The following is a 69701-nucleotide window of genomic DNA, read 5'->3' on the forward strand; positions in this document are numbered from 1 at the left end:
CTCTGCCTTCCAAATAAATACATAAGTCTTTAAAAAAAAAAAAAAAGACCTAAAATAGGACAGCCATGTCCATGTTTTAATTTGAAGGAGGATGCTTGGGAAAATATTATGTAGACTTCCACATTCCCATTTGACCTACACTTCATCAAAGCATTTCAAACCCCCACTTGAAAGAATGTTCAGCCAGCCATCTCCTAGAATCTCAGACCGTCCATGTGAGTCACCTGACTTCATTCACAGGACGGGCCAACTCCCTTCCGCCTATAACTCTAGCCTGGAGATTGGAAGTGACCATCCAGGGCCACCAGCAAGTGAGGGTCAGGGTGACACTGGTGCCCTCCGGGCCTGGTGCCAGGCTGCGCATGGTTCAGCAGGTCTGCTGTATGTTGGGACAGACTCCAGCTCCCCCCGCCCCAGGGATACCTACAGCAGGTCTACAAAGGGAAAGTGCTGCTCCCTACCCCCCCATTTCCATGCAGCCCTGCACCCCAGAAACCTTCCCAGCACATCTGACCTGACCACGCACCAAGAGTTCTGCACCTGAGCTGCAGGTGTCACCCTCTGTGCAGGGAGCAGCAGCGGCAGCTCCAAACCTAGGCAGAGCCGCAGGATGCCGAGGGGGAAGCAGACTCCAGGACAGCACGGAACCAGCTTTCACCTGGGGCCCAAAGTCTGAACCGGCTGCCCGCTGCCCCCAGAGCCTCCGTGCACTCTGTGTGGGGGCAGCACACGGGTCAGCAACCGGGGACAGAAGAGGCAAAGGCAGGGTGAGGATCCGTGCTGATGGGCTGCTGTCTCCTTCCTCCTCTCTCCACTCAGGCTAGAGCCCTGAGCGCCTACATTTGCTCCCTTGGACCCCTAGATCCAAGTTGGACCCCTAGAAACAAGTTCTTTGGGTGGAAGGGGGACTGCTGGTTGCAATTGAATCATTACAGCCAATATCTCTCAAGAGGGAAGGCTCCAAGGCAGGCCTCCTGCGTCAGAGCGCCTGGCTTGAGTCCCGCCTACTTGGCGTCCATGCCAGCTTCCTGCCAGTGTGCACCCTGGGAGGCAGCAGCTGATGACGCAAATACTTGGGCCCCCGCCCCCCATGTGGGAGACCTACATTGAGTTCCAGGCTCCTGGCTTTGGCCCGGCCCAGCCCTGGCCGTTGCAGGCATTTGGGGAGTGGACCAGTAGATGGAAGATCTCTCTCTGTCTCTGTCTCTGCCTTTCAAATAAAATGCAAATAAATCACAAAAAAAAAAAAAAGACCTTGAAACAGGGACCACCAAGCCCAGCAACCATCCTGCTGGCTTCCAGAGCAGGCCCCAAGGTCACGAGTTTCAGGGAGGCGTTGGTGCTGGTAGCTGGTCGGAAAGGCTGCGGCTGCACCCCAGCTTCCCCACCCCCCACCCTCGGGGATTAAACCAGGATTCCCTCCCTCAACAGCCGGGCTGCAGTGCAGCCGACAGGGGCCATTCCCCATGTTGTGCCTCAGTTTCCCTGTCTGTAAAGGAGGCAGGGAAGAAGTCCAGCCTGTGTTTCCCACCCCAGCTCCCTGGGCAGCAGAGGGTGAGCAGAGAGGATGGGGACACCTTCCGGAAGGAGGAGCTGGAAGGAGACACATTCTCCACCAGGATGGGGGGGGTGCTCCAGGGGAGGGGGACAGCAGGGACCTGGACTAGCCGAGCAGCCCATGCAACCCGATGTTTGCTTCCCTCCTCAAGTGGGGGCTGGGAGCCTGGGTGTGGGGGTTGCACAGACCTGGGTCCCGGCTTGGGGGTGTACAGCTGTGCAACTGGGACTGGTAACTTCTCCCTAGCCTGACTTTCCCCGTCTATAAAATGGGGCTAATGGAAGTATTGGCAGGTTCTCTGATATGTGATTGAGTGACAGAGGGCTCCAGCCACTGCTGGCTCCTGTTATTTTTTTCTTACATAAATTTTATTTTTAAAAAAAGATTTATTTTATTTACTTGAAAGAGTTACAGAGAAGAGGTAGAGACAGAGAGAGAGGTCTTCCATCCGCTGGTTCACTCCCCAGATGCCGCAACGGCCGGAGCTGCGCCGATCTGAAGCCAGGAGCCAGGAGCTTCTTCCAGGTCTCCCACATGGGTGCAGGGGCCCAAGGATGTGAACCATCTTCCACTGCTTTCCCAGGGCATAGCAGAGAGCTGGATCGGAAGTTGAGCAGCCAGGACTAGAACCGGCGCCCATATGGGATGCCAGCACTGCAGACCAGGGCTTTAACCCACTGCGCCACAGAGCCAGCCCCTTCTTATGTAAATTTTAAAGTGAACTGCAACAGACACACCACGTGTGACTCGTGTGACTCGGAGACAGGAAACCCAGAGAGCAGGCAGGGCCAGCAAACCACCGGATTACGACACAGAAACACACTGGAGAAGAGGCTCTGTGTCTCTGAGGAGTGAATGCTGGTCCCCACGTTCTCAACAGGGCCTCTGGCCTGGGTCTTCTCACTCCAAAACTCCTTCCTCTGCATCTCATCCGATCCTCACCATAGCCCTGCCGTGTGGGCAGGATGAGTAAGCTTCCTGGGCCCCATGCTTAGAGGAGAAAAACAAGTCTCAGAGAAGCTAAGCAACTTGCCCAAGGTCACACAGCTTGTCCGTGGTTGAGCAGGGTCAGAAACCCAGGCCTACCGGAAGGGGCTGGAATGAGACTAAGCAGGCGAGGTGCCCCGGCTGTGAGACTGAAGGCCCTCACAGGGCGGGAGTTCAGCCTGCTGGGTAAGACGCTGGTGAAGGCGCCCGCATCCCACATGGGGTGCCTGGGTGTGATCCCAGCTCCAGCTTCCCACCAGTGCAGACCCTGGGAGGCAGCAGTGCTGGCTGGAGGAGCTGACTCCCCACCGCCCACAAGGGAGACGCAGATAAGAGTTCTTGGCTCCTGGCTTTGGCCTGGCCTAGCCGAATGTCTTGTTGTGGGCATCTGGGGAGTGAATCAGCAGATGGGATCTCTCTCTCCCCCCCATATTAAATATTTAAAACAAACAGAAGGCTTTCCCTTGCACCCCAGACACGCCCCCCCAATGCTGCCTCAAGCTGTGCCCTCCCCAGAACACTGAGGTCCCCAGAGCCTGCCACAGCCAGATCTTCTGACCGTGCTGGGTGTCTCCCATGAGGAGCCAAGAACACGTCCCCAGAGCCCTGCTGCAGGATCGGAGGCTGGAGGGCTGCTCTTCCATGTACCCTTGAGCCTGAAGGCCAGGAAAACAGGCTGGGTCAGGCAGGCCGCCACCCCCACAGCCCACCTCTGCCAGCCAGGCCTCTCTGTGGCCTCACAGCTACCATCGGGCTCAGGGAGGGTGGGCTGGGACCGGCAGGAGAGTGGCCCACATGGCTGACTCCCAGGACAGTGACTCCTGGATGCTGGCCTGACAGCCACAGGTCTCCTGTCTCCAGCCCCTGGGAGCCCAGCCATCTGGGGCTTGGCTTCCCTCCGCCTCCGACAAAGTGTGGGAGGTGCCCACTTGCTACGGGAGATTTATTTTGAACCCACAAAGAGAAATGTGGGTGACTGCGTGTATTCATGAGTCACCCTGCTTGTGCCTGGCTGGCTGTGGATGCGGCTTTCTCTGAAGAGAAGCTGCATCTGTTCACGGAGTGGCCGTAGGGCTTAGGGGACTCGGTGCAACCACCCACTAAGTCAAAGGCCCCTCTCCCCAGACAAGTTTCTCACCTGCTCCAGGTCCATTCCCTTCTTCCACAAAAAGGGGCCCAAACTGGTACTGACACTGTGTGATTGCCGCTACCACAAAACCAGCCACGGTTTGTCACATGTCTAACAGGCCAGGTACTACTCTCTCTTTTTTTTTTTTTTTTTTTTTTTTTTTGACAAGCAGAGTGGACAGTGAAAGAGAGAGAGAGACAGAGAGAAAGGTCTTCCTTTACCGTTGGTTTACCCCCCAATGGCCGCTGTGGCCGGCACACCCCACTGATCCAAAGCCAGGAACCAGGTGCTTCTCCTGGTCTCCCATGGGGTGCAGGGCCCAAGCACTTGGGCCATCCTCCACTGCACTCCCTGGCCACAGCAGAGAGCTGGCCTGGAAGAGGGGCAACCGGGACAGAATCCGGCGCCCCGACCTGGACTAGTACCCGGTGTGCCGGTGCCGCAGGCGGAGGATTAGTCTATTGAGCCGCGGCGCCGGCCATACTCTCTTCTTTTTGTTTGCCTCTTGCATGCAGTATTGGAAACTCACACAGATCTGTAGGTGCTTAGTTCTGAGACGTACACCGCACAGAGGAAACTTGTGCAGATCGTCAGGCACAGCTCCGTGAACTTCGATGCGCTCCCTCTGTCTTCCCATCAATCTCTGTCATCCTAGGTGGGGTCTGCCCGTTTGTGGCCTTCGTGGGTGTGAACTCCTACGCTATGGGCTCTTTGGGGGCTGCCGCTTCTCACTCAGCTTTACCTTCCTGCAGCTCTTCGGAGTGGTTGTATCTGGTCATGTGCTCTCTGGTGTTGCTGTATGGGACTCCGGGTGTGACTCTAAACCAGGTGTATTGTAGGAGCAGCATCAGCGTTCTAGCTTGCAAATGGCAGGGCTCTGGTCTGCTTACTGAGTTTTATTATCATTTAAATGAGTCTATGTAATATTTATTTATTTAAGGCAGAGTGGAAAAAAGAGAGAGAATGGTAGAATCTTCCATATGTTGGTTCAATCTCCAAATGCCCACAACAGTCCGGGATAAGTCAGCTTGAAGCCAGGAGCTCAGAAGCCAATCCGGGTCTCCCATGTGAGTGGCAGGGACCCCCAGTCCATGAGCCATCACTTGCCGCTTCCCAAGGTGTGCATTAGCGGGAAGCTGGGTTGGAAACAAAGTTGAAACTCAAACTCAGGCGCTCAGAAATGGGCTGCACGTGCCCCAGGCAGGGGCTTAACCACTGCACCCCCAAAACACCCATTCCTGCCCACTGGGTTTTTAGCTTAAGGTCACAGAGGCTGAGCCAGGACTTGAACCCAGATCCCTCAGACTCCAAAACCAGCTCCTTACCATGGGCGACAGAGCTCCCATCTCCCTAGAGCAGGGGAGCAGCAGAAATGAACTCTGCCTACGTGGTCAGGAGCTCCCTCTCCGTGAGGTTCAGCCGGGAGTCAGGGGGCAGTTACCTGACTGGGCTCGGGGGTGAACAAATTGGCCGTCACCAATATTTATTTTCACCGTACCCCCGGCGGGTAGCACAGGTACAGTCGTCACAGCCCTGTACCTTGAGACCTGGGCTCTGCCAGGATTTTGAAACAAGTGCAAATAGCCCGAACGTGGAGGAGATTCCTGTCCACTGACCAACAGTGGCTCTCCGTGGGCAGCCCCTGCCCCAGCTCCCCAGACACCGGTTTCCTTGTCAGTAACCCACACTGGAACTCTTTCAAAAAGCACGGTCAGCCCTTAGACCAGGCACCTCCAAGAGGTGCGTCCCCCCGTGCTGACCTGACCGGGAGAAGAGGCAAGGTTTCGTTCTGCTTCCCAGGTCTGGGACTCCCTGCTGGCCGCTGCAGAGGCGGGCAGGGCCTTCAGAAGAGGGGGAGGGGTGGGCAAGAGCTGGCTGCCCACCCGCCTCCTACTCTGAACTGAGGTAGCCTCCGGCCAACCTAGCCAGACATGACTCAATGGTTGGCTAGCGCAGGGGTGGGGGGCCCCAGGGGAAGAAGGGCACAAGGCCAACTCCCCAAGGCGGCCCTGGGGCACCCTCTGGTCTGTGGATCATTAACGAAGCCAACTCACGGCAAGCAGAGAAGGGGAAAGTCCAAGGGGGTGGCCTGCCCCACCTCCCGGGTCCCCTCCTCCCAACACTGCAATCTTGAGCCTCGTGGGGCGTGAGTTCATGACATTGGCTGGAGGGTGTGTGCTGAGCCATCCAACCCTACTGGTTGCTTGTGGGGCTCCAGCAGGTTCTGCACTAAGGGCCAAGGGAGCCGGCAGCTAACCTGGTCAATGTGCAGTTACTGTGTGCCAGGGACAGTGCCAAGTGTGCTCTGTGTCCCAGACACTGCAGGGGCGAAGCCCACCGTGGGGCTGGCCTGCCTGGGCAGGAGTCCTGACACTTTCTCAGTGTGACAAGTCTGAACTTCTCGGCCCCCCAGTGTCTCCATACATGAAACGGGGGACTTCTTCCTTGAGTCACTGTGAGTGAAGACACAGGTTCTTAGAAGAACCCGCAACACTTAGGAAGAACTGACACAGCGACGGGGTCATCTGCTCGCCACAGTAACCCCTTGGGATCGGCTGAAAAGCCCAAGGCTGACTCATTCACCCATCGGAGCTGGGATTTGAACTCTGGTCCAAGGGCCCCAAGGTCCCTTCTTCCTCCTGCTGTGACCTCTCTGCCCCTTCGGGAACCGGTGCTTCATGATCCAATGGACTCCCACACCCATTCATTCTAAGTCCGCCCCAGGGCCCAGGCCAGGGGCTGGGGAAGGGGACTTTGTGCCCATGAAATCGACCAACAAAGCAAGCTTGACCCTTCTGCCCCACTGCCCTTCGACTCCCACGGGAGCACGAGACGGGGCGGGGGTGGGGTGGGTGGGGTGTCGCCTGTCAGTGCTGGGTGCGCATTGCTCCCATGCTGCCAGCCTAGAGCACTGGGCAGCTGTGGAGGCCCGTTGTCTTCTAACCGCCTAGGAAAACCCACGGGCCGCCCCGAGTAGATGCAGACCATCTCGTCCACCTTCCAAGAGCTAGATGGTGGTGCCCGTGCCGTGGCGTAGCAGGTAAAGCCAGTCTGCAGCGCCCGCATCCCGTGTGGGCACCAGTTCAGTCCTGGCTGCTCCACTTCTGATCCAGCTCCCTGCTTGTGCGCCTGGGAGAGCAGCAGAGGAAGGCCCAGGTGCTTGGGTCTCTGCATCCACACGGGGGATCCGGAGGAAGCTCTTGGTTCTTGGCTTCGGATCGGCCCAGCTCCAGCCGTTCGTGCATTTGGGGAGTAAACCAGCAGATGGAAGACCTCTCTCCCTCCTTCTCTCTCTCACTTTGCCTTTCAAATAAATAAAGCTTTAACAAAGAGAGAGAGAGAGGTAGATGGTACAAGATCAGGCTCATGGGCCTGGGTGGTCTAAACCCCGTGGAGTCACCCTGGTGAAGCTAAGGCCTGGGGACCGTCAGTGTGTCACAGGGAGCCCCCTCTTCCCTTTACACCCACCCCTTCCTGCCTGCCGGGGCCTCCTGCAGCCAGTGACTCATCTGTGTGACCCAACCCCAGGGGCTGGCTCTGATGGAGGAAATACAGGGCTCTGGGGAAGCGCTCTTGGCCCCCCCGACCCGGTCAGCGGCCCTGCCAAAGGCCCACGTACACCTGCCTGGGAGAAACTCGGGGAAAAGGATCCATCGTTTTTGCTTTTAGTCAAGAGAGTAAGACCACAGGCCGCCGTCACCCACCCCAGACGCACACGCACACACCGTCACTCTACTTAGGGGACAAGAGCTTCGCTCTGCTCCCAGAAAGCACTGCTTTTCCCCTTCCTATACCCAGCCCCTGTATTTCTTCCTCTCCCGTGCCCCGCAGCAGACCCCAACAGTGCTGAGGGTGTGGGCAAGTCCCTCCCCGGCCCCTGGACGGCCTTGGCCTGGCCAGTGTCTGCCACAGAGCTAACTGCCTTTGAGAGGGGTCTGGTGGGACTTCCACCTCCCAAAACCTATTACTGAGTGCCAGGAACCAACAGTGACCGAGCGCCCAAATAGCAGTTTCTCCGCCTCCTTTGTAAAGTTATTCCTCCTAGGGACAGGACTCAAGGCTTTCGGGAACGATGCAGCTCCTCTCTGGCAGGTGCAATACCACCACCTCGCGTGGGGTCACCTGGCCTTGGCTGGGGGCTTCCAGCTGAAAGGACTCCAGGTTTCTCAAGATGACAACCTATTTCCCATGGCATCCGTGCTTGTGGCATGAACTATTGGTGACTTTGCTACACCCACATCCCCTTAACAGAACCCGAGTCCCCCCAGGTCCCTTGTGACCAAGCCCCCAAGCCCCCTGATGCTCCTCACACCCACCCCGCGTAAGGGTGGAGAGGCTGAGACTTGAAGCTAACTTCCTGGGAGGGAAATGAGCCTAAGGCTTCCAAATAAAAGAACCCTCTTCGATGCAGGCTTGCTGGTACGCCACGGGCTCTGCTCCCCTCACTTTAACACCCCACACGGATCACCCAAAGCAATGGCGAACCCGGGCTGGACAAGGATAGCCTGGAAGCTCCTGACCGCTGAAACAACCCTGGAAGCTGTGGTGCTGGGGCAAGGCTGGCCCCTCGGTCAGCCCCCTCTGAGCCCACGCAGCAGCCGGAGCAGGCGCTGCCCCTCCTCCCCGTTCCCACTCCGCCAGGCAAACTTCCAGCACCAACAGAGACAGCAACAGGTGAAGCTGTTGGGAGGTGAGAAAACCGAGACCCAGCAGGCCCCCCCACCCCGCCCCCTATACACGGCGAAATCGCAAACCAAGTAAGACAGCTCCATCACCAACAATTCTTGAAAAAAAAGAAAAACGGGGTTTATTGATTTTCTTTAAACTGCAAATAGTCGTTACAAAAAGTTTTTTTTTTCTTTTAAATAAATTCACACAAAGAAAGAGAAATAGAAAGCAATGGTAGTGGCCAGCCAAAGGAGTAATTACATTCATCTTTGTGTGTGCGCGCGCGCCAGTTCTGTTTACATCAACATCGGAAACTCCACACCTAGAATCCAGAACCTTAGCTCTGCCAGCGGAATGTCGAGACGGGCGCGTGGAAGTTAAAGGGTTTCTCTCGCTGACGCTCCCTTTCAGAAGGTGCCCCCGACAAGCTGGTTCCCTTCTGCACTGTCACAGAACCTCTACAAACATTCTCAGTCCTAGTCGTGAGAGGCCGAAAGAGAAAGAAACTCAATTTGCAGTCCAACACAAAGGGGGGAATTTCTAAAATAAATAATCCAACAGTTTTTTGCATTTTTTTAAATTAATTTTTCATTTTTTTAAAATAAAATAACCAAAAAAAGTGTAAAGTTACAAAAAATGTTGTTGAAGAATAATATATTAAAACTGTGGAAAAAAAAAGGAAAGACACGTCACAAAATTTTAAGATTAATATGAAGATCATAATTTAACATAAAAGAATATATTCTATGGATTTGTCATCCCGATAAATATGAACAAAATTAACAAAAAAAAGGCATAGTTTGGCAATAAATACGTTTTGATAAGTTAAATAAGCTTTTTTATATTGATGTGCAGTGACAAGCAAAATTTTTGCTCTCCAATTTCTGAAAGTTACATGAAGTTTAAATCCCAGGGAAAAAAAGCACGGTGTGGATGCTCTAAGGAGAGACCTACGGTATTCTAGAGCAAAAAACCATTAAAGCTACTTCTACAGGAAATCGCCTTACAGATACTGTATGTGGAATGAATACCATTAACTGCTCACCCCTTACATGGTTTTTTTTTTTTTAGCTTTTCTCTCATTTCTTTTTTTGTTATTTTTTTTCCGTAAAAGATGTCACATATGAACTGGGGAACTTTAGCACCAAAATCAAGTCTCTCATAGTCCACCTAGCATCCCCTTCCTCCCCACTTTAAAATAAAAAAGAAAAAAAAATTAAATCACAAAGTCCCACGGATGTCAAAATCTTCGTGTCCGCTTTTCTCAGCCTTCCTTCCTGCAGCACTTAGCAAACCTGGGCAAGATTAGTCAACAGGGGCTCGGGATGGAAGGAAAAAGACTTTCGGGCATCAAGATAAGGTTCCCCCCCACCCCCCAAACCCAAGTCTGCCAAGAACAACTCCTCCCAAGGTGGGGCGCGGGGTCCCGGGCAGGGAGGGAGGAAGAAGTGTGTAGGAAGCTGAGACAAGGGTAGGCACAGCTCTGTCGCCAGAGTGGGGAGCTGCTAGTTCTGGGTCACCTCCCCCTCCCCTCCCCTCCCCCCTCCCCCTCCCCCTGGGCAGAGGCTCCGGGAGGCCCAAGGGCGCCCCCTGGCGCTGAAGAGGTAATATAGTCACAGTGACAAAGTTCGGTTACAAGGCACTAAGTTGCTTCTGTAAACTGATACTGCTTTTTCTTTTGTGATTTGGCACTTAAGGCTTAAGTCGGAAACAGGCGTCTACTGACGAGTATGGGACTTGTCTGTTATGCGCGTTGAGTGGGCTGTGAAAACCGAGGGGGGGGGGGTTTCAAGCCAGAAGAAGCTACTGACAAATGGACTTGTCCTCATGTTAGGCATGGACACCAGGGGGGCGGGGGGCACGGGGAGGGGCACTCCAAGGTTCTGGGTGTGTAGGGGGAGGGGTTGAGCTTAACCTTGCTGGGGGCCTCGGGCGGGCGGGTAGGGGCCTGGGGGGGCGGGGCGGGGCGGAGCGGGCAGGGGGTCCCTCCCTACCCTGGCTTAGTCATCTGAGATGGAAAGTCTGCTGAAGATGGGCAGACGTCTTGAGTTGTCCAAGGTAGGGGAGGCGGAGCCACTGTGGCTGCTGCTGGAGCTGCTCAGGTAGCCCTCGTGGTCCGAGAGCGAATCCTGAGGGCTGGGGGGCGAGTCAAACATGTGGGGCGACTCGGACATGGGCCGGAAGAGGAAGGCGGTCGGGGAGCCGCCGCCCGGCAGCCCCATGCTGGGGGCAAAGAGGTTCGCCAGCTCCTGGCTGGAGAAGGCGAAGGGGTTATTGGTGCCATCGGGCAGGGTAGGTGAGCCCAGGAGGTCATCGGCGCTCAGGATGGGGGGTGGGGTGATGGACGTGGGGCTGTCCAGCAGCCCCGAGGCGGCGGCGGTGGCGGCGGCGCTGGGAAACCCAGCAAAGCTAAAGCTATGCTGGAGGCGGGGGCGGTCGGCGGAGAGGTCCCGGGCCCCGGCCAGGGCGCGGCGCTCCTCGGCGTTGTGGATGAAGTGGCAGCGGGGCCCGTAGGGGCAGAAGCCGATGGTGTGGAAGGTGCGGCACAGCTCCGTCTTGTACTTGGGGTGGCGGGTCAGGCTGCGCAGCTCGTGGATGCCGTGCGCGAACTGGCACTTGTCCCCGTACTTACAGGCGCCGTTCTCCTCGAAGGGGCGGCACAGCTCCGTCTTGTAGCGGCTCGAGTTGACCTGGCCGCTCCCGGGCTGCTTCTGCGGCGGCAGCAGCCGCTCGCCCCCTTCGGAGAAGGAGCGGTCGCGGAAGCGGCTGTCCCGGGAGCTCAGGGCCGCGGCCGGCTCGCCCTTGAGGGTGCTGAGGAGTTGGTTCTGGTGGAACTTGGAGCTGGGTAGGGTGACCGAGTGCCTCCGGGGGAAGCCCCCGCCAGCAGGGGTGCCCACTGCCTTTCTGTCCAGCAGGCAGCCCGCGGTGCTGGGAGCACTGTAGTTGATCATCTTGTTACCCTGCAGGGAGGAGAGGGCAGAGAAAGGGGCGGTCAGCCATGGGGGGCATCCAGCCGGGGGCAGGCCCCTCTCACAGGAGCCGTCTCCCCGCCCCCAACCGCCCCCAGGTGGATTTTGGTCCCATGAATAAGAAACCACAAAATGCTGGCTGACAAACTGCTTCTCCTTCTGTCCTGCTCCACGCTGACCCAGGCCGTGCACCCTCATAACCACTTGTACCTGTAAAACCAACTCCCTGACCTCCCCCCTGGGCCCCTCCACCCAAAGTACCCAGCTCAGCCCAGACCTGGCAAGACTCCCCTCCCCCTACCAAAAATGAAAAGCCTCAGAGAGCAAAGTTAACAGTCAAGTCCCCCTCTTGATCCGTCTCTGCTCCCACGCACGACCTGGCCCACGACTCTGGACTTCCTCGTCCAGAAGAGTGCTCCCTTCCCTGGGCAACAGGTGCTCACGGCTGCCTGAGCTCCCTGCTTGAAGGGGGCAGGACGGAAGACCTAGGGGCCCCGGTCTGCGCTGGGGAAGGGGAGGGAGGGGGCTCCAGGCTCCTCCAAGGGGCTATTCCACAATGCTCTCCCCAACCCCCTGGGCTGCAAAGATGCCTTTGCAGTGAGTGCCCTGGCTGCAAGAGCAGGCTTGAAGAAGAGTACCAGTGTTTAATCTTTAACGCGAAGCTGCAGATGGGAAGCCAGGGCAAGCACCCACCCCCCACCTCCCAATCAATAGCAGATGGGGGGGGGTGTTGCAGAGCAACTACAGGCAAGTTTCTGTTCCAATGAGACCCTGGTCACCTGCCCAAAGGGTGGACGAGCTTTGGAAAGGGTGTGATGGGGGGGAACCTGGGAGTTGGCTCCCAGGTCGTGTGGGTGCCACCGTGCCAATTCTAAAGTCGGCCCCTCGGGATCAGCCGTGGGGGATCGGGAATCTGTAACTGCAACCACCCCACCGAGCGGATTACAGGAACCCAGTGGAGAGCCGGTTCCCAACAATGAGGTTCATTTAAAAAGTCCTGCCGGGGGGAGGGGGCGAAGAAAGCGCACTAGATCAAAGAGCGGGAGCGCGCGGGGAAGGGGGGAGACTGCGGGAGCGAGTGGAGGTCGCGAGGGAGGAAAGCTGAGCATTCCAACTTCTTAAAAGTTGTTCTGCAGCTCCCGGCGTCCGGCACCCCAAGCCTGCAGCCCCGGGGCCCTGGCAGCTGCGCCGACAGCAGCAGCGAGCAGGGAAGACGGCAACATGACCCGACGTGTTGAAGACCGGGGAGAAACACTTCAGCAATTAAAAGCAGCCTAGCAGCTTCACCCTTTCAAACTGGGGGAGGGGGCGGTTGCAAAGAAGTTTAACAACCACCACAGGCTTTGGTTCTGTACATTGAAACCGCACTCCTGGAACGGCTCCGAGTTTGAAACCGGCTTTATCCAACACGGGCTGGCAAAGCTACAAAGCCCAAGAAGCAGGCCCCTCACAGGGACCCTTAAGCTCAGCCTGGCAGTTTGTTACGACCCCCTGTCCCCCACCACCACCACCAACACCACGGCCCATGAGCCGCGCGGGTCTTCGGGAGCAGCCCGGGGCCCACTCGCCCCCTAGACCCACAGCGCCGTCGGGCCCGGCGGCCCTAACCCCGCCGCCGACTCATTGGCAACATCTTTTCAATCACCACTGGAGGCCTTTCTCCTCCGAATGGATTCCCCAGCTCCTCCGAAGCAGAAAGCGTGGGGTTACCTCCCGGCCACGCGTCGCGCCAGACTCGTTTTCCCGCGGGACCCCCGCAGCCCCACGCCCAGCCCACAAGCCGGCCGCGCTTGCATGGACGCGTGCCCCTCCGCGCCGCGGCACCGGGGCGCACCCCGGCCCCAGCCACACGTCGCGGGCCGAGGACTCGCCCCAGACCTGCCCCGATGCCACGCAGCCTTCGCCCCCCAGGATCCTGGCTCCTAGACCCCGGGGTCATCCCCGCCAGGGGCCGTGGAGACTCCAAGGGTGCGGAGGACAAATTCCTTCAAACTCGGCCGGAACCTCAGGCGGAGACGCAAAGCAGCTCTTGCTTCGCCTCCCTCCTCTTCCTCCTGCTTTCCAAAGACCCAAACTTCCCCCCCGCCTCCCCGGGGACGGACGAGTGCGGCCGTTCTTAAGGCAAAACCGAAAAAGACTTTTCGAAAAAGCAGTCGCTCCGCCCCACTTTACCTTGCATAAAACTTCGCTCAAGTCGAAGATGGTAGCAGACACGAGGGTGGTGGTCATCCTGAGCGCTCGCACGGGGGGCAGAGGCGAGGGTCTGGTGCGTGGCGAAGGTCCCGGTGCGGGGAAGGCGCAGCCGCCGGCTCTGGGGTCTGGACTCCCGCGCGCCTGCTCCCAGCGCCCCTCGCCTGTCTCACTCTCCCGGGCTGCGGCGCGCAAAGCCCAATTTATAAAGTTTCAGATTTGGTGGGCCGGGGCGGGGGGGGGGAGGAGGAGCTCTAAAGTTATTTAAATGAGGAAGAGGAGGGGGAAAAAAGTTGATTGACACCGAGGTTGAATCAGCCATGCGGTCAAGCTGGGGGTGGAGTGGGGGGGGAGGAGAGAAAAGCAAGAAGGGGGAGGGGAGACGAGGAAAGAGGCGGAAAAAAAAAACCACTGCGAGCCGCGCACAACTTTTTTTTTTTTTCTTAAAGAGGAAAACTTTCGAGTCGGCGGGCTCGGCCGGCCCGCGCCCCGGGTGCGCGCGGCGCAGGGGGAGGGACACAGCCGCCGAGCCCAGGTCTGTGACGTCACCCCCCCCAGCTCGGTGCCTGTTGTCGTGTTGTTGTTTTCTGTCCGGCACGAAGGCGGGCTCGACTTTCTCCTTTTTTTTTTTTTTTTTTTTTTTTTTTGCTCGTCCCGTGCGCCCGGGCTGCGTTGTCCGACGGGTGCGGGTGTCCCCTGAAAACTTCGCCAGGCGCCCGCACCACTCCCGGCGTCTCCCAGCGAACCGGGCGGGCCGGCACGCACGCAGCGTTAGAGCCGAGGGTTGGAGGCTTGGAGGGGGTTTGTGTTTGTTTGTTTGTTTTATTTTTTATTTTATTTTATTTTATTTTTGCGGAGTGGGGGGCGGGGGTACTCGGGAAACTTTTTCGCCCAGCGGGGGCGAGCACAGCACGATTCTGGGCCAAGCACGCGTCTACACTCGCGCTCGCTTTGCAGCCCGCGCTTGTCTGGGTGTGGGCGGGGGGGGGGGGGCGTTGCCAAAAAAGACCACCGCTCGGGCTGATTGCTACTTTTAACAGGTCTAGGCGTGGCGCTTCTTTCACGCATCCAATCTAAACTTTTAAAAGCACAGGAAAACCCTAAATGCTTCCTCCCCGCAAAAAAAAAAAAAAGGAAAAAAAGAAACCACAGCAACGAACCACTTTCCACGCGCGCTCTCAAACACAGGCCTCGACTTCCCCCGTCCCCCACACACACCTCCCTCGCCCCGACACTAGAACAATGAAAAAAAAAGTGACTTTGGCTAAGCACGCAGGCGAATAGGGGGAGGCGACACTTTTAACTCATTGTCGTTTCCCTCCCGCCCCCACGGGGACGGAACATATGGCTGGGCTGGCCGCGCTGATTTGGCGGGCGGTGGGGAGGGGGCGACACGGGACCCACGAACCAAAAGGCCCGCGGTGATCATGAACTCCCTTTTTAAAAAATGATAAAATACCCACTTATTTACTGCTAGGTCCGGATGCCCCCCCCCCGCCCCTGCCCCGGCCTCCGCCCGGGCGCCGGGGCGCACAGCGAGGCGGAAATCGCGGGGCCGCGTGTCTTTCCTATTTCCACGCGGGCCGGGCCGCCTCCTCGGGCCTCGCGCGTTTCTTCCCAGCACTCGAGGCTGCCGGGTCTTGTTATGAAACCCCGCGCGCCGGGTGGCGGAGAGCGAGTTCCATTGCGATGTAATTAGGTCACCCCATTAGGAGCTCGCTTCTTTGGAAAGGACGGGGCGGGCGGAGCGCAGAGGGCTCGAGGCGCACCCCCACCCCCACCCCGCTCCTTTTTTTTTTTTTTTTTTTTTTCACTGCATTTCTTATTTATTCGTCAACCTCCGGGCAGAGCCAGGGACACCGTACCCACCCCAAGGTTTAGGCGCCGGCTGTTTGTCGGCTTTGCGAAACACCCAAGTTCGCAGCCGCGCACTACGTGAGCTCCGGCAGGGGCGGCTCTTATCGTGCGGCTCTGACAGCCTCGGCGGCGGCGGCCCCTCTGCTGCTGTCCGGCCGCCCGCGGCTCCCCCCGCCCCGCTCCCGTTTCCCAGCTTTTCTCGAAATCTGGCAAGCGCCGGGAAGGGAAATAACTTCCATCCACCTTAATCTAAATCACTCCAGTGGAGGTTTCTTTCTTAAAGGGATGTTTGCGCGTTCCCCTCTCCCCAGCTCCGGGAGGCGGGTGTCGGGGGGTGGGGGGCCGTGCAGTTTCCCGGTGACGAGGTAATGAGTTCCAGATTTCAGGACCGAGCGGGGCGCGCGTGAAAGCCACAAGGTTCTAGCCTGAGTCCCGAAGCGAAGCTATTCCGGCCTTCCATCCCGCCCGCCCCAGTCACCGCCACCCCCTCCTCCCCGCTCCCCGCCCCGGGCCGGCCGGTCTGTAACTGCGGGGACCCGGAGCGGGCGGGGCGCTGCAGGGACACGGGGGGCTCCCCGCAGGCCCCGCGCCGCGCCCCGAGCACTGTCCCGCGGCCCCGGCGCCCCGGGCTGGCAAAAGGAAAAGAGAAAAAAAAAAGTGCAGTTTTCAAAGAGAAAGCCGATTCCTCGAATTTCCTCCGCTTTTCCAACTCCCGCGGGCCCTGCCCTCCCCCGCTGCCCGGGGGTGCGGGCCCAGGGGGCGGTGGCCGCCCCGGGCCGCGCGCTCCGGAGTTGTTTACCGGCCCCGCCGACCGGCCGGGTTCGTTCCAGCTCCCAAGGCCGGTCTCTATAATTAAACGCTTTTTTTTTTTAATTGTCGGGTTGAAACGTCACTCAGGGGACTTTCCGAAGTCGAGGGAGGGAGCGAGCTCCTTAACCCCTGGCAGGCCCGGCGTCCACGGCGCGGCGGGCAGGGCAGGGCCGGGCAGGGCCGGCCTCCGCGCGCACGAGCCCCGCAGGTGCGGCGCTGGGGCCCGGGGTCGGCCGAGCGCGCCGCCGCCCGTCCACCTGCGCCGCGGCTCCCGACCCGGAGGCGGCCGCCCGGCCCCCGGCCCCGCCGGACTTCCGGGCCCTCCCCCCCGCCCGAGGCGGGCGGCCTGCGCCCCGGCGGCCGGGGGTGGGCCAGGTAGGCTGGCTCGGGGGGTGAGAGGTAGGGTGCTGGGGTTTGTGGCAGGGGGAAAGTGAAAGTTGTCGGCGCGCAGGGCACGCGGTGGGGGCGTCCGCTGGGCCTGGGCGCACCCCGCGGCGGGAGAGGGCGGAGCGCGCTGGGCCGCCGCCCCCCAGCCGGCCGCGCGAGGCGCCCCCTCCCCAGCGGAGCCCTGTGGTGCTGCGCTTCCTCCGGGGGCTTCACCTCATTTGCAAAATCCCCCAAATTCTTCGGATTAGGACCTGCCCTTCCCCCTACCACTGCTACCTGAAACCCCCGGGGTGGGGGGGCAGGGGGCTTCGAGGGCCCCGGGTTAGAGGCCATGGGTCCCCAGGGCGTCGGGCCTAGCGTCAGGCCTAGCGAGCGTGAGGACACCTGTGGAGTCTGGAATGCGGATTGCTGGGCTTGGACCCAGGACCCGGGGACAGAGGCCCTGGAGCGCTGCCGGGAGTGGGTTTTGGGGGGGGGGGCGGGGGGGTGCGGTATATTTCCTGCTGGTGACTTAAACGCTAAGGTTTGCGGATCTGCGTGCCGGGGCCCTGCGGTCCCGCAGTCCTGGACTGTGTTCTGGCCGTGTGACTTTGCAAGTGACCCACAAAGCCTGTTACTTAGTCCCCAGAATCAGGGGTAGGAAGGCGGCCTGCGCGGTGCCTGTAGCAGCCCTCCGTGTGCCCAGCTGGTGGCTCCTGGGTCCTCCTCACGCCACAAAGCAAGTTCTGGGGGGGTTCGCGTGGCCCACGGGTGCCACAGACTCCCGTGAATTGGTCAGCTGCTCATTTGCAGGTTTGATCTGGCTCACTCCAGGCTGGGAAGGGGGAGAGGGCCCTGGGCCTGGAGGCTGTGGGAGGACAGAGGTGGGTGCGGCGGGGTGATGGGTACCCGCTGGAGAGCACCCGATCCTTGTCACAGGTGTCTCTGAACGGGACCGGGTCCGGCAGCAAAAGCCAGGCTCCTCTCGTCCCCCGCTGCCCCTGTGCCCTGTGCCCGTGAGCCAGGCAGAGGCCTTCACCAGGGGCGGTTCAGGGTCTGTTGTACATGTCGCATTGCAGTGTCTGGACCCTGTGGGATAAGGCCGGGGGACAGCCTCCTGCTGGGAGGACTGAGAATCCAAGCCCTGTCTGGGGCAGCTTGGCAGGGGGTCGGAGGAGGTGGGACATTGAAGGCTCATTCTTAGGCTAATTGTTCCCTTGTTCTCTGCAGAGGTGCTCCACATCTCAGTCTGCAGGCTAGCCCACTGCTACACTCCCCTACATGCCCCTGCCTGGGCCTGCCTGGGTCAGACCTTCAGACCAGCCTAATGTGATTCTCTGAGTTCAGCCTTGACTTCCAACCCTTAAAACCACTTCTCCCACCCCCCAGGGCATGACCTGAGCAAGTCAGTTTTGAAGAAAACAAGACCTTGTCCCCTGCCCCAGGGCCTTTGCACTTGCAAATCCTGCCAATTCAACTTCCTTTGGCCCAAGAAAATTCTTTAGAGCCCAACTCAAGAGTCACTTCCACAAGAAAACAGTCCTGGGGCCAGCACTGTGGCACTGTGATCTAGTGGGCTAAGCCTACGCCTGCGGTGCCAGCATCCCATATATGTGCCGGTTCGAGTCCTGGCTGCTCCACTTCTGATCCAGCTCTCTGCTATGGCCTGAGAAAGCAGTAGAAGATGGCCCGTGTCCTTGGACCCCTGCCCCCTCCTGGGAGACCCAGAAGAAAGAAGCCCCTGGCTTCTGGCTCCAGATTGGCCCAGCTCTGGGCGTTGCAGCCATTTGGAGAGTGCACCAGTGCATGGAAGGCCTTTCTATGTCTCCCTTGCTCTGTCTGTAACTCTGCCTCTCAAATATTTTTTTTAAAAAACTTCCTGATGCCCACCGCTCCAGCCCCAGCCAGGACGAGGGGTCTGTCCTCTCACGCCCTCCTGGAATCTTAGTTTCTCTGTGTGCCCTTATTTGGGGTTCTATGTATTTATTCGTGTAACGTGGATTTCTTTTTTAACTTTTTAATTTAACGTTCAGTAAAATTGACCTTTATTTGGTGTACAGCTCTGTGTATTGTAACCACAATCAGGAAACTGAAAAATTCCATCACCTCCAAACCACCCCCCCTTACTCTCCCTTTCTACTCACATCTTCCCAGTCCCTAATCCCCGCAGTCCCCGATCTGTTCTCTGTCACCGGTGTTCATCTTCTCCAGACGTCATATAAATGCCATCACGCAGGAACGGGGATCTCGCAGGGCGTGATGCAGCCGACTTGTTGCATATCTCAGTGGTTCATTCATTTTTGTTGGTAAATAGCATTCCACTATGTACACAGAAGGCTGTTGATTCATTCACCTGGTGAAAGACATTGGATTTTTTCCAGCTTTATCTAATAGCCATTAAGAGCAGAGCTGCATCCATCCAAGTTTTTGTGTGAACTTAAGTTTTTATTTCTCTAGGGTAAATAACCAGGAAGGGATTGCTGAGTCATTTGGTAAGCGGACGAAGGTACCTGGAAAAGGTCTTGGAAGTGGTGGGGGTTGGGACCCCCTGCATCCTGTGTCAGTGCCTGCTTTAAGTCTTGGCTCCTCCGCTTCTGATCCAGCTTCCTGCTGTAGGCACCCTGGGAGAGAGCAGGCGATGGCTCAGGGATTTGGGCCCCTGCCACCCACATGGGAGACATGAATTGAGTTCCAGGCTGTTGGCTCTGGCCTGGATCAGCTCCGGCTTTTGTGGGCATTTGGGGAGTGAACCAGTGGATAGAAAAGCTCTTTTGTCTCTCTGCCTTTAAAATAAAGTGAACATTAATATTTTACAAATTTTGAAGAATTGAGAAGCTTCTCCTATAAATAATGCATACCACAAAAAGTTCATGGAAAATGAAATAAAGCAATAATTTATTTTGATAGAAAACAGTTTTGAGATCCGTGCATACTTTCATAATACGCATTTTCCATGCCCCTTCACTGACCTCTCTGCGTGGATTTCAAGATTGTTTGCACTTTTAATGCCATTTTTTCCACGAACTTTGTGAAGTTCTTTTGCGTGTTAAAAATGAGGCAAGAGCCTCTGCTGAACTATTCCTTCTCCAGATGCTGTACCATCTGTGCCTCCTACAGCTGCACATGGCGAGAGTGTCTGCCCCTCCACATCCTTCCAGCACCTAACAGTGCTGCTTTCTTGTTGTTACTGTTTTTTATTTTAATTGCTCTAATAGGTGTGTCCTGGGTAGAGTATTTCCATGTGGTTTTAGTTTGCCTTTTCCTAATGGCTAATGACCTGGAACATCTTTTCACATACTGTTTGCCATCTGTGTGTCTATTTAGATCTTTTGTCTAATTTTTTTAAGGTTTTTTTTTTTTTTTTTGAAAGGCAGAGTTAGCGAGATCTTCCATCTGCTGGTTCACTCCCCAAATGGCTGCAACAGCCAGAGCTTTGCTTATCCCAAGCTAGGAGCCTGGAACTTCCTCCTCATCTCCCACATGGGTGCAGGGGCCCAAGGACTTGGGCTATGTTCCACTGCTTTCCCAGGCCATAGCAGAGAGCTGGATGGGAAGTGGAGCAGCTGGGACTTGAACCGGCACCCATATGGGATGCTGGCAGCGCAGGCTGAGGCTTTACCCACACATCACAGCCCCAGCCGCTCTTTTGTCTAATTTTTAATTGGGTCATTTGTTTTCTCACTGTTGAATTTTGAGAGTTCTTTACTCCAGCTATAGTTCCTTTGTTGTATATGTAATCTACAAACATTTCCTCTGCTCTGCTCTTTCATCCTTTTATTCTCTGAATAAAGTATCTTTCACACAACAAAAGTTTCTCGTTCCAATGAAGTCCAGCTTTATCTTGTGTACATCATGCATTTGGTATCACAGTTAAGGACTTTTTGCCTAACCCTAGATCATTAAGAGTTTCTGTGTTCTAAAAGTTTTGTGTATTTTGATAGCTGCTGTTAGGTTCACAAGTTTTTATTATAAGTATTCTGTTTTGCTGTGCTGCACATTGTATTAATACATTGTTTTTATTTTTAAGATCTATTTATTTGAAAGGCAGACTTACAAAGAGGCAGAGAGAGAGAGAGAGAAGGGGAGAGAGAGAGAGGTCTTCCATTCTCTGGTTCACTCCCCAGTGGCCACAATGGCCAGAGCTGGGCTGATTTGAAGCCAGGAGCCGGGAGTTCTTCCGGGTCTCCCACGCAGGGGTAGGGGCCAAGTACTGCTTTCCCAGGCCATAGCAGAGAGCTGGATCAGAAGAGGAGCAGCAGGACTCGAACTGGTGCCCATATGGGATGCCGGCACTGCAGGCCGCGGCTTTACCCACTATGCCACAGCACCAGCCCCTAGAGTATCTTTTTCTATCCCCTCACTTTCAGTCTTTTTGTGGCTTTGAATCTAAAGTGAGTCTCCCATAGACAGCATAGACTTGGGTCATTTTTTTTAATCCTTTCTGCAAATCTCTGTGTTTTGATTAGATAATTTAGTCCATTTACATTTAAAGCAATTACTGATGAGGAATAACATCTGTTAATTTGCTGTTTGCTTTCTAGTTGCCTTACAGCTATTTTACCCCTCATTTCTGAGTTAACTACATCAGCACCCTTATCCACGGGTTATACATTCCGGGATCCCCAGTGGATACCTGAAACCATGGATAGTACTTCTGTTTATTGTTTTTTCTTATGCATACTTATCTATGAAATTTATCTCATTTATGAATTAGGCATAGTAAGAGATCAACAAAAGTAACTAATAATACAATCAGTTATAACAATATACTGTAATAGGGGCCAGCATTGTGGTGTAGAGTTAAGCCTCCACCTGCAACACCAGCATCCCATGTGGACACTGGTTCGAGTTCCAGCTGCTCCACTTCTGATCCTGCTGATATACCTAGGAAAGCAGCGGAAGATGATCCAAGTGCTTGGGTCCCTGCATGTACATGGGAGACCCAGAAGAACCTCCTGGCTCCTAGCTTCAGCCTGTCCCAACCCTGGCCATTGTGACCATTTGGGGAGTGAACCAGTGAATAGAAGATTCTCATTCTCTCTCTCTCTCTCTCTCTCTCTCTCTCTCTCTCTCTCTCTCTGCCTCTCCTCCTGTGTGATTCTGCATTTCAAATAAATAAAAAATAAATCTTAGAAAACAAAAGGAATACACTGTAATAAAAGCTACGTGAATGTGGTCTCTCTCTGAGAACACTTTATTACACCACTGTCGCCTGCTTATGGTGATGGGAAGTGACACAAAGTCTGCGTGGTGAAGTGAGGTGACTAAGCCGTGGTGACAGTAGGCTACAGTTAGGCTACTCCCTACGTGATATGAACAGGAGCACCCTGATGGCAGGATGCTGATCTGAGAACTGATGTGTGAGTCATGGGAGGGCCGTGTATACAGCGTGAGTATGCTGGACATGGGGGTGATCCGTGATCCACAGGAGGGAGGGGGATGGTACAGCATTTCACTGTCCTACTCCAAACGGCACGTCGTTTAAAACGTATGAATTGTTTATTTCTGGAATTTTCTGTGTACTATTTTAGGACCACAGTTGACTGTGAGTGACTGAAGCTGTGGAAAATGAAACCTTGGATGAGGGGAGGCCGCTGCCTGTGCTTTGGTGTTGTGTTGACTTTCTGTTGTTCAGTGTTTACGTTCCCTCTCGCCGTTTTCATTTCTGAAACTTTCCTTTGTGATTACCATGGGGATTTTCTTTACCTCTGAAAGTTATAACGCTCTAATTTGAATTTATACCAGCTTAACTTCAATAACATACAAGAGCTCTGTTCCCTTGTAGCTTCATCACACCCCTTTGATTCTTGACGTCACATAATTACATCTGTATACATTGTGTGCCCCAAAACATAAACTAACAATTCTTTTAAATGCAGTTGTCTACTAAATTATGTAGAAAACGAAATATAGAGTCAAAAACCAGACTGACAGGAATACTGGCTCTTAGATGAATAATTTTTTGCTCAGCCTCAGGTAGGAGAAAGGTAGACTTATACACTGTTGTTACAAGAATAGTAGCTTCCATAACTGCCCGTGCAGTTATGTTTATTGAGATCTCTGTTTCTTCATAGGGCTTTTAAGGTGCTATCTAGCGTGCTTTTCCATTTTTCAGGACTCCCTTGAGTGTTCTTTGGTAATGAAGTTCCTCAGTATTTGTTCATTCAGAAATGTCTTAACTTCTCCCTCACTCTTGGAGAAGCAGAGACAGAAAGAGGGTCTGCATTGGCAGGAAGCTGGAGTCCGGAGCCAGGGCTGGGGATTGAACCCAGGCATTCTGTGTGGACTCGGCGTCCTAAGCAGCCTCTTCACCATTTGGCCGAATGCCCCCCCCCCTTCTCTCTCACTTCAAAGGACAGTTCTGCTGGATAGCATTCTTTTTTTAAAAAAAAAATTATTTTATTTATTTGAAAGAGATTTACAGAGAGAGGTAGAGCCAGAGAGAGAGAAGTCTTCCATTCTGCTGGTTCACTCCCCAAATGACTGCAACAGCCAGAGCTGAGCTGATCTGGAACCAGGAGCCAGGAGCCTCCTCCAGGTCTCACATGTGGGTGCAGGGGCCCAAGGACTTGGGCCATCTTCTACTGCTTTCCCAGGCCATAGCAGAGAGCTGGATCAGAAGTGGAGCAGCCAGGACTCGAACAGGCACCCATATGAGATGCTGGCGCTGCAGGCCAGGGCTTTAACCCATTGCATCACAGTGCAGGCCCCTAGCATTCTTATTTGAGAGTTTTGTTATTTAATCTCCTTTCACATTTTAAATAGATTGGCCCACTGTCTCCGGCCTCTAAAGTTTCTGATGAGAAATCTGCTGGTAATCTCATTTAGGACTCCTGGTACGTGAACACTTCTCTCTTACTACTTTCAGGATTCTCCAGCTCTTCAGAGCCTGATCATGATGTATGTCAGCATGAGTCTTCTGTCTTTTTCAGCATCTCTTTCCTGGGGCTCATTGATACCCACCTCTCATCAGATCTGGGATGTTTTCAGCCATTATGTCTTTCATGCCCCTTTCATTCTCTCTCTGTCCCTCTGGGATCCCCAGATGTGTGCACGTCTGTGTATACATAGGGGGCGGATGAGAGGAGTGGGTTGTCAGCGAGGGTTGTGTGTTTACCGCTGTGTCGGTAGCCTTGATGGTGTTCCACAGGTTCCGTGGGCTCCGTCCACTTTCAATCTTTCTCTCCTCCTCAGGCTTGATAACTTCCCTTGTCAGGTTTCTAGATTCTTCTGCCTGCTTCTGACTGCTTTTGAATACTGTGAACCTTTCATTTCAGTTATTGTACTTTTTAGCTCCAGAACTCTGTTTGGTTCTTTTATGTTTTCTGTCTCTACTGATGTTCCCGTTCTGTTCATGTACCATCTCCCTGACTTTATCCACATCTCCCTTTATTTCTTTGAGCACCTAAGGCGGTTATTTTGCAGTCTTTGGTAGATCTGACATCGGGTCTTTGTTGGCAGGGGCAGCATCTGTTGGTTCATTTTTTAATGGACCATGCTTTTCAGTTTAATTGTAGGTCTTGTGTTTTACTGTTTCTGAAAACTGGACACTTAATAATGTAGTATCTCTGGAAATCAGATTCTCCCCCTTCATCAAGATATATAATTTTCACACACACACACACGCACACACACTAGAGAGAGAGAGAAACAGAGAAAACACTCTCATCCACTGGTCCACAACAGACAGCCATGGTTAGTCCGAAGCCAGAGCCAGGAACCAGGAACTCAATCGAGATCTCCCACGTGGGTGGCAGAGACCCAATGCTTGAGCCATCACCTGCTGCCTGCCAGGGTCTGCCTTAGCAGAAGGCTGCAGTCAGGAGCCGGAAGTGGGTATTGAACCCAGACCCTCCAGTGTGGGATGTGAGTGTCCTGATCAACATCTAACTGCTAGGCCAAACACGTGCCCCTGTGTGTTTGCTTGCTTGATGCGCTGTCATTGTGCCAACTCTCAGCCTGACTTACACATTTGAAGTCTTCTCAGGTCTTTTCCGAGCCTGAAGCTTTTCCTGAGAGCCTGCCTAGGCACTTTCTAACTTCCCTATATGTATAAGCAAGTGGTATTGAATGTCTTGTCTGTATGTCTGGCTCCAAAGAGAGGGGGAAAGAGAGAAATACAGTAGGAATTTGCAAAAAAAAAAAAAAACAAAAAACAAAAAAAAAAAACAAACAACAAAAAAAAACTCTGGGGCTGGTATTTGGGACAGTGTATAAAATGTTGCTTGGGGAGCCTGTAGACTGGAGTGTCGTCTTTGAGTCCCAGCTCAGTCCAGCTTCCTGCTAACGTGCACTACGGGACGCAGGGGATGATGGCTCCCATGAGTCCTTGCCACCCTGATGGGAGACTCGGATTGAGTCCCGGGCTCCCAGCTTTGGCCTGGCCCAACCCTTGCTATTGTAGGCACTTGGTGAGTGAACTAGTGGATGGAAAAAAATCTGTGTTTCTCTGCCTTTCAAATAAAATGAAAATAAATAAACAAAATATTAAACTTTAAAAAAAGAACTCCGACCCCTTACCCTGAAGTCACTTCAGTTGGAGAAAGAGGTTTGCAACAATGGGGGAAGAAGAAACAGCAATGGCCACCTACATCGCTGTCCGCCCCTCTGTGGGCAGAATCCACAGCCAGAGCACAGATCCCCGGTACCTGGAGGACAGGGTCCTTTCCGCCTGCCCTGGCTCTGACAAGCTGTATGCTGCTGCTCCAGGAACATGTGTACAGCTGCCTGCCTGGGCTGGAGGTGGGAGATGCGTAGCTGCTACTGAGCCAATAGCTGAAATTGGACAACATTAACCAGTTTCTATCCAAGCCTCCTCCTGGAAGCTGGAAGCCTGCAGTGGACTGCAGATCGACAGATTCTGACCGGGCAGGTGTCGGGCAGCATGGAAGACAGATCCCTGGTGCTTCCTACTCCGCCGTCTTCCTAGAATCTGCTTCTACAGGTAGGTGCTTCCAGCTCTGCTGGCCTGCTAGAATCCTGTAGTGGTTGTATGCGTTCCACATCTGGATCTGTGATCCATCTTCAGTTACTCTTTGTATGTGCTGTGAGGTTTATGTGAGATTTCATCTGTTAGCGTATGGATGTCCAATCCCAACACCGTTTGTTACAAAGACTCTAGTTTCTCCACTGAGAAACTATCACCTTTCCCATCAAATGACTGTGTGTGTATGGATCTCTATAATCTGTTCTGTTGATCCGCGTGTCCATCCTTTCACTGATACTACACTATTGACTGTTGTGGCTTTATACTAAGTCTTAAAATCAGATGATGTGATTTCTCCAAAACTTTGATTTTTTTAAGACTGAGCTATTCTGGTTTCTTTGCCTTTTCACATAAATTTCAGAATCTGTCTAATGCCGTTGAGATGTTTATTGGAAATGCATTTTATTTAAAGATCAATTCAGGAAAAATGACATCTTTCCTGTGTTTAGTCTTGTAATCCATGAACGTGGTGTGTTACTTACTTAAGTCTTTGATTTCTTTAAGCAGTTTTACAGTTTTTAGCATTCAGAGGCTATACATGTTTGTTTGTTTGTTTGTTTGTTTGTTTTATTTATTTTAAAGTCAGATTTATACAGAGATGCAGAGGCAGAGAGAGAGAGAGAGAAAGGTCTTCCATCCATTGGTTCACTCCCCAGTTGGCCGCAACGACTGGAGCTGTGCCTATCCGGTTCACTCCCCAGTTGGCCGCAACAACTGGAGCTGTGCCTATCCGAAGCCAGGAGCCACGAGTTTCCTCCGGGTCTCCCACATGGGTGTAGGGGCCCAAGGACTTGGACCATCTTCTACTGCTTTCCCAGGCCGTAGCAGAGAGCTGGATGGGAAGTGGAGCAGCTGGGACTTGTACTGGCACGCATATGGGATACCAGCACTGCAGGCGGCAGCTTTACCTGCTATGCCACAGTGCCAGCTCCTACATGTTTCCTTAGACTTAAACCTGGATAGTTCATGGTTTTGGAGCTATTATAATTATTTAAATCTTGGCTTCTAATTGTTCATTACTAGTTTATAGAAACACATTTGATATTGAACTGTGACCTCACAAAAGTCACTTTAGTTATCAGAGGATTTTTTTTAAAGGTTCCTTGAGGTTTTTTTGTTTGTTTGTTTGTTTGTTTGTTTGTTTTTACATAGACACACATGTTGTCTGAAAACAGGAATAACTGAAGTACTTCCTCTCCAGTCTTACGCATTATACTTCATGTGCCTGTCTCATTGCCCTGGCCAGGGCTCCCCGGGTGGTGTGGACTGGGCCTGGTGAGAACAGTTGCCCTCACCGTGGTCCCTCCCCACCAGGACGCACGCTCCCGGAAAGCAGGCGCTCAGGAAGTCCTCATGGGGAAGAATGAAGATTTAGTTCTGCTCTCCTTTGCTAACTTAGCCAGCCATGACACTGTCCTGGATGACGGACAGCAGGGGACTTCGCCGAACAGGCATAGGTAACACGAAGAGTAATCTCACAGCAAATACCCCATCTAGGCAGGGGCCCCACGGGGCTATTTTAAGCTGCAGAGCACTTGTAGATCAGCTTTCTAGCAAGCTGTACCGTGTCAAAGCATTTATCTACGAGAAATGGATGGCTGCCGTAAAATAATTATTTTAGATCGAGAGCATTCCATTCCCAAAGGGAATTTAAACAAACGCTCTCGGCTCTGAAAAGCAGGGGCTTTCTGGATAAAGAATCCCACTGCTCTGAAGCCTTAGGCCCTCAGACGGGTGGGGTTGTCTTGCTAAATTTATTTCAGCCGCTTATAGAAACAGAAGGGGGAGAGAGAGCCCACTGCGTGTACCCCAGGCCTCCTCTGTAGCCTCTGAATCTGCCAGGGCAGACTTCTGATTGGGTTTTGTTTTACTTTGGGGGCCAGAGAGGCAGACAGGCAACCTTGCAGCTGCATGGCTTCTGAGCCGTGGCTTCCCACCCTCCCTGTTACCCACCGGGCAGCCGAAGAGTGGACTGTCCTCCCCGGTATGCACGGAGCACCGGCTGCTGGCTTTTCTCTGTGGGCCCGCTGGCCCTTTGACCCCAGCTTTCATCCCATTTCAGAAAGGACCTGGGAGAGAGAGGTTACAGCTTTGCTTTCTCCCTGCATGCAGGGGGACAGGGGCCTTTGTCACTGACTCTCCCCAACCCGCTCTCAGCAGCTCCGCCACTTGTATTTTCGGGGTTGCTGGAGACAAAGCCTGGGCCTGGTTAGCCCTGTGTGCCTCCTCCTTGGCACAGATTCTCCATAGTCCCTGATACCTGAACCGTCTTCGCTGGCATAGCCCCCTGCCCTGTTGCTAAAACATGGACCTGCCACGTTGCTTTATTCAAACCCCTTTTTGTGCTGAATTTAGACTGCTTTATGGAGCACAGGTTAAGGGGAGGTGGCAGCAGGGGACCTGCATCCACCACTGGGGTAGGTGACGTCAGTGTCCAGTCCTTGGCTGGCTCTCCAAGGTTCCTGGCTGAACCCAAAAGGCCCTGGGTCTGGGAACTTGTCCCGTGGGATTAGGGAGGAGGAGGAGGCGCACGGGGAAGCTCAGACACACGCTGGACTCCAGACTCGATCATCGCAGGGGAACACGGGCAAGTGCCTTGCTCGGTGCCCAGCCCATGGGAACCCAAACACAAGTTTGGTTCCTTGGCAAGCTCCCGCTCCCCGGGTCACCATGGAAGATGACCAAGGAGCCCTACCCCCAGGAGAGAGGGTGGCTGGGGCAGAAGTGGGGGACCATTAGGCTTCTGGTCCTAAGCTGAGGGGCTGGTGGAGGAAGAGGACCCACACTGGCAAGCTGCAGAAGGCTCGCAAGCACACCGAGTTTCCTGTCTGGTCCTAGCACCAGCCAGGCTGCTTTGGAGAGACACCCTGCCCCAACTCCTTTTGAATGAGGCTGGGGGTGCAGCAGACCCCACCCTGGGGAGCCATCCTTTGAGAAGGAGGAACCGCCAGCCAGAGCAAGGACCAGACGGCTCTTGGAAAGCCGCCATGGGGACAGCCGGTGGGGGGAGAGGGTCTCCGGCACAGCCCTGCAACTTCTTTAGCGTTGGCTTCTCCCGCCAACTGCACCCTCCGTCCTGACCCCCAAGCCCATGCCTGCCCTTGTCTGACCAAAGGCAACCAGATCTGCCGCAGCTGCTGGTGTGAGAGCTGGCTCTCCCAGAGACCGGCGAGCAGCTGGAGAAAGATTCCTGCCAGCCCGGGGGTGTAAATATTTATACAACGTGGTGCGTGGGAAGAGGGCAGGCAGAGGGAGGTGGCAGGAACGAGGAGGCCCCGACACGGACAGACTTAAGCAGGCTGCACTCGGGGCTCAGCTGGGAGTGAGGCCGCCCGCCTGAATTCCTGGGGCCTTTCCCAGCTCTCCAGCCAGTGGCGAGGGGAGCGACGTAGGACTCACGTCACCTGTCCCTGGCGCATTCTTCTGCTTCGTGCACGGCCCTCATGTATGCGAGGCTCTTCCAGAAGTTCAAGGAGAAGCGACTTAAAGGATCAGGCGCTTGGGGCAAGGCATTTTGACATCCACACGTACAAGGGGTCGTCGAGAAGCTCATGGAGAAGGCATGTCGTGAAGAAACTACGCATGGGTTTCAAGATCATTTTTTGTCACAATAAACAGCTTTTATTCCATTTTCCCATAAGCCTTTTGGAGTCCCCTCACGTAGGGGAGGAGGCTGTGCCCTGAGTCAGAGATAAACCAAGTCCACCAGGCCCACGAGCAGGGGCCTGAGAGCTCCTGAGGGAAACAGCTTTAGGATCTTCGAGGATTCGGGACGCAACAGCGGCCTCCGGTGCTCCCTCCTGGCTTAGGGCGCAGGCGGAACGTGCAGCTGGAGCCAGGCTTTCTCTCAAGCCTCTGGGAGTCGGCAGTGCTTTTCTGGAGTGGCAGAGCATAGCGTGCCCTGGTGGGAAGGGCAGCGAGGCGCGCCCGCGGAGGTGGCAAGGGGCCTGCGATGGCCTTGGCGAGAGAGGCGCGAGGCCACCAGAACCTCACGGCCTGCGTCCCTGGGGTCCCCTGGGGCTCTCGGGCCTCCTCCCCCAGGGAGGCGACTCAGCTCCAGGTGTGCCCAAGCAGAGCGCTGATCCAGCCAGGAGCCAGTCGCATGGACGCCCCAGGATAGGAAGCAAGCCTGGGCCTGTGGGGACAGCCAGATGGACTCCAGTGCATTTGCCTGGGACAGCTGGGGAGCAGGGCCTGGCCACTCCCACCCCTCCCCTAGCTGCTCCACACAAGGAGGGATGCGGCTGCTACTTCTAGGGTTTCTCTACCGTCTTCGGACTCATCGCAAGTGCCACCTGCCTCCATCAGGGCCTCCCGGAGGTAGGGATGCTGGTGCTCCCGTGACCAACAGCCTTTAAGACACACCCACAGTTATTAGCCTCTTCTGGTATTCCTGACCCTCAAAATGCCCACTGCCAAAGGCGGGACACTGGGGAAGAAAGACCATCCCCTGGAAAACTACCTCTGTCTCTCAGGCGAAGAGTTCCGGGTGCCAGGCCACCTTCAGATGGAGTGAGGCTCTGAGACCCGAGCCCACCAGGAAGGAGACCCCACTGCTCTGAGCCTCTCCTCTGCCCAAAGCAGCGGGTGCTCCTCCCCTGAGCTCCAGCCTCTGGGAAGCCTGCCCAACTCCCCATCCTGCCACCCCGGGCAGATTCCACTGCGTCCTGAGACCGGGGCCCCAGGCCTGCACACTGTGGAGGCCAACACTGCCCCCAGCCCCAGCACGGGCCCTCATGCGGGGCAGAGTGCCCCAGCCCAGCCCACTCCCACGAGGGGCTCTGCGCCCAGGGGCCCCAGGGCTGGGAGGAGAATCTTGGGGCACCTGGGCCCTGCCTGCCGGCTGTGGTCTCCTCCTTGCCAACACTCAGAAACGGATGAACAAGAATAAAAGCCGCGTGGCCCCAGGAAAGCTCTGGGAAGGGCTGACGCTGAAGCGGGCAACAACAAGCAAACAAAAAGTCCAAGAAATGGAGAGGAGAGAAGTTCAGGAAACAGATGAAATAGCCCATCTGGGACTCCGGATGTAAAACAAGGCAGGCCAGAAGAGTAAAGGATGCTGGGAAGAGTGTGGTGGGAGGACTGGGGCTGAGAAAGCTGGGGCAGTCCACGAGTGCTCTGGAGAGAACGCAAAAGCGATGCCACCCGGACACGGGTAAGAGAGCGGGGGAGAAGAGGAGGAGCAGTGACATTCAAACAATTGCTCACATCCTCCACCCGAGCCACGCTGGGCCTTCTGGGATGTGCCGACGGAGCCTCCCGGGGTCTTTGTGGATTTCAGGTTCTTCCACTGTGCAACAAGGACAGTCCACTTGTCTTGCCCCGGCTTTCCCTCCGTGCTCCCAACTCCCCACCCCGACTCTTGGTGTGTTGCAGAGTGCCAGCAGGGCTGACCAGCAGCCCAGTTCACCCCAGAGTCTGGCGGCTTCCTTCATGGAGCCCTGCAGGGGGCTCTCCGGGGACTCAGTGCAGGAGCCCCATGCCAGGGCAGCGGCTGTGAGTGGGGCTGTGTGACTGGCATCTTCCAGGAAGAGGTCCAGCCCAGCCACCTGTCTCCCCGCGGATGAGGGCTCCCCTGAGCCACCACACGCCAAACCTGGTCACGCAGGGGTCTGTGGGCGGCTGGCACACCCAGCTCTCTGCAAAGCCAGAGAAATCTCAGCAAATGCAATTTGTAGAAACAACTTAGATTACTCAAAGTAGCAGCCACGCCTTCCCAGGGGAACCGAACGAAAACCACAGCTTTCCCACTGCCACGGTTGGCTAACAGCTTCTTGAAGTTCATCCTCACTGCCTCGTGTTTGTCAGCTCCATGGAAACTTCCAGAAGACGCAGGTCCCCTTCCTGGGTCTGGTGGCCTTGGCCACTCTCGGCCTCTTCCAGGAGCCTGTCGATGCCACTTTTCTCCACGTCTGTTCTGATTTCCCCCGTTTCCCTGTTTTATGAGAGCCGCCTCTGTCCATTCTTCCTCCTCCCAAGGGCAGCAGGAGCTGGAGACAGCTGGAGCAGCCCCAGGCGAGACGGGGAAGCACAGGAAGCGAAGATGCGAGCTGAGCCTGAGCAGCCGTCTCCCACGGCCTCAGTGGCTGAGGCAGGCTCCTAGGGGACAGGTGGCCACCACGCCACCCACACTGCCCCTCCCTGCGCAGCCCAGGGGAGCCTACACCAGCTCAACTCATCCGCCACGACCAAGCACGGTGGCCATGCCAGCCCTTCCTCCTGCAGGAATTAAGGCCTCGACCCCGGTTCTGTACATTTTAAAAGTTGTACTCCTTTTCTATCAGAAACGGAGACGGCCAAAAGCATAGAAGGAGTCATGTGTAGGCTGTGACCTTGCACACTCAACTCGCTTTCTTCCCATCCTGCCTGAACTTCAACCTTGTCAGAGCCCTAGAACCTATGACTCAGACTATTCGTTAGCCGCAAAGAAAGACAAACCAGGAACCCAGAGGCTGAACGACCTGACATTTCTTCCATTCTACGAGCTAATCTCCTGAGGAGGGCGTGTGGAAGTCACGTCCCATCTACCCTCCAAGACGCGAGCATGGCGAGCAGTGCCGGTGACGGCAGAGGCCGACTTGCCGCGATCTGCCCTCCAAAGGATGGGTGCCTGGTGCCCAGCCAAGCTGCCTGGCGCTCTGTCCAGCGAGTCTTAATGTTTGGGAGCTGCCCGGCTGCGGTGGAGGGGCGATAGCTCCCTGCTGCGGCTGCCCACGTCCAAGTCCTGGGCAGGTAACGGACCCCTGCCCTCCCTGGGTCTCCTCCTCCATCTCCTGGGGTTGTGGCGAGGACAGATGAGCAAACTCCTGGCACTCTCGGCGGCCGTGAGCCTCCACCCCCACCCAGCCACAGAAAGCAACCCAGTCAACTTTTGTTCTGTGTTAAGCAGCAATTGGCAGACGGAGGAGGAGGCTGGAGGCCTCACAAAGTGGGGTTCCATGGAGCCACTGGAGCACGGTCAAGTATCCCAAGCAAGAAAGCAAAGAGGGTCCCAGAGGAGCCCCGAGGCAGCTGGCGGGTGGAGCGCAAGCTGGGAAAGCCAAGGCCGGCCCCTCGCAGCCAGGGCCTCGGCGTGGGTGGGAGCACGCGGGGGGCTGCGCGCCAGTCTCCCCGCATTAGCTCAGCGGGGCCGCACCCCGCCCCTGCATGTGCTCACCTCACATGAAGCGCGGCACACAGGGCCCCAGCCCCGCCACGCACAGGCCGCTCGCGGAGCCTCCCGAAACTGCCGGCCGCAGCCCTCTGAGACCCAGTCACTGGGTGTTGCCCAAATGCAGAAATCCACCCTTTCCCGAGCGCAGTATGAGGATGGGACCAAATGCTGAGAAATTTCGTAGTTCAGGCACGATTTTCTTTTTTTCTTTGAGTAAGCGGAAAAAGCAAAGAATTCAAAAACAGTTCTGGAAATCTAAACGCCGACTGGGCCTTGGCAGTTTTTCGGCACAATCCTGATAATGTGGCTGTCTGTAAGGCACTCGCTCAGATCCATCCTGACACGTGGAGAGGACATGATGTGTCCTGGGAGACACGGCTTACTTCCACGTCCCACGGAGGCCAGGCGACGCGCAAGCCTGGCTGAGGGCTGATGTGTGCAGAGCAGTTCATCCTACCTCCCTGTCTCCACGATAAAATGTCTGAAGTTCATAAAAGCTGAAAAAATGTAACTTGTTGATTCTTGTCTTACTGGTTCCTGCAACACAGTGCGAGGCTACTTCAAAAAGTTCATGGAAAAATGGAATTAAAAATGTTTATCATTCGGTGCAAAAAAAAAGTCTGACCTCTGGGGCCAGCGCTGTGGCACAGTAGGTTAAGCCTTCGCCTGCAGAGCCAGCATCCCATATGGGCGCCAGTTCGAGTCCTGGCTGCTCCACTTCCAATCCAGCTCCCTGCTTATGGCCTGGGAAAGCAATAGAAGATGGTCCAAGTCCTTGGGTCCCTGTACCTACGTAGGAGATCCAGAAGCAGCTCCTGGCTCCTGCCTGGCTCCTGGTTTCAGATCGGCCCAGCCCTGACCATTGCGGCCATTTGGGGAGTGAACCAGAGGATAGAAGATGAATTCCCTCTCCATCTCTGCCTCTGTCTGTCTGTAACTCTGTCTCTCAAATAAATAATTTTTAAAAAATTCTTACTCTATACAATTCTTTTTAATAATACGCCTTTTTTCATGAACTTTTTAAAGACCTCCCCTCACGGGGCAGCCCCTGGGCACAGTGGTTAAGGCACCTCTGGGGATGCCCACATCCCACATCAGAACACCTAGGTTCAAGTCCCAGCTCTGCTTGCAGTTCCAGTGCCCTGCTAATGTGGTACCTGGGAGGCAACAGGTGATGGATGCCTGCCACCCAGATGGGCCAGGGCGGAAGTCAAGGGCCAGGAACTTAACCCTGGTCTCCCACAGGGGTGGTAGGAGCCCAGGTACTTGAGCCACCGTGGCTGCCTCTCGGGAGCTGCACTGGTGGGAAGCTGGAGTCGGACTTGAAATCAGGCATTCAGATGTGGGCCACAGAGACTTTAACTGGTATCCAAGCACTGGGCCAACTCCTGCCCCTGGGTGCTTTCCTTTAAACATCTAAATTTACAAACCAAGGCGACAGAGAAGCTGAAAGCTCTCGGAGCAGGCATCCCGCTGGTGTCAGGGGAACCAGGCTGTCCTCCCTCCCCCAGGTGCCCCTGCTCTGGAAGGCACCTGCCAGCCGGCAGGAACCCCCCAGCTCCCTCTCTGGTTGGAGAATGCACTGCCCACAGAGAGCGATGCTTTTGCATGGCAGAATGCACCCCAAGAAAGCAGGCCAGCTCGTTCCTGAAAACGGGGGTCAGGGTGCGCTTAATCAACAGCAGGAGCCACAGCTCCTGATACACAGCAAGCAGCCCACCAGGCCTGCAGATCCCAGGGCGGCTGGGCAAGGCAGTCCAAGAGCGAGCCTGGCAGCCACGGCAGAGGGGGAATCTACCTCCTAAGTCTGCTACCAGCTGAGTGGCTTCGGCCGTAAGGGGCTGTTGGTGACTTCCAGAGAGGGATGCACAGGTGACAAGACTGGAGGGGACGAAGGAACACGGGCTCTGGGTCTCCTTCTACACATCCCACCCTCTCCATGACACCGCTGACCAGGGGGCCTGCAGGAAGCTTGACGCCAGGGCCACCGTGGATCTGCCCTGGGGGGAGAGCCCGAGCCCAGGCCAGAATGTTCTCCAAAGCTGCTGGGGCTCTGGGACCTCTGACAGGCGCTCGGATTAGCCTAAGCTCCCGAAAGCCCCCTGGCTCCAGGGAAGAAAGCAATCTCTGGCTGAGACCTTGAGTGCAGAGACGAAGCCCAGGCTCTGGAGCCAGAATGCCTGGGTTCAAATCCCCGCTCTGCTACTTATTAGCTCTGAGTATTGGGCAAGTTGCTTAACCTCTGTTCCCTCTGTGAAGCGAGGGTGACAGGAGCCTCCAGCCTTCACTGAGAACAGCAGAAAGCCAGGGATAAGGTAGCCAAGGGGCCCTCCTCCACCCCCAGGGGTTCTGCAAGAAATCAAAGAGCCATCATTTGGGACAGGAGCTAAAGAAGGGGCAAGTTTTCACAGGAAGTAACCTGCAGATCTGCACCGGCTGGCCCAGGGCGGACCCCAGGGCCTTTCTCCATCAGGATTCAACCCATGGACCACCAGGCTTTGGAGGCTGCCTCCCATCTGGGATGGGAGTTCTTCCCCCCCCCCCGGGGGGGGGGGCAAAGGGGACCAGCAGAGGACATGCCCCACATCAAGCTGAGGGGGACAGGCCCACGTGCCCAGGCCCAGGGAGAGACACCACCTGGGGCCTCCGAAGGGGGCTGGGCTTCCCCGGGACGGGGAGGGAAGGGTTAAGCCTGCTGGGGCTCCTGGGGGAGGGATCACCAGCTATAAACAGCCGGCCTGGGAGGGAGGGAGCTGACACAGGATGTGGCCGGGGCTCGGGCTGTCTGATTATTAACTCCGCTTTTATTTGGAGGGGATTCGAGTCTCTGTTTCACTTCCCATCAAGGAAGTGAAAGCGCAGGTCTCGGAGGGGCCTGGTTTCAAATTGTTTTGTCACAGCTCATTTATTTTTCCTCTTAAATAAATAAACAAAACCACCCCTTTGTTTTCCCCTTAATGAGCATTCAGCAAATCATCTGTGGGTGAGCCATGAAAGGGGTTTTCTGGAGCCCTGGGCCGGGGACTTCTGGCTTCCTCCGAAAAGGAGAGAGGGGCTGCCTCTTCTCCCGGGCGCCCTGCTCTCTGCCTCCAGCCCAGCCCAGGCGCCTCCAGCACCCCCCCGCCAGGGGCCGCCGCCCACCCACCCAAGCCCCCCACCCCCCACGCAGGTCGCTGTCCCCACCTGGGACTTGGGGGGGGGTGGGGGGCTGAGATCCCCGCTTTTTGTTCTCATAGCGCCCTGACGTTTCCACTCAAAATACCATAAAGCAATTAAACACACAAAAGGATTCCATTACAGGGCCTAAGAAAACACCAGTGCGCGTTCCCGGGCCCAAGCTTGCACCGCCGGCATCCCGACCACGGCACAGGCAGGCCCTTCCCGGTCCCTTTTCTGAGTGACCTGCGTGGGGAGGGGGACGCGGCGACCCCCAGCCGCTGCTCCCTGCAGTTCGGGGGTGCAGAGGCCCGCAGAGCAGGGAAGCCACATGCTGCCAAGGGGGCTTCCTGGAGGAGCTGGTAACATTCAAAACCTATTCTGGAACTGAAAAACAGCCCAAGGGACGGACACACGGGCCAGTGTGCGCCCGGGGCCAGCCGGGGGCCAGCGCGCGCGGAGGCGCGGGGGGCTCTCGGAGGCCGTCGAAGGGCCTCGTGGCCACTCGGAATCAGCGCCTGGGACCCCGACCCCGCTCACGGAAGCCACACCGCCTTCAACTGCCTTCACTTCAACAAACAAGGGGCAGAAACAACGGCGGTGACTGGGGCGATCCCCACGGCCCAGCCCCACCCCGGGAAGCCCCTGGGGTCCCCAAGTTGTGGAAAGTCCTCTCCCCCCGCCCCGCCACGGCCCGGCTGCTCGCAAACCCCAGCGGCCGGCTCCCCTGAAGCGGCCGGCTCCCCTGAAGCGGCCTGCTCCCCTGCAGCCGCCGGCGCGCGCGGGGTTAAGCCGGGCCCGCCAAGATGGCCGACTTGTTTTGCAGCGCGGGGTCAGGCGGGAGGGCGCCCTTTGCCCCCGGGGAAGCAGTCAAGGTTCCGCCGCCCCGCCTGGCGGCCGGCCCGCGTCGGCCTGCCGGCCTCTCCTCCCCTGCGCGCCCCGGGGCCTCGCGAACCTTCCAGGCCAGGCTCGGCCTCGGAGAGGGGAGACGGCCAGGCCGGCCCGGGCCCACCTCGGACACGCGAGAGCCGGGGTGCACTCCGGCCGGGTCCCTTCGGCCTCTCGGATGGTCTGCGGCTGGGGGTGGGTGGAGGGGCGGCGGCGGCGGCGGCGGCGGCGGCGGCGGCGGGGACGGGACCGCGTCCTGCGTCCTGGCTCCCCGCGGGCGCCGCTCCAGCCGCGCGGCCTCCCGAGGTGGCGGTGGACGTGGTCACACTGCCCTCCAGTGGCCACACCGCCGACCGGCGCGCGCGCGGGGCCTGCTGGGGGTCCAGGGGGACTGCCCGGTGCCCCCACAGAGCCCTCGGCTGCGCGGGGGCTGTGCTGTGCGACCCCTGCCCGGAGCCTGGCTTCCTTTCGTGGTTCCCAACCTTGAGTGTGCGACGGAAGCTCCCGGATACTTTGGGCAAACCCGGTTTGCTGGGTCTCACGCCCGAAGTCAGAGGACTGGCTTTTCTAACAGGACAATGAGCTGGGGCCGTGGGCTGCCCCGCAGAGGGCCTCCCCGCAGCACTTCGGACAGGGGCGACAAGGAGTGACCAGGGCCAGATTTCTTTAAGCAGATACCCTCGGCAGGCCTTGTGGCTCTGCGGGTTAAGCGCCACTTAGGATCCTGGCATGGAATTTGAATATGGAATTTGGAGTTTGGAGTGTGGGCTGCTCCACTTCCTATCCAGCTCCCTAATGCACCTGGGAAGGCAGTGCAGGATGGCGCAAGTGCTTGGGCCCCTGCACCCGCGTGGGAGACCCAGATCCATCTGGTCGCAGCCTGGCCTCGTGGCCATTTCAGGAGTGAACCAGCAGGTGGAAGAGTGTGTATGTGTAAATAAATAAATCTTTCAAATAAGTATTTAAGACAGATACTCTCAGAGGATTCCACTGGAAAAGGTGTTCAGTTTCCTATATAGGGGAAAAAAAAAATAAAGAGATAAAGAAATGAGGTGTGACAGTTGGGCCCTGATCTACGATGGCTCGATTTAGGATGATTCACTGAGGGTGGTTCCAAAGCCATCTGCACAGAGTAGAAACCATACTTCCGATTCGGAGCTCGGCTCTTTCCCCGTGGTGGATGCCACTGTCGGTGCTGCAAGAGGCACAGGAGGGGGGAGGGGGGTACGTTCCACGGTGTCCTGTGTCGCGTAGCAAGGACGTCCGTGAGCGAGGACTCTCCCCCTAGAATATTCTCAGCTTACTACACGTTTATCGGGGTGCAAGCTTCCAGAAGTGGAGGAGCACCTGTGGTCAACCTTGGCCTTGGGGAGGCTGGCGGGAAGGCTGCTAAAGCTGAGGCCTGAGGAGCAAGGCGGAGGACCCCAGGAAGGGGGGTGGGAGGTGGCGGGCAGAGCCGAAGGAAGAGGCAGGTATTGGATGTAGATGCAGAGGGCGGAGGGGAGGAGCCGAGGGGGTGGGCCAAGGCCAGGGCCTCTGAGAGCCACACAGCTGGTCCTCAGAGTCCTGTCTGCTCACAGGGGCAAGGCCTGCAGGGAGACGGGAACCTGGGTGCTAGGCTCTCAGCCCTGCCCTCAGCACCCCACGTGGGGGCCCCACCTTCTGTGGCCCCACCAAGAACCCTGGGCCCATGGAGTTCTCACTGTCTCAGCCAGCGCAGCCCAGGCCAGGAGAGAGAGGCAGCAGGTGCGCTGAGGATCTTCCAGGAGATGGGTTCCCGTTTCGTCTCCTCCCTCCCCGGGTGGGGGGGGGCCGGGGCCCCGCCATTGCTGCAGTGAGTGTGTTCAAGCACCCGGTGTGTGCTCTGTGCTGGGTGACTGACTACAGTGACGCGTGAATCTCGCCCCAAAGCAGTGAGCCTATCCTGGGCTCGCCCTGCTGCTCCAGGTACCCTGGAGGGCACACCGGTGGGCTCTGCACCCACCCCACCCAGCTGTCCCACCCAGGGGCGGCTCCCAGGGTGGGCCGGGCTGCTGAGTGGCTGCCAGCAGCCCTACCATGAGCACACAGGCTACCTGGGGCTGAGCGCCCACCCTGTCTCTCTGCAAGCAAGCACCTTCCCATAGACCCCCCCCCTCCCAACACCCATACTTCTCTCTGCTGAAGAAGGGGATGAGTGAGGGAGAGCCGTGTTGGATGACGGTCAGGGTTTCCCAGTCCATGCCTAGCCTGCCAGGGCACTGCTGGAGAGAAGGCCGAGAGAAGGCCCCTGCCCAGTGTCCCTACCAGGCCCGCATTTGGCCAAGGGAGGCCTCCGGGGCTAACAGACTCTACTCCAGGCTGCAGGAAAGGAAAGAAGGGCGGGCATCTGGAAAGCGATGCTTGGCTTTTGAGCTGACCCTGACTCTCCAGCAGGTGGCTTACCCTCTCTAGGTCTCAGTTTTCTCATCGGAGAAATGGGAGCAGCAGCGTACCTACCTGGCCGGGCTCTGGTTAACAGTGACAGCTCCCATGTCCCAAGTGCTGAATGCGTGCCAGGAAGGGCGTGGCACCCGCTGTGCACAGAAGCACCGGCCCCCTGCCAGCAAAGAGGAAGACGGCCGTGGGAGGCAGGGCTGTTCTTTTCACAAAGCCCTAGTGCTTTGCACACGTGGGCACCTGTAGTAAGCGGGAGGGGCTTGGCAAACTCTTGGCATATAGTAAGTGCTCAATAAACGAGGGGCTCTATGACTAGCCAGGGGGAAGGGGCCCTGGTGAGGCGGTCCTGCCCCTGAGAGAACGTGGAGGGGTGGGTTGCCCAAGAGGGAGGCCGGTTCCCGGACTGGGACGTCAGCTCTTACTCACTCTTCCCAGGGAGCAGCTAATTAGCCTCCCTGCAGCCAGCAGCTCCCCAGATGAAAGGTGCTTAATGCAAGCGCAAGGCGTGACCCCCACATTTATAACCAAGGCTCCTTTGGGTGAGGAAGGCCCGGGGGCAGAGAGGCAGGCCGGATCAGGGCCGCACCTGCTTTATGACACATGTTCTCAGGAAAGGGAGCTGGCTGGGGTGGCTCAGAGCCTGAGAAAGGCTGCGGGGCGGTGGGGGCGGGGCCGCAGCGGGCCTGGGAGTGGGAGGGACCGTGCGGCTGGCTGGGGCAGGATGGTGCCCCCAGCTCCCTCTGCGCCCAGGAGTTCCCAGGCCAGGAGCGGGTCAGAATCCGGGCTCTGCTCCGGCCGTTCAGCTTCCGCAGCTGTCAAATGGGGATGATGGGGGTGGCACAGACCTCGAAGCTGTTACCTGACTTGGGGGTGCAGGGCACTCACTGTGTGAATAAGGACAACCTGCGCTTGTTCATTCGACGGATATTTAAGTTTTTTAAACCTTATTTATTTGAAAAGCAGAGCAAGAGAGAGAGAGAGAGATTTTTCATCTGCTGATTCACTCCCCAGATGCCTGCATCACTAGAAGCCAGGCCAGGCTAAAGCCCCCAGGAGCTCCATCTGGGTCCCTCCTGTGGGAGCCATCGTCTGCTGCCTTCCCAGGCACACCAGCACAAAGCTGGATCCGAAGTGGAGCAGCTGGGATGTGAACCAGACACTCTGATATGGGAAGCTGGCGCCCCCAAGCGGCAGTTTAGCCCCCTATGCCGCAGCACCTGCCCCAGCAGACACACACGGCGCACCTGCTACGTACCAGGCACTGGGTCCTGGAAATACATTTTATGAACAAAACAGATCAGGTATTTGCTCGATTGTGTGTGGAGGTGCAACCAGAGGCATAAGAGGCAGGAGAGGTCATGCAAGGGCACTGGGGTGGGCGGGTGTTTGGCGCAGCAGCTAAGACATTGTTTGGGACACTCACATCGCACAGCAGGGAGCTGGTTGGAGTCCCAGCCCTCTCCTGATGCTTGCCTTCGGAAGCAGCAGATGGTGGCTCCTGTGCTCGGGTCTGTATCACCCACGGGGCAGACGGGTTCCGGGTTCCCGGCTTTGGCCAGCCACAGCCTGAGCTGCTGAGGGCATTTGGAGGGTGAGCCAGAAATGGAGGGCCTCTCTCACTCTGTGTGTGTGTGTGTGTGTATGTGCGCGCGCGCGCCTCTCATTAAATACATAAATAAATCTATTTTAAAAATACAAAGGTTCCCGCGGCGCAGACCCAGGCTCTAGCGTCTGGCTTGCTGTGCACCTTGTGCTGGCCTTGACCTTGGCCACGCTTGCCTCCTCCTGCCTTTACTCGCCCCTTCTCCCTCCTTGGGGTATTGCCTGTGACCACTGCCTCTAACACACGCCTGCTGTCACCAGCACCTGGACCTGCAGCTGCCGAGGCAGCCACTACAGAGGCAGAGATGGGCCCACGCCGGGCCACCTGCCCACAGCTGCCGCTCGCCTCCTGACACCCACACCCAGTCTGCAGTCCTGCAAGGCAGGGGACTGGCGCCCTGGACAGGGCCCTGAGACCTCCTGTTCTCTGACAGTGAGCCAGTGCGGGACAGCTTTCTGCTCTCCCAACCCCCTGACCACTGCTGTGACCCTGCACCTCTTATTGAGGTGAGAGAGAGAGAGAGAGAGAGAGAGAGAGAGGGAGGGAGAGAGCACTTCCCTTTACTTGTTTACTACCAAATTCCCACAATGGCCGGGTCTGGGCCAAGCCAAAGCCAGGAGCCTGGGCCTCTGTCCGGGTCTCCCACGTGAGTGGCAGGAACCCAAACACTTGAGTCATCAGCGTAGCCTCTCCAGCTGCATGAGCAGGAACCTGGATTGGAAGTGGAGTAGTGGGACTCGGAAGTGGGGTGCAGGCGACCCGAGCGGTGGCTTAACCCGCTGCACCATAGCACCCTCTCTAAAAATGAGCCATTAAAAAAGATTTATTTTATTTATTTGAATTGTGGAGTTAGAGAGAGAGAGATCTTCCATCTGCTGGTTCACTCCACAAATGGCCCCAACAGCCGGGGATGGGCCAGGCTGAATCCAGAAGCCAGGAGCCAGGAGCTGGGTCTCCCAGGTGAGTGCAGGGCCCTCTTTCACTGCTTTCCCAGGCGCATTAGCAGGGAGCTGGATCGGAAGTGGAGCACCAGCCACAGCGCTGGCCCCCAAATGAGCGGTATACTCGCAGAGCTGTTTAGCCTGCCCGCTTCCGGTCTCTGTGGCTTGGCCTGTTCCGGATGCTCCCTCCGCCCAGGCCCTCCGTGTCTGCCTGCTGTCACGTCGCATGGTCTTTCCAAGGTCCACGTGCATGGCGGCTTGTGTCGGTATTGCAATTCTTTTCATGGCTAAAATCGCGTTCCATTGCACGTGAGTGTCGCTTTATCCAGATAAGGATACAGAGCACACACGGGCAACACCCAAAGGTCACAGTGAGACCGCGCCGGGCCAGGGATTCGACCCCAGCCTGAGTCCACGCCATGGAGACCTCACTGGGCGAGCCGGCTCCGCCCGTGGGCCCATCCTGACCCTGCCATCTGGGAGCAGGGCTGCCACTGCGGGCGGGTGCTGGCTCCGGGAGAGGTGACCCGACCTCTTCTGAGGTCAGTTCTCAGGCTCCCAGGCGTGGGCGAGGCGGCCTGCCCGTCACCCTGCTCCGGGCGAGGCCGGAGCGTGGCTGCAGGGGCCGTCTCCTGCTGGGGGGAATTCCAGCCCCTGGCTGACCCCGGGCGAAGGCAGTCCTGGGGTTTGAACCCTTCCTCCCAACTGGGTTGTGAGCGCTGGGAGGGGCTTGGCCATCTGGGCAGGCCAGGTCAGGAGTGCTGTCCCCAGAGTCCAGCCTGGGACTCAGCTGGCTCGGGTCTGCCTGCCCTGCACCGGGCAACGTGGGGCTGACTTCCTGGGAGCCGGGAACAGGACAGGAGCTGGGAAGCACCTGGCACTCAGCTCGGTGTCTTCTACGAAGGTGGCGCCTGACCAGCTCCCACGGGAGTCCCTGACCTCAGGGAAGTGGCACCAAGGTCACGACACCAGGGCCCTGCCAGCTTGCAGCCTGAGCAGAGGAGATGGCTGTGTGTAGGACCCTCAGATACCGCCTGGGGCTGCAGACCAGACACAGTGTGTGCCTGCCTCATGGGGTCAACCATTCATTCATTCACTCACTCACTCAGTGTCCGTCACTCTACTAGGCAACAGTATAAAGTTTACAGCAAAACAAACGGTCCTTATCCTGTAGGAGCTTTAAACAGAGCTGCCCAAGAAGCCAACTAACCATGGCAGCGGCCCGGAGACCAGAGGCAGGCAGGGATCCCCCATGAGTGGCTACAGCATCAGGGCAGCGAGGGGTGACGCCCCCACTCCATCCGCACCAAGTCAGCCCACTTCGTAAAGCAGGACGAAAACCAGGGCCTGGGGTTGTTGTGCTCCTGTACCGCCGCCCCCTGCACCCGTCTCCAGGATACAGGAGGTGTCCGTCATCCAGCCAGGACAAGGGCACCCCACAGCCCCCACAGGGCTCCAAGGCACCACCCTAGGAGGCAGCCACGGGGTGCTGGGCCAAGCTGAATGGCCGGGGCTCACCCAGGCTGGTTCCCTCCTGGACAGAACCCTTCCTAGGTGCCAGGCAGGAGCTGGGGCTGTAACATGCATTTCTCCAGCCATTGAGGTCTCCCCTGTAGCGTGCTCCACACATCCCTCAGCCGAGGCAAGCACCTTCTATCCTAAGGACACCTGCTCTGCTGCCCTGAGTGCTGTGTAGCCTCCTGGCCAGGAACGTACTTGACCCAGAGCCGCCACCCTTTCTCCCTCCCCAGCCCCAGCTCACCTTCTGCCCCAGGGAGCTCCTGGAGAAACAGTCAACACTGGGATCCACGCCAGTGGGCAGGACCCATGGAAGGAAGGGAAAGAATGGGGGCTGCCCAGGTCCTGAACATGCTGGGAGTGGGGTGGGGGGAGTCAGACGGGAGGAGATAGGACCCCTCAGGGTGCAGGTGCTGCAGGCCCATTCCACGCCCTCCAGCTGTCATGGAGGACTTTCCGGGCAGACGGGAAGGGGGCAGGCTGGGTCTTGTTCCAGGTGATTGGCCAACCGGAGGAAACCCCAGAGCGCCCAACGGGAAAGACACAGAAAGGAGAGGTGCGTGGGAAGGTGGCGGGGGCACCTGCCCAGGGAGTACAGCCCACCTGAGAGGCAGCGATGAGCACCTGCCTGCCTCCGGGGGGACAGCCCAGGGTGAGATGGGGTGGAACTGGGCAGAGGATAGCCCTGAGAGTCGGGGCTAGCCCCGCCGCCGGCCCTGGCTCCAGCGCCTTGTAAGCGTTAACTCGATGCTTCCCTGGACAGAAGGTGCCTGGGGTCTTCATTCTCAGGGAGGTTTGAGAAATGTGCCCACAGCCACGTGGTCAGGAAGCAGGAGTGAGGATCACTCCAAAAGCAGCGATACTTGCAGCGTCTCTGCAGGCTGTGCCAGCCACAGCATGGCGCCCGAGGTGACCAGACACTGGCTGGACAACGGAGTGGGGGCTGAGGGTGGGGTCAGGTGGACAGATGAGGGGGCACTCAAGCAGGTGGGCAGGTGAGTGGAGAACACTTCCAGCTCTCCCACAGACCCCAAGTCGGTGAGTGAACGGATGAGGAGTTGGATATGCAATGAGTGAGCAGCCAAATGGGCCGGTGGGCGAGTGGACGAGTCCAGAAATGATAGGCATTTAAAGGGCTTTGCTTGGGGCCAGCGCTGTGGAGTAGCAGGTAAAGCTGCTGCCTGTGGCGCCAGCATCCCATATGGGTGCCAGTTCGAGACCCAGCTGCTCCACTTCCAATCCAGCTCCCTGCTAATGTGCCTGGGAAAGCAGCAGAAGATGGCCCAGGTCCTTGGGCCCCTGCACCCGTGTGGGAGACCCGGAAGAAGCTCCTGGCTCCTGGCTTCAGACCAGTCCAGCTCCAGCCATTGGGAGCCATTTGGGGAGTGAACCAGCGGATAAAGACTTCTCTCTTTGTTTCTCTTTCTAACTCTGCCTTTCAGATAAATGAATAAATCTTTTTAAAAATTAAATACAATAAAGGGCTTTTCTGCTCTGTGACCCAGGCACTGGGACAGAGGGAAGGCAGCTACTGAGAAGCTGGGCGGCCCTGGGCGCCCCGTGAAGAACACCTCCCAGGTCTCCTGCCCCCCACCAAAAAGGACCCCCAGAGGCCCCAGGGCCCTGCCTGCCAGACAAGCCCACTCTCCTCCACCAGGTCATCAGTTCCCTTGTCAATCATCAACAGGCCTTTGAAAGCTCCATTGCTTAAGATGAACCAGGGCCAGGGATCGACCCGCCCACCCCTGCTGGGAGGGAGAGAAGAGGAAAAGGCCCATTGGCTCTGCCCGAGGCGGAGGTGCGGGTGGATGGCCCGGAGGCCCCAACTGCTGCCTGCTGACGGCAGGGAGGCCTGGCTGCGCTGGCCAAGGGCCCCGGGGTCAGTGCTCTGGCTCTGTTGACCGAAGGGGGTGGGTGCCAGGTGGCGTGGAAGTGGCTCACCCCGGAGTCACTACCATGGACAGGAGGACCAGGGCCCCTCCCTTCTGGGGTAAGTTCCCACTCAGGATCTGGGTTTGGGAGACAGGCTGGACTGGACCTGGGAGTGGGGGTAGTGGCCCAAAGAGGGCGAGGGGGGAGCTATGACTCTAACACAGGGCTCTGGATCATAGAGGCTCTCAGGGGGTCTGTGAGCCCATCCCCCACACCTCCCATGGGATCCCCAAGGAAAGGACGTGGACAACCCCAGGAGTCCAGGGACACACAGAGGGACTCCCCCCTCCCCTCCCCCAGCCCCCAGCCCCCAGCCCCCAGCCCCCAGCTAGCTCTCTGGGAGAGATGAAGCAAGCACAGGGCAGGTGCCAGCCAGCCCGTCCCAGGGGACCAAGTCCCAGGTGCTGCTCAACCGTGGGCCAGAGGAAGCCAAGATTCCCGAGAGAGGAGCGAAAAATGGCTTCCTGCCACTGCTGCAGATTCTTTGGCTCGGCTACACGTTGACTTGACGTAAGACAGAGTCACAGGTGAAAAGCCACCCTTAATTACAGACGTGTGTATGCAGTCGCACACAACACGGCACTCGGAAAAGCCGCGTGATTGCAGCGTATAGCATCCTGAGCTCCAGGAAGGAACAGGGCTTGGCGGAGACCCAGGCTATGGGAGGGTGGGCCTGTGAGGCTGTCTTGTTATGCAGATCTGGTTCCTCTTCCAGATACAGATGCTTCGCTAATGCATGGTTCCTTTATACATGTAGATTTCCTTAAAAAGGAAAATTTCTCGGAGCTGTTCCTGGGTCTGTAGCTTATCCGATAACCAGCTCAAAACCCACCGGGGAGGCGCACCAGCTCGTCACAGAGTTCATGGGAAACGGGGATCGTGAAAAGCCTATGCATTCATTTCAAGACTTTTTCACCAAAATTATGGTTTTTTTTTTTTAAGATTTTATTTATTCATTTGAGAGGCAGAGTTACAGACAGAGAGAAGAAGAGAAAGGTCTTCCCTCTGCTGGTTCACTTCCCAAATGGTCACAATGGCCGGAGCTGGACCAATCCGAAGCCAGGAGCCAGGAGTTTCTTCTGGGTCTCCCACGCGAGTGCAGGGCCCAAGGACTTGGGCCATCTTCTACTGCTTTTCCAGGCCACAGCAGAGAGCTGGATCAGAAGTGGAACAGCTGGGTCTCGAACCAGCACCCATATGGGATGCCGGCATTGCAAGTGGAGGCTTAGCCCACCAGGCCACAACAGCAACCAGGAAAATCATGTTTCTTAAAGATTGATTGATTTGATTTGAAAGGTAGAGAGAGAGAGAGAGGTACCTTCCATCTGCTGGTTCACTGTCCAAACCACCAGGAGCCAGGAAGTTCATCTGGGTCTCCCACATGGGCAGAGGCCCAAGCAGTTGGGCCATCTTCTGCTGCTTTCCCAGGCCACAGCAGAGAGCTGAGCTGGAGCAACCAGGACACCATGCGATACAGGATGCAGCGGCTTAACCCGCTGCCCCTGAAGGCTCCCCCTCCAATATGAGCTTTTCATTCTGCTTTTCTATGAGCTTTGAAAAGGTCCCTCACACTTGGGGTTGGCATATTTTGGGGTGCTGTGTCCCGAGTCCCAACGCGGGGGCCCTGTGTGGTCAGGCACACACCCCTCCCCAGCCATGAGACATCATGGTCTGCCCGGCAGGGGCTGGGGGCGTTCCGGGGGATCCCGGAGGTAACAGAGGTAACGGGGGCCTCTTGGAGGGGAGAGATTCACGACTTCTGCTCATCAGCTGCCCCCCCCCCCCCCCCCCGGTGCAGCCCCAGCTGCCTGTGCGGGAGGGAACCTCCAGGGGACAGAAGGGAGCTGCCTTATTCTACCTTTCCGTGCAGGCTCCTGGGAACCTGCGCAAGGCGAATGCTCTTAGCATCTTGCTCTGAGACAACCGGAGCAGGCCTAATAGCTCCCTACCCCTTTTGCTACTACCCTCCACCCTGGAAAATGCCACAGGAGTCGGTTCTGACACCGGGTCGGGCGGCCTTTGGCGGGGCAGGATTTCGGTTGGGGCCCTGAGGAGGAGGCGAGCGCCCTCTAGTGGCCGTCCCTTGCAAGGCTCTGTGGAACCCCTCTCCCCAGACAGTGAGAACAAGGTCACCCCAGAAACCTTCCAGCTCCGGGAGCACTCTCCACGGTGTTTCACAGTTCTTGGGAAAATACAGTTGAGATGTTAGTTTTGGTGCAAAAAAATCTTGAAACTCATGCATACAAGAAGTGTTCAAAAGCTCAGGGAAATACATATTATGAAAAACTATGCATGGATTCTGTGCATCCAAATTATCTTTCAATTCCATTTTTACCTTTAAAAATTTTTTAATTTATTCTTTATCCTATTTTAAAGGCAAAGAGAGAAAAAAAAAAAAAAACAGAGAGAAATCTCCCTTCTGCCAGTGCAGTCCCCAAATGCTAGCATCAGCCAGGGTTGGACCAGGACAAAGCCAAGAGCTCAGAACTCCATCCGGGTCTCCCACATGGATGGCAGGCACCCAAGTACTTGAGCCACCACCTGCTGCCCCCAAGGGTCTGCGTCAACAGGAAGCTGGATCCGAAAGGGAAGGTCTGGGACCTGAACCCGGCACTCTGATATGGGGGTAAGGAATGTCCCAAGCAGTGACTTAACCCCTGCACCAAACACCTGCCCCTCAATTCCATCTTCAACAACTGTTTTGAAGTCCCCCGGTATACATCCTCTCCTCTTTCTACCAGTGATAATAGGAAGGACAACACCAGCAGAGTCAGGCAATTTTAATCCTCAGGTGACCCTTGAGGTAGGTGTTACATTTCCATTTTGTGAATGAAAGGGGGCTTGCTCAGAGCAGGAGACAGTAACCGCAGGACCTGACTCCACCCCAGGCGTGATGCCAAGCCTGTGCCGTCTCCTGGGCACTCCCTTTGCCCAGGTTTTAGCGGAGAGGCTCTTTCCAGGGCTAGCTCCTTCTCTCCTGTCATCTGCTCCCAAGAGAGACAACACTTTGGGGAGACGGTAGAGGGTCAGCCATTCCTCTTCTCCAAGGTAAAAAGGATCTGTGGGGAGCCTGCCTTATCTTGTTGTACCTGACCATGGACTTGCACCTGCATCGTCTCATTTTCACGGTCACCCCAGCCTTGGGAGGGAAAAGACATTGATTAGCCCCATACCTCAGGTGACCCCCCCCAAGGTAGCTGTGCATGCACCTTTAGCGACACACCAACATAAACCCCACCTGGCGCTGAGCCCAGACGTGGTCTCAACAGACCTAAAAGGATAACAATGCTACAAAGTACCGCCTCCAACCGCAATAAGAAATCAAAAATTATCCAGAGGAACGTGCAAAAAGTTGTGGAAATTAAACAACATGGTGTCAAACAGTCGATGGATCAAAAAAGAAATCACAAGGGAAATCAGAAAACAGAGACAAAGGAAAGAAAACATAACAGCAAAACACGTGAGATTCAGTAACAACAGAAGAAATTTATCACTAACAATGAAGAAGCGTCTGAAGTCAACATTGTTAATTCTACAGCTTAAGGAACTAGAGAGGGAAGAACAAACTGAACTCAAAGCTAGAAGAAGGAAGGAACTAATAAAGATTAGAGCAGAGATTGGAGAATTGAAAAATCATAGAGAACTAAATAATGAAACCAACAGCTGGTTCTTTGAAAAGATCAACAAACTGGACAAATCCTGAGCTAAATGAACTACAAAAAAGAAGACTTAAATTACTAAAGTCAGAAATGCAAATGAGACATTCTTACTGGGAGGGATTGGGGGCAGGTGTTGTGGCACAGTGGATTGAGTCACCACTTGGGATGCCCATATCCCATGTCCCACATCCCGTATCCAAGTGCGTGAGCTTGAGCCGGGCTCTCCTAACTCCAGTGTTCCTGCTAATGTGCACCCTGGGAGGCAGCCAGGGATGGCGGAAGTGGTTGATACCTGGACTGAGTGTCTAGCTGTTGGTTTCAGCCTGGCCCAGGCCTGACTATGGCAAGCATTGGAGAGTGAACCATTGGCGGAAGATCTCTATCTATCTACCAATATATCTATCTACCTGTCTATCTATCTATCTACCTATATCTATCTATCTATCTATCTACCTGTCTATCTACCTATCTATCTACCTATCTATCTATCTACCTATATCTATCTATCTACCTATATCTATCTATCTATCTACCTATATATCTATCTATCTATCTAATCTATCTCTCCTCTCTTCAAATAGTAATAAGTCATGTATGAAAAGCCCACAGCAAACACCACACTCAGTGAGAAAAGTTGAAATCTTTCTCTATACAGGCACAGGAAGGATGGCCATTTTCACTATTTCTATTCAACCTGGTCCTGGAAGTTCTAGTCAGAGCAATGAGGCGAGAGAAAGAAACAAAGGGCATCCAAACCAGAAAGAAAGAAGCTGAATTATCTCTGTTCACGTAGGTGATATCTTATATGTAGAAAACCGTAAAAATTTTACCAAAATCCCCTTTTTAGTTAATAAGTAAATTGCAAAAAATGACAGTATGCAAAGTTAACACACAAAAATCAGGTTGTCTTTCATTTTTAAAGGTTTTTATTTATTTGAGGCCGGCACTGTGGCGGAGCAGGTAAAGCCGCCACCTGCAGGGCCGGCATCCCATATGGACGCCGGTTCTAGTCCCGGCGACTCCTCTTCTGATCCAGCTCTCTGCTGTGGCCTGGGAAAGCAGTAGAAGATGGTCCAGGTCCTTGGGCCCCTGCACCCACGTGGGAGACCCGGAAGAAGCTCCTGGCTCCTGGCTTCGGATCGGCGCAGCTCCAGCTGTTGCGGCCAATTGAGGAGTGAACCAGCAGATGGAAGACCTCTCTCTCTCTCTCTCTCTCTCTCTCTCCTGCCTTTCCTCTCTGTTATTCTGACTTTCAAATAAATAAATAAATCTTAAAAAAAAAAAAAAAAGGCTAGCATTGGAAAGCACAGAGTGCACACACAGGGAAAAATGCCAAACAGCACTGAAGATGAAGAGCAGGTAAATAAACGGACACGCGTTCCGTGCGCTTCTGTTAGACGCCTTCACTCACATAGATGCCAATCCTGCTGGAGCTGATCTGCAGATTCAATGGAATCCCCACCAAAATCCTAACGACTTTGGTTTTCCAGAAACAGAAAACCCATACTCAAATTCATACGGGATCTCAAGGGGCCCCAAATAGCCGAAATAATCCTGAGAATGAAGAGCAAAGCTGGAGGAGTCCCATCTCCTGATTTCAAAACTTGCTGCAAAGCCGCAGTCATCAAGACCGTGGTCCTGGACTCAGGCGGCCACATCGGCCAGTGGAGTAGCCGCAGTCATCAAGACCGTGGTCCTGGACTCAGGCGGCCACACCGGCCAGTGGCAAAGCCGCAGTCATCAAGACCGTGGTCCTGGACTCAGGCGGCCACACCGGCCAGTGGAGTGGAACTGAGAGCCCAGAAACAAAGCCTCCCGGCTGTGCTCGAGTGATTGCTGATGAGGAGATCAAGGCCAGCCAATGGGGAAAGGACGGGATTTTCAACAAATAGTGCTGGGAAACAGACATCCACTTGCAAAAAAAGCTCGACCCTTATCTAACACTCTATATAAAAAGTGACTTACTGGGGCCGGCACTGTGGCATAGCGGGTAAAGCTGCCGCCTGCAGTGCCGGCATCCCATATGGGAACAAGTTTGAGTCCTGCCTGCTCCACTTCCAATCAAGCTCTCTGCTGTGGCCTGGGAAAGCAGTGGAAGATGGCCCAAGTGCCTGGACCCCTGCACCTGCATGGGAGTCCCGGAAAAAGCTCCTGGCTTCGGATTGGCACAGCTCCAGCGATGTTGGCCAATTGGGGAGTGAACCATCGGATGGAAGACCTCTCTCTCTCTCTCTGCCTCTGCCTCTCTGTAACTCTGCCTTTCAAATAAATAATAATAAATTTTTTTTAAAAAAGTACCTTAAAATGGAACAAAGACCCTACACATAAGACCTGTAACTATAAAACTCTTAGAGGAAAACACAGGGCAAAAGCTTCATGACACTGGACTGGGCTGCCGCTTCCCGGATGAACCTCAGGTCCTTAAGCTAACTGAAATAAGCCACCCACCAAAGGGAAAATCCGGCACGGTCCCGTGCATCTGAAACAGCCACAGAAGTCCCAGTCACAGGGACAGCAAGGAGCGTGGGGCTGCTGCGGCAGCAGGGAGGAGAGAAGGAGCAGTTAGTATCTAACGGGTGCCGACCGTCTGTCTTTCAGGATGACAAGGACTCTGGAGACGGACGGTGGCGATGGCTGCACCACATTACCAACGTCTTTAATACCAGTTCAGAATGGTGAAGATGGGGCTGGTGCTGTGGCGTAGTAGGTTAGGCTTCTGCTTGTGGCGCCGGCATCCCATATGGGCGCCGATTCGAGTCCCGGCAGCTGCTCTTCCCATCCAGCCCTCTGCTCTGGCCTGGGAAAGTGCTGACGCCCTGACCCCAGTGTGGCCGTCCTCAGGGATGAGGGTGAATTGAACGAAGCTGGAGGTTGAGCATCCCCGTCAGAAGCAGCACCAGGGAGCTTGCTGCACCTTTCGCGGTGCAGAGAGGTCACGGGAGCACCTGGCTGGCGCTCCCTGCGGGCCAAGATCACAGCTCTCGCCCCAGCACCCTGACCTGGCGCTGCTGGAGCGACTGTTTGTTCCGGCAGGCAGAGCTGAGGACGCGGTCGGCAAGAGTACAACCGTGCCGAGACGCTTCCGGTGCTTTCTTACCACACATACACCTGCCCTGCGACCTCGAAATCCCACGTCCAGGAATATCTACCCAAGAGAAGTGTAAACGGATGTGCAAAAATATACACATAGCCATGTCCACGGCAGCCAAAAACTGCACAGCCTGGCAGACGGAGGAGCTGTGGCTTATCTGCACGGCGGAATAGCAGTGAAAAGGGACGGAATCCCGATATGCCCACAGCGCTTACCTAAAGCAAGGCGCCGAGTGAAGGAGGCGTTCTACGTAGCATACACAGCGCTTACCTAAAAGCAAGGCGCTGAGTGAAGGAGGCATTCTACGTAGCATACACCTATCAAATGATTCCATTTATGGAGTTCTAAAACCCACAAAATAATCCATGTTGGCAAAAACAAGTCAGAACAGGAGCTGCCTCCAGGGACTTGCCGGACATTGAGTGCGACGAGAAACAAGGAAACCTAGGTGCTGGCAATGTTTGATTCTTGTTGTGGTTTTTTTTTTTTTATCATTATTTTAATTAATTTATTTGAAAGATAGACAACAGTTTCCACCTCACAGTTCACTCCCTCGCATGCACACAGTGGCTGGGCTGGGCCAGAGCTAAAGCCAGGAGCTGGGACGTCAGCTTGGTGCCCCCTTGTGGGTGGCAAGGCCCCGACGACTTGAGCCGTTAGCGGCTGCCTCCCCACGCCTGCGTTAGTAGGAAGCTGGAGTCCGGAGCGAGAGCTGGGAGCTGAACCCCAAACGCAGTGACGTGGAACACGGGTGTCGGAGCCGACCAGGCGTCCATCCCAGTCGTGTTTTACATCTCCACTGGAATCTGTCACACGGGTACACGCATTCGTTAAGACTCAAAGGTAGGGGCTGGCGCCGTGGCTCACTTGGTTAATCCTCCGCCTGCAGCACCGGCATCTCATATGGGGCGCCAGCTCTAGTCCCGGTTGGGGCGCCGGGTTCTAGTCCTGGTTGCTCCTCTTCCAGTCCAGCTCTCTGCTGTGGCCCGGGAAGGCAGTGGAGGATGGGCCAGGTGCTCGGGCCCCTGCACCCACATGGGAGACTGGGAGGAAGCACCTGGCTCCTGGCTTTGGATCAGTGCAGCGCCAACCATAGCAGCCATTTGGGGGGTGAACCAACAGAAGGAAGACCTTTCTCTCTCTCTCTCTCTCTCTCTCTCTCACTGTCTATAACTCTACCTGTCAAATAAAAAAAAAAGACCCAAAGGCGCTTAACCACGTGTCTCGGGCCTCAGTGCTGTTGTGTGGTGGGTTAAGCCATCGCTGCCTGCAACACCAGCATCCATATAAGCATCAGTCGGGACCCCGGCTGCTCACCTCCGACCCGGCTCCCGGCTAATGTGCCTGGGAAAGCAGCAGAAGATGGACCGAGTGCATGGGCCCCTGCACCCTCATGGGAGACCCAGATGAAGTTATGGTCTTTTGGCTTTGATCTAGACTAGCACTGGCCACTGCAGCCATTTGGGGGGTGGGAGTGAACCAGCAGACAGAAGACCTCCCTTTCTCTCTCTCTAACTCTGACTTTCAAATTATTCAAGTCTTTAAAAACTTACAATCTACCTCATTGTATATAAGTTTTGCCTCAGAGGGGAAAACACCATAAGCAAACAAAGAACCCTGGTTAGTAGCTTGTGTGTGGCAACGTTAGAGGGGTGGACAGACTGGCCAGCCCCTGCCCCTGGCCATCACCTGTCCCTGGTCAACACCCGCCCGTGGCCCACACCCATCCCTCCTCAGCACCCATCCTTGGCTCATACCCGCCCCTGCTCAGCGCCAGCTGCTCCCATGAGTCCCTGCTCAGAGCTGTGCTCCTCAAGCCCAGGCAAAGAAACCGCCTGGACAGCTCCATCAGCCACAAGTTTTGCATGGGGGCCTGGGCCAGGGCCACGGTTCTGAGTCTCTACAAAGCTCCCAGGTGCTGCTGCCGCTGCCGCTGCCGACCCAGACCACACCTTGAGCACCGAGGCCCCCCGAGCTAGCCCTCACCCTCTCCCCTGCTTTGCCTCTGACGCTGGCCCTGCAGCCTGCGAGCCTTCCCCGACCCACGTCCCTCGCAATCAGGGGCCTGGGCTGGTCCCCCTCCCTCCCGTCCCCAGTCTGCCTCTCCAGCCCAGACAGCTGACAACACCATCACAGTAAACGGCCCTGACAGCCGCCGTGCGGGAGCCTTTACCGAGTGCTTGATCCTTTGCACAGCCCTGTGAGGTTGATGCAAACACTGTTCCCATTTCACAGATGAGGAAACTGAGGCAGGCAGAGGTCAAGTCTCTGCCCCCGTGACAGGGGCTCAGCCACCTGCCTGCATCTCCGGCCTCCAATTCAGCACGCACCTGCGCATGAGCGGGTTTCCAGGACGCACGCAGACCACGCTGTCCTCGAAGGCAAGGGTAAGACCATTCCCTGCCTCTCCCTCTCCTCCCAAACAGGCCACATCTCCCAGCCTCCCTGGAAGCCGGCGGACAGCCCCAGTCTGCCCTTCGCAGGGCCCTGCCCCGGGCTTCCTGCCCGTGCTTTGCCCCCTGACCCAGTTCAAGCCCCTGCTCCAAGGGGCTCCCGCCGAGCTCCTCCCCCCTCCCACGAGGTCTCGAGCCCAAAGCAGTGGCTGGGACTGGGACACCCACCCAGCCCTCCGGCCTGAAAGAGACCCCAGCAAAGACCGCTGTGCCCCACCCCCACACCCCTGACCTATCGCCCCCGGACCCCCGGCACTGCAGGCTCTGTGACTGCAGGGATGGGCTCGTCTTGTCAAGGCTGTGTCCCCCAGGCCTGGCGCTTGGTGTAGGTGGGCAGGGCAGGGGGTCTCCAGCTTGGCCTGCGCCCACTGCAAGGACTCCCACACCCATCCAAGATCCCCCTCATCCAAGCCCAGCCTCCACGCAGAGGCCCGCGCGGCCGGGACCTTGACGCCTGCACACCCGAGGCGGCCTGCACCCCGCACTCCGCACCCCGGGCCCCTCCCGCAGTTCCCGGTGGTCTCTCTCCACTCTCCCGGAGGGGCTCTCGGGAGGAGAGCTGACTTTCCCAGACAAGCTCAGCGATGCAATTTCGCCTCCTAAGAGGTTAGGCTAATTGCTCTTCCCAGAAGAAAATCCTCAGAGGTTTTCCTTGCGGTGGAATGGGAGGTTTGAAAATTACACGTTTTGGCACCATCGGGGTTACTATCTTAAGTCGGGTGTAGCCGCCGGAGGCCGCGGGAGAGTGCGGGCGCCGCCTGCTGGCCCCGAGCGGGATCGCAGGAGACGCGGGCGAGGAGAGACCACCTGCGCCCAGCACAGTCAAGGCCTTGACGCGGCCTCCCGTTGAGCTCTGACTTTTCTCATTTCCGTAGCCGGCGGACGTGTGGCCTAGGAGTTAAGACTCACGTTGGCGTGCCAGGTTCGAGTCCCGGCTCCACTCCGGATTCCAGTCTCTTGCGAATGCCGACTCCAGGGAGGTCATTTGGTGCAACCACCAAGACACCCTTGGGAAGCCCACCACCCACATCTGAGTGCCCGGGGTTCAATCCCACCTGTACTTCCCATCCAGTCCCCTGCTAATGCACACCGTGGGCGGCAGCCATGATGGCTCAGGTACCCAAGTCCCGGCCACCCACACAGATGGAGTCCTGGCTCCTGGCTTCCACCTGGTCTGGGTATTTGGGGAGTGAATTAGCAAATCGAAGATCGCGCTCTGCCCTTCTTCCAAACTATTAATTAATTAATTTTGGAAAACCATGACAACCGTGATATCTAATGTGTGACTACCACGATCCTATATTATGTGATCTTCAGGAAGAGCTTAAAAAAAAAAAAAAGAACCAGACACACACTCCATAAACGTCAGTAAAAGCTAAGTACAGCATTTACATACATAATTTGGCACCTTGTGGCACGTTGGCAAGCTGAAGCAGGCAAACCTCCAGGAGCCTGGAAGGCCTCTGAAGCAGGGTCTCCCCCACCCCCTACCCGCCCTCCTGTCTCCTCCTCCTCTCTCTCCCCTGATGCAAGTGGTAGGAACCCCCCCTCCTTCCTCAGGGGGGGCCACAGAAGCTGCAAGGACTCTCCCACAGAACCCGGGAGGGTCACCCCCTCCCTTCTCCCTCGAAGACCCTCATCCAGGGGCGTCCTGCCCAAACCTGGGAGGAAGAAACGATAGAGCAAGAGGCCAAGAATCCAAGTGTTCGCCACATGAAACACCGGTGTCTCGGACAGGTGCTGGTTCTAGTCCCAGCTGCTCCACTTCCAATCCATCTGCCTGCTAATGTGCTTGGCATAGCAGCAGAGGACGGCTCAAGTGCTTCCGCCCCTGTGCCCATGTGGAGACCCGGACGGAGTTCCAGGCTCCTGGCTTTGGCTGGGCGCAGCCCCGGCTGCTGTGACCTTTGGAGAGTGAGCCAGCAGAGGGAGGATCTCGTTCTCTGTATCTGTCTCTCTCCCTCTTTTTCTGTAACTCTGCCTTTCAAATAAATAAATACATCTTTTTTTTTTTTAAAAAAAAAGCAAATTCTTAAGTTTTTTCTTGCTAACCTGCACTTTACGTGTGTGCTTAAGATTTATTTTATTTATTTGAAAGAGACAGAGAGATCTTCCACCGCTGGTTCACTTCCAAAATGGCAACATTCTGTGGGCCAGGCCAAAGCCAGGAGCCTGGAACTCCATCCGGGTCTCCCACATGGGCAGCAGGGGCCCATGCACTTGAGCCATCAACTGTTGTTTCCCAGGCACATGAGCAGGGAGCTGAATTGATAGTGGGCAACCAGGACTCAAACTGTTACTCTGATATGGGATGCCAGTGTGGCAGGCAGTAGCTTAACCTGCTGTGCCACAAAGCAGGCACTCCCTCTTTTTTTCCTTTAAAGATTTATGTATTTATTTATTTGATAAGTAGAGTTACAGAGAGAGGGAAAGAAAGAGAGAGGTCTTCCATCTGCTGGTTCACTCTCCAAATGGCCACAATGGCTGGAGCTGAGTTGATCTGAAGCCAGGAGCCAGGAGCTTCTTCCAGGTCTCCCACACGGGTGCAGGGACCCAATCACGTGGCCATCTTCCACCGCTTTCTCAGGCCACAGCAGAGAGCTGGCTAGGAAGTGAAGAAGCTGCTACTCCATCCATACATCCATATAGGATGCCAGTGCCACAGGCAGGGGCTTAGCCCACTACGCCACAGCACCGGCCCCAAGGCAGGCCCCTTATCCTCCCCTTTGTTACAGGGGTATCAGCCTTGACCCTGACAATGGGTCTCTTCACACACACACACACACACACAGTAAAACAGCTCAGCCATTTCTCATACCAAGTTAGGTGATGCAGCTTTTATCCTATTAGGTAACTTTGGTGATTGGATTTTTTAAACATGTATTTATTTATTTATTTATTTATTTGAAAGGCAGAGTTACAAAGAGGCAGAGGCAGAGAGAGAGTGAGGGAGGGGGGTCTTCTATCTGATGGTTCACTCCCCAACTGGCCGCAGCAGCCGGAGCTGTGCTAATCCGAAGCCAGGAGCAGGAGCCAGGAGCTTCCTCCAGGTCTCCCACATGGGCGCAGGGGCCCAAGGACTTGGTCCATCTTCCACTGCTTTCCCAGGGCATAGCAGAGAGCTGGATTGGAAGTGAAGCAGCCAGGACTTGAACCTGTGCTCATATGGGATGCCGGTGCTTCAGGCCAGGGCTTTAACCCACTGCACCACAGCACCGGCCCCAACCTCTTCTCTTTAAAAAAGTGCCCAGCTTCAGTAATTTTATGATAGTAACAGAAAAAGAAAAAAGACTTATACACCTGCTGGTCCAGAGAGGAAAATGTGCCGTGGTAGCTGCCTGGGCTTCAGTGACGGCTGAGCGGCTCCGTAAAACTACTCTAAAAATCATTGCATTGCACTCTTACAACACAGGAACTTTACAGCATATAAATTGCACCTCAATAAAGCTTTTCCTAAATAAATAAAAAGAAGACCATAAAAGATAATATGTAACCTGTTCTCTTCTATAAAACAAAATAAGAAGTACACATATAATCACACAGGCTTCATAGGCACAGTCAGGTTCTGGAAGAATATATAAGAATTAAATAATAGCTGCTTCTTGGGGAGCGGAAACTTTCATTGTACACACTCTGTACAATAAATATTTTTACTACGAGTATGTATACTTTCAATATTTTTTGAGATTTATTTATTTATTTGAAAGGCAGAATTAGAGAGAGGCAGAGGCAGAGAGAGAGAGAGAGAGAGGTCTTCCATCTGCTGGTTCACTCCCCAGATGGCTGCAATGGCCAGAGCTGAGCCGATCAGAAGTCAGGAGCCAGGAGCTTCTTCTGGGTCTCCCACGTGAGTGCAGGGCCCCAAGCACTTGGGCCATCTTCTACTGCTTTCCCAGGCCACGGCAGAGAGCTGGATCAGAAGAGGAGCAACCGGGACTCGAACCAGCGCCCATATGGGATGCGGCACTGCAGGCTGGGGCTTTAACCTGCTGAGCCATAGCGCTGGCCCCTCACCAGCCTGTTCTGGTGGCAGTTCCCAGCCACCTGCTTTATGAACAGTGCTCTGGTGACCCCGAGAGACATCTCCGTGCACCTCTCTGATGACTTCCCGGTCTGCTCCTTGAGAGGAAGCACCTGGGCCATCAAGGGGCAGGTGGGTCTGAGCAGCCTGGGGTCATTGCCAGCGCCCCCTCCATCGGGGTCATTCCCGTCAGATGAGCCGGGCAGGAGAGGTGAGCTGGTGCTCAGGCGGAGGAGGGAACACCTGCTAGGTTCCAAGCGCTCTGCCGGCTACTTTATGCACACGTAGCTCATCCCACTCAACTCTCACCAGAGAGGCAAGCACTTGCCCACGTACCGTCTCCAGCTAGCGTCAAGCCAGTGCTGAAAAACAGGTTCTAAGAGTTCTAAATCCAGACTCTTCAATTATGGGGGGAGCTGGGGGGAGGCAATGGTACAGCTTCCAGAGAAAACCACTTCTCTGGGTGTCCGAGGGCCCAGGGCCTCAGTTAGGGTTTCAGGGTAAACTCAGAGTCCAAGAATTGCTCAATAAGAAGGCAAATATAACTTCTGCCCAGAAAAAAAAAAAAAAAGAAGAAAGAAAAACAGCTAGCGGCCACTTAGCCAGGATATCTACAACAACAACAGCTATAGTTTTCCGGAAACAAATTTCTGTTTCCCAGCCATCAGCTTTGCCTCCAGAGTGTGGCGAGAGGGAGGTAGAGTCAGACTGTGTTTTAGAGGAAAATACTCAACGGGGCGGGGCTGATGGGAAGCCAAATCACAGGGTGGGCGGCAAGCTCAGGGACCCCATGCCCCTCCCTCGCCCGTGGTGGATGGCATCCTGGCTGGAGCGTGTGTGACACAAGCCGGAGCCATGCTTTTGCTGATGGGATGTTCTCATGGGAACTACATGGGGTCCACACAAAAGTCAATCCCTTCGGAGGGCAACCCCACCAAGACCTCCTACTGGCTCCACCCCTTAAAGGTTCCGACACCTGGCCTGCGTTGTGGCTCAGCAGGTTAAGTCACCACCTGTGATGCCAGCATCCTCTATCAGAGCAATGGTTCAAATCCCTGCTGCCCCACTTCCAATACAACTCCCTGCCAATGCGCCTTCGAGAACAGAAGATGGCCCACGTGCCTGGGCCCCTGCCACCCACGCGGGAGACCCAGATGGAGGCCCAGGCTCCTGCCTTTTCCTAGCCCAGGGCTGGAAGTTGCAGGCATTTGAGGAGTGAACCAGCAGATGGACAATCTCTTTCTCTCTTTCTCTCTTTCTCTCTCTCTCTCTCTTTCTCTCTCTCTTTCTCTCTCTCTCTCTTTCTCTCTCTCTTTCTCTCTTTCTCTCTTTCTCTCTCTCTCTCTCTCTCTTTCTCTTTCTTTTTCTCTCTTTCTCTCTCCATCTTTCCCTCTATCTGGAATTATGCCTTTCAAATAAACAAATTTTTAAAAAAAAAATAAAAAGGTCCCATCACCATTTAACACCACGCCCGCAGCAGCCGGGCACAGCAGGTAGTAACCATAGCTGGTGAAAACAGGCGACATTAATCTTCGCGTGTTTTATTGAACCAATACAATCAAACGATTATTGGCGTACCATGTGTTTCATGTAAAAAGCACTAGTAAGATATTTTTGTAGCTTTATTGAGATACTCAAAGATTTATTTATTTGAAAGTCAGAGTGACAGAGACAAAGATAGCTGCCACCCGCTGGTTCACTCCCCAGATGGCTGCAACCGCCAGGGCTGGATCAGACTGAAGCCAGGAGCCAGGAGCTTCTTCCGGGTCTCCCACACAGGTGCAGGGGCCCAAGGACTTGGACCATCTTCTACTGCTTTCCCAGGAGCATTAGCAGGGAGCTGGATCGGAAGTGTAGCAGCCGGGACGCAAACAGGCACCCATATGGGGTGCTGGCGTCACAGGTGGCGGTTTTACCCGCTATGCCCCAACACCGGCCCTTACTGAGATATCTTACAGGCACTGCACAGTTTCACTTGGACTCATCACACTTCCATGCTCACTGGGCACGCATGGCTGGTGGCTACCACAGAGCTTGGCCCATCCTGTCTGTATACATCCTCACTCTGTTCTGGGCCCTGTAGGAAGAGCAGTCCGTGAGGCTCCCCTGGGCCCCAGCCTGGCGATGCCCTCTCAACACTTAGTGTACCCTGACTCTATTTTCCCGTCTGTGCACAGGAGCCCAAGCGCGTCTCTGTCTCCCGCCCAGGCCCTGGGGTGGGTGGGTGGGTGGTGGTGGAAAGGACTCCATCCAAAAGCCTCACAGCAAGGTGAGGGGCAGGACACTCGGCTTCCTCCTCTGCCAGGTCACTCACCTCCCATCTCCTGAGAACAGGAGGGTAGCAGGCTCTCAGCACGTTGGTGATCCTGTGCCTGGCGGGGGGCTGCCTGCCCAGCCCCCGCAGGAGGTTAGGGGGACATGGCACACCATGCCTGCCAGGATGGTGGGAGCCCCAGGTACATTTCCTCTGCACCTGCTCCCTGTTGAAGGGTCTTGTAATTGCCAATCAGGTAAACAGCTCCGGGTGTGCCCCAAGCCCATTAAGTCCACCTGGAAAGCTACTAGGCCAAGTGATCTTCAAGCTGATTGGAGAAGCACAGTGGCGCCAAGATCGGCTTTATCCTATAGAATCAGTGTTAGCCTGAATTAGCCACGCCCCCTCTGCCTGCCCTTTAAAAGGTGTGCTTGATCGTTAACAAGCGGACAGGTGCTGCTTGTCGGAGAACGCCGTCACCCCACCATCCCACAGTGCACAGGCCTCACAGGATGAGTCTCCACCTGCATGGCTGTAGCTCAGCTCTGCCCCCAGCAAGTGCAGAAGGAAAGACAGGAAAAGGGAGAGGAGTGCCGGAAACTGTGCTTAAGGCACTCGTGTCCCCCAGTGGGCTGCCTGGGTTCCGTTCCTGACTCTGACCCCGGACTAGCGCTTCTTGCTAACGCACACCCTGGGAGGCAGCAGTGACCGCCCAGGTGCCTGGGCCCCTGCCACCCATGTGGGAGACCCAGAGGAGTTCCCAGCTCCTAGTTTGGGACCAGCCCTGGTCTAGCTCCAGCCATTGTGGGCAAAGCGTCTTCCTCTCACTTCTCTCTCTCAATACATAAATATTTCTTTAAAAGAAGACTTGGCCAGCCACGTGGACTCAAGAGAGACTCTGACAGAAGCCCCGGCCACAGGCACCGTGGAGACCCTCAAAGACCACCGCCCCAGGGGCAGCAACAGTGCAGAGGAGTCAGAGGGAGGCGCGGCTCAGAAAGGACTTCAGTCATAGGTCACTGTGTCCTTCTCTTCTCCTGTGGCAGAAAAGCCACAAATCACAGGGAAAAGGCGAGTGCAGCTCATCAATTCTAAGGGGTGTGTGTGTGTGTGCGCGTGCGCGCGCAGAGTGCTGATGTTTATTTAAAAGATTAGAAAGCAAACAGACACCCACAGACATAGCTCAGGAGCAGAGTGGGCCAGGAATGGAAAAAGAAATGGGGGAGAGAAGTAGAGACAGTGTTTCAGCACTGTGTCTTATCAGAGAGCGGGAGAGAGACAGAGATGTGGTTTTTTTGTTTTGTTTTGTTTTGTTTTGTTTTTGTTTGTTTTTTTGACATTTTGGAAATGTCACCTTACACTAATGGGTGCACCTTACAACTAATGGCAGGCTAATTTATTTGGCAGCTTTTCTCTTTCTTTCTTAGAAGAGTGTTAAGGAAAGGTGCCACTTAAAAGTAATGGCATGTGATTCAAGTCCCGGCTGCTCTGCTTCTGATCCAGCTCCCTGCTAGTGAGCCTGGGAAAGCAGTGAAAAATAGGCCAAGTGGGAGCCCCTGCACCCACGTGGGACACCTAAATGAAGCTCTGGCCTCTGGCTTTGGCCTGGCCCAGCCCTGGCCTTCGCAGCCATCTGGGGAGTGAACCAACAGATGGAAGATTCTCTCTCTCTCTCACACACACACCTTGCCTTTCAAACAAACAAATAAATCATTTTTAAAAATTAATGGCATGTGGGGCACAGATATTTAGGGAGTGAACAAGTGGATAGGAACTCAAATTAGTGCAAATTTTTAAAAAATTCATTAAGTTAGTGGCAAGTTAGATTCAATAAGACACAATATTCTTTTTTTAAGATTTTTTTTAAATTGTTTGAAATGCAGTTACAGAGAGAAAGGGAGATAGAGAGAAAGAGAGGGAGTTTCCCTCTGCTGGTTCTTCCCCAAGTGGGCACAGTAGCCAGGCTGGGCCAGGCCAAAGCCCCGAGCCTGGAGCTCCATCCGGATCTCCCCCATGGGTGGCAGAGGCCCATGCACTTTGGCCATCTTCTGCTTCCTTCCCAGGTGCACTAGCAGGGAGCTGGGTCAGAAGTCCTGGCACTCACGTGGAGTGCTGGTGTTGCCGGGGCAGCACCAGGAGGAATCTGGCTCCAGACACCAGGGTCTGTGTCTCAACCCCAAGTGATGTGGCAGAGTCCTCTTTCCCCTGGATTCCTTTTTTTTTTTTCTAAGATTTATTTTATTTATTTGAAAGACAGAGTTATAGAGAGAGGCAGAGGCAGAGAGAGAAAAAAGTCTTCCATCCACTGGTTCACTCCCCAAATGTTCACAACAGCCGGGGCTGAGCCGATTTGAAGCCAGGAGCTGGGAGCTTCTTCTGGGTCTCCTGCATGGGTGGCAGGGGCCCAAGCACCTGGGCTGCCATCCTCTGCTTTCCAGGCGCATTAGCAGGGAGCTGAATCGGAAGTGGAGCAGCCAGGACTTGAACCGGTTCCCACAGGGGATGCTGGCATCACAGGCGGTGGCTTTACCCACTATGCCACAACACCAGGCCCCTCTGCTGAGTTTGTCAAGGAGAGTTGCCGTCTTCCGGGTGGCAGCTCCTCTTCTCTGCCAAGTTCACTGTCTCCTGACCACAAAGAATGAGGCACGTGGACAGGAAGAGTGAGCAAAGCAAAGCAAGTTTATGGAAAGAAGCAGAGGAAGCAGGACTGCGTGGCTTGAGATTTTTATGAATTTCTAAAGGAGCAATTCACTTGATTGGTCAAGGTAAATGCTAATGAGGCATTTTACATGAACCAATCAAGGGTCTGACACTGGAGGAGCCTATCTGCATAGCAGTTCAGAGTGCTCAGTCAGGCCCACACGGGCTGGGCGCTCTGCAGGTGCAGCATCTGAAGATTACATTTTGTGTGCCTCTCCCTTCTCCCCCTCTCAGAGCTCCTGGAGGGTTAGCCAGGTATGGTTCTTCCTCTCCTTCCCAGGGGTGCCTGGGATCCCTGTCGCCCGAGTGGCTTGACCTGATGCTCCACCACATTGCCCCTGATACAGGATCATTTATTGAGCCTTAATTATGTTGCAGGCACAATGGTGGCCAATTAGCATGCATCGTCACACAACCCCAACATTTCAGAGGAGGAAAGAGGCTCAGAGAGGCTATGCAACTTTCCCAGGATCACACAGCATCTCGCAGCTGAAGCAGCATTCACACCCAGCTTTGCCAGGCCCCAGTGCCCCATCTTTCCCACTGTATCGTCCTGGACTCCTGTCCTCTTAGGCGAAACGAAGGGCAGAGGCCACGGCCAGTCTGTGACCACCGGGTCCTGGGTCGTCACTCCCCCATCAGCTCTGTTTGCACCCCCTGTAGCAAGAGCGAATGCCCCTCCCAGAGCTCAGGTCGAGGGGCGGGCACAGTTACGCAGCTGTTGGGGTGTCTGTGTTCCATATCAAAGTGCCTGGATTTGAGTTCCGCCTCCACTTCCACCCAGCTTCCTGCTAATGCACCCCCAGAGGCGGCAGGTGATGGCCGAAGTGCTTGGGTCCCTGTCACTCACGTGGGAGACCAGGATGGAGTTCCAGGCTCCTGGGTTCAGCCTGGCCTAGCCCTGGCTATTGCGGGCGTTTGCGGAATGCACATTTTTTTTTTTTTTAAGTCATTCGTTGAAACCTAACTCCCTGCGCAGTGGTACCTGGAGGTGAAGCCTTAGGGAGCACACTGAATCATGAACCCTCCTGAAAAGGGTGAAAAAGAGGCCGGCGCTGTGGTGCTGCAGGTTAAGCCTCTGCCTGTGGCACCAGCATCCCATATAGGCACTGGTTCAAGTCCTGGCTGCTCCGCTTCTGATCCAGCTCCCTGCTAATGCGCCTGGGAAAGCAGCAGAATGCCTACATCCTTGGGCCCCCGCACCCACATGGGACAACTAGAAGAAGCTCCTGGCTCCTGGCTTGGGACTGGACCAGCTCCAGCCATTGCAGCCTTTTTGGGAGTGAACCTGCAGATAGAAGACCTCTCTCTCTCTCTGTAAACTCTGCTTTTCAAATAAATACATTTTAAAAAGAAAAGGGTTACAAAAGAGACCCAGGGAGCTCCCCACCTCTTCTGCCATATGAGGACACAGAAGACGTCCTCTGGGAGCCAGGAAGTGGGCGGCACAGTCACAGACTCTGCTGGGACCTTGACCTTGACCTGGGACCTTGCAGCCTCCAGAACCTGTGAACAGCAAACACCCATTGTTCATGAGCTGCCCAGTCCATGCTGCTGTTACAGCCACCCCAGCAGACTACTCAGCAGCAGGCCCAGGAGCTGCTGGGAAGCCCCAGTTCTCTGCTCCTGGCCCTGGCCTTGGCCTTGGCCCTGGCCCTGAGCAGCTCGGTAAGTTTGGCTTCCTGTCTCCACCTCCCGCCTTCCTCAGCTCTGGCTGCGGTTTCCTGTTGCCTTCCGGGGCCCACTGGGCTCTTGACTGGCCAAGCCGTTCTTCCTCCCACCCGAGGTCCTCCTTGGAGAAGCAGAAGTCCCTGCCCAGGGGAGTGGTTGGGGAAAGACTCTAAATTGCAGGTTCTGTCATCAAACCGAACTGCTTAGCCCAGTGGCCAGGGCAGGGCGCCCGCTTTCCAAACAGGACAAGGGGACACCTGGGGCGCCTGCCTCGATTCCAGCCCGGGAGGAGCCAGGGTTCAGAGGCCAAACCAGGGTCACCTGTCAGAGGGACATGTCCCCTTTCTCCTCCTCTATGCCAAAGCCGCTTTGCCCCTCAAGGCCCTGATGCGCTCCACGCACGTCCTCCCTGGTCTTGGCCTTTTCTTCCTGACCCCTACATGTTCAGTTCCTCTGTGCTGGGGCTGGCACTGTGGTGCGGCAGGTTCCCACATCAGAACGCCAGTTCAAGTCCTGGCTGCTCTGCTTCCAACCCAGCTTATCTTCTCCCTGCTAATGCACCTGAGAAAGCAGAGGAAGATGCCCCAGGAGCTTGGGCCCCTGCCACCCATGTGGGGGACCTGGATGGAGTTCCAGGCTCCTGGCTTCAGCCTGGCCCAGTCCTGGCTGTTGCAGCCATTTGGGGAGTGAACCAGCACATGGAAGATCTCTCTCTCTCTCTGTCACTTTGAAAATTTTTTTAAAGATTTATTTTGAAAGAGTGATAGACAGGGAGAGACAGCCAGTGCTGGTTCAGACTGCAACCAGGAGCCAGGAGCTTCTTCTGGGTCTCCCGCGTGGGTGGCAGGGGCCCAAACACTTGGGTCATCTTCCACTGCTTTTCCCAGGCCATGAGCAGGGAGCTGGATCAGAAGTGGAGCAGCTGGGACATGAATTGGCGCCCATATCGGGTGTTGGCATCACAGGCAGCAACTTTACCCACTACACCACAAGGCCAGCCCCATAAAGATAAATCTTAAGAAAAAATTTCTTCCTGCTAGGCCTGGTGCGCTCCAAGCTGAAGTTCAAGTCTCACCTCCAGGCAGCCTGCAGTGCTGCAAGGCCCCCAGTGCCCCGCCTGGGCCTCGCTTCCCTGACACAGCTCTGAAACCTCCTCCTGGCTCTCCCGGCTCTCCTGGGCTCCACGGGTTGCTGTTTCTGTGTCCAGGGGACACTGCTAGGGCTGAGGTCCCCCTTGGAGGAGACTCACGACCTCAGGGGAAGGTGGCCGTGTTCCTGTGGCCCTCGTCGTGGAGTGGTCACGGTGCCTCATGGGCACCCATGTAGCTCTTCTCAGCGTGGGGTTGGGGGAGCCTGGGACCCCCAGGCCACCCCCACCCCCAGCCGGCAAATCTTTGAACACTTACTGCCACACCCCTGCAGGAGCGGCTCTGCAGGGCCAGGAGCGCGGGGCGGGGTGGGGGCAATGTTTGCTTCGGGCTCTCCCTTAACACAGACTCTGACATAAGGGTTGGGGGGCAAGTAGTTTGTTTAGAAGGTGATGTCTGAGAGAGAAAGTAGTCTTTTTTTTTTTTTCCTTTTTTTTGACAGGCAGAGTTAGACAGTGAGAGAGAGAGAGACAGAAAGAAAGGTCTTCCTTCCGTTGGTTCACCCCCCAAATGGCCGCCATGGCCGGTGCGCTGTGCCAATCCGAAGCCAGGAGCCAGATGCTTCTCCTGGTCTCCCATGCGGGTGCAGGGTCCAAGCACTTGGGCCATCCTCCACTGCCCTCCCGGGTCACAGCAGAGAGCTGGCCTGGAAGAGGAGCAACCGGGACAGAATCCGGCACCCCTACAGGGACTAGAACCCGGTGTGTCGGCGCCGCAGGCAGAGGATTAGCCTAGTGAGCCGTGGCGCCGGCCAGAAAGTAGTCTTTTTAAAGATTTACTTATTTATTTGAAAAACAGAATGAGAGAGAGAAAGAAAACTTCCATCTGTGGGTTTCACTCCCTGGAACTCCATCCCAGTCTCCCGCATGGGTGCAGGGGCCCAAGCACTTGAGCCGTCGTCCACTGCTTCCCACGTGAGCAGGGAGCTGGATGGGAAGTGGAGCAGCCGGGGCTCGAACCAGAGCTCTCATAAGAGCTGTCAGTGTCGCGGGCAGCAGCTTAACTTGCACACCACAATGCCAGCCCCAGTCATGGCTGCTGGCTAAGTTACTGATGTATTTATTCGAAAGGCAGAGAGAGAAAGGAGGAGAGATCTTCCATCCATTGGTTCACTCCCCCAACGCCCACCACAGCTAGGCCTGGGTTAGGACTAGGTCAGGAGTCCAGGGACACCCAGGTCTCCCACGAGGGTGGCAGGAGCCCAGGCAGGCATCCCTGACAGCACAAGCCTCCCTCTTCACAGGGTTCATGGCTAACAGGCCTTTAAACTGAGGACAGGCTAACAGGAGAAAAGCCAGAAGCGTCATTAACCCAAGTTTCATGCAACACGACAGCCTGCAGAAGTGAAGGCTCAGAGCCACAGGAAGCTGTGCGTTTGAGGGTGTGATGGGCAAAGGGGGCAGGACCTGAGGGTCATGGTGGGGTGCGCTTAGCCAGGGACCTTTGTGCAGGTTCCCCTGCAGGCCCCTGTCTCTAGAGAAGAGGGTGCTAATGGCCGTCTTGGCCCTGCGACAGGGAGAAGGGAGGGAGCGTATTTTGGGGGGCACTATCAAAGCCATTTTACCACCCCGCGCAGTCAGAGCTCCTCCACCCTGTGGGAGACGCAGGCAGAGCCACTCTGAGATCATCTCCCCGAGCCCGGAGGAAGCCGCATGCCCCCGCCCCCGCCCCCGCCCGGGCAGTGACTCCCAGCTACGTCCGGCAGGCTCTGTGCTTGGTCCTGGCTTTGTCCTGCCTCCAGGAAAAATCCCCCAGCCCAGCGTTCACTGCAGGTTCACTCAGAGAGGGGGCCGCCCAGAACAGCTGCGCAGGCCCTATACTGTCTGTACCAGGGGCCCACGGAGACTGGAGGCTTGGATTCCCCAGGCTGCAAAGGCCCTGAGGCAGAAACTCTGCTGGTCTCCTGTCCACTGGGTCCCTGGGATTCTTCTAGGAAACCCATGGGATTCCTGGGGCCCAGAAACACTGCCCCGCCCTTCTCCCCGGAGACCCCCACGTGCTAGGTGTCCTGTTCCACATGCCCTCATGAGCACGGGGCAGGAGGCCAGGCTCACAGGAGAACAGGGGTGCACAATCAGCAGCACGGGCAGCAGCCTCCCACGCAACTGCTTGACGGGGTCTCCACGGGGCTCATGGGAAATTCATGTGATGCAAAACTATGCATGGATTTCGACATTTTTTGCCCCAAGAAACACTTACCTTTAATTCCATTTCTCCGCAGACTTGTTGAGGTTCTCTGGGATAGAATAGCTTGTCTCAGGGGGCTGACGTGGCTGTCTGGGGAGAGGGTCGGGGGGTCCCCAAGGCCAGCCCCTTCCCCAGGCCATGCCTGGAGGTGTGAGCTGTGCACCCAGAAGCTGGAGCACCGGCCTGCAGGCCGCGCAGGAGGCAGAGTCGGCTGGTGTCAGCCCCCAGCCCCACAGACGGGACCGGCCTCTCTCGCTTGCTGTGCCTCCAGTAGTCACACAGGAACAGCCCAGATAACCCACGCCCCCACGGCCTCGAGCTGGAGGGACAAATGAGCAGAAGGCAGGGCTGAGATCGTAACCAAAGCAGGGTGCGCCGTGGGCGTTCGGCCTGGCAGTTAAGATGCCGGGAGTTAGGACACCTGCGTCCCGCATCTGAGTGTGTGGGTTCCGTTCCCAGCTGTGGCTCCTACCTCCCGCTTCCTGCTCACCCACACCCTGGGAAGCAGCAGTTGGTGGGTCCCTGCCACCCAGGAGAGGGACTTGGACTGAGTTCCTGGCTCCTGGCTTCAGCCTGACCCAGCCCTGGCTGTAGCAGGCATTGGGGGAGCGAACCAGTAGATGAGAGATCTGTCTGCCTCTCAAACAAATATATATTTTTACACAACCAAAATCCAAAACCAACCGAAAAACAGGGTCTGCACGTACACCCAGGCTGATGGCTATCCAAGGGTATTTTATTTCACTTTCCCAGGAACCCCACAGAGGTATTCTTATTTTTCTTATTCCCATTCTGGACTGCAGGAAATGAGAAACATAGAGCAAGTGGCTGGGGTTCGAAGCCAGGACACGCTGCAAAACCTTGGCTCCGACCCCTGCTGAGGCAGCCCAGGGAAAGTGACCCCTCTTTGCATGCCCCGCAATATTTGTGTTTCCTCCTATGGAGAAAAATTTTTTTCCTTATTAACACCAAAGGCCCTTGTATCATTTTCTGATAGAGGAACACCACTCTGGACATTTGGGGTGTGTCTCCGACATTTCCAGTCACTGACATAGTAAGCACGAGGTTGGGATGGAATGTATTTATTATGAAGTGCTGGTGTTGGGCTAGAACTTGACTCTGCTGGCCTGGCGCCTTGCTGAGCTGAGTGCCTTGATGAGGAGACAGAAGGGACCTTGTCCTCTGCTCTTCTCTCCTCCCTCGTTTGTCCCCCACGTCGGCCATAGAGGCTAGAATTACCCTCCCCGAAAGCAAGCTGTTGGAGTCCTGCACCAGCCCCTGGGGGAGGGGGCAGAGGTGCTGCACAGGGCCAGGAGCAGCGTGCACAGCCCAGCCTTGCCGGCCCCCCGCCGTCTGCTCCCCTCGGTCCACTCGCCCTGCTGCAC

At 55.8% G+C, this 69701-nt stretch overlaps 1 protein-coding gene and 1 long non-coding RNA gene across 2 annotated transcripts; both read right to left on the reverse strand.

Moving 5' to 3' along the window:
• Nucleotides 1-8455: 8455 nt before the first annotated feature.
• Nucleotides 8456-13842, reverse strand: ZFP36L1 (ZFP36 like 1 zinc finger CCCH-type). The gene is made up of 2 exons (XM_002719544.6): nucleotides 13484-13842; nucleotides 8456-11302 (listed from the first exon to the last, which is right to left on the reverse strand). Exons 1-2 carry the CDS (start codon nucleotides 13538-13540, stop codon nucleotides 10343-10345), a joined length of 1017 nt encoding a protein of 338 aa, XP_002719590.1. The 5' UTR covers nucleotides 13541-13842; the 3' UTR covers nucleotides 8456-10342.
• A 32148-nt stretch (nucleotides 13843-45990) lies between these two features.
• On the reverse strand, nucleotides 45991-47110 carry LOC149120079 (uncharacterized). Its single transcript, XR_016226518.1, has 3 exons — nucleotides 46988-47110; nucleotides 46448-46576; nucleotides 45991-46283 (listed from the first exon to the last, which is right to left on the reverse strand). It is a non-coding gene; the product is annotated as an uncharacterized LOC149120079 (long non-coding RNA).
• Nucleotides 47111-69701: the final 22591 nt, after the last annotated feature.

The sequence above is a fragment of the Oryctolagus cuniculus genome, chromosome 20 (assembly GCF_051225735.1).
Source record: "Oryctolagus cuniculus isolate XC-2025 breed Fujian yellow rabbit chromosome 20, ASM5122573v1, whole genome shotgun sequence".
NCBI classification, from domain to species: Eukaryota; Metazoa; Chordata; class Mammalia; order Lagomorpha; family Leporidae; genus Oryctolagus; species Oryctolagus cuniculus.

Coding starts and splice junctions, on each gene's coding strand:
- ZFP36L1 (XM_002719544.6), bottom strand. CDS start 13,540: ATGACCACCACCCTCGTGTCTGCTACCATCTTCGACTTGAGCGAAGTT. Junction 11,303..13,483: donor TGAGCGAAGTTTTATGCAAG/GTAAAGTGGGGC, acceptor TCCTCCCTGCAG/GGTAACAAGATGATCAACTA.